This window comes from Miniopterus natalensis, chromosome 17 (assembly GCF_054644295.1).
Source record: "Miniopterus natalensis isolate mMinNat1 chromosome 17, mMinNat1.hap1, whole genome shotgun sequence".
Lineage (NCBI taxonomy): Eukaryota > Metazoa > Chordata > Mammalia > Chiroptera > Miniopteridae > Miniopterus > Miniopterus natalensis.
Genome location: NC_142097.1, coordinates 21,519,222 through 21,575,463, shown reverse-complemented (window position 1 = coordinate 21,575,463; position 56,242 = coordinate 21,519,222). Strand labels below are relative to the sequence as shown.

General features: G+C 50.7%; 5 protein-coding genes across 6 annotated transcripts in view; 2 read left to right on the top strand and 3 right to left on the bottom strand.

Annotated features, from left to right (window-relative positions):
* The first annotated feature begins 1,058 nt into the window (after positions 1 to 1,058).
* On the top strand, positions 1,059 to 3,171 carry DNAAF19 (dynein axonemal assembly factor 19). Its single transcript, XM_016202023.2, has 3 exons — positions 1,059 to 1,201; positions 1,599 to 1,731; positions 2,366 to 3,171. Exons 1-3 carry the CDS (start codon positions 1,059 to 1,061, stop codon positions 2,816 to 2,818), a joined length of 729 nt encoding a protein of 242 aa, XP_016057509.2. The 3' UTR covers positions 2,819 to 3,171.
* Positions 1,663 to 5,583, top strand: FAM187A (family with sequence similarity 187 member A). 2 transcript variants are annotated; one of them, XM_087826576.1, is made up of 3 exons: positions 1,672 to 1,731; positions 3,274 to 3,294; positions 4,095 to 5,583. In XM_087826576.1, the coding sequence occupies exons 2-3, from the start codon at positions 3,276 to 3,278 to the stop codon at positions 5,339 to 5,341; spliced, it is 1,266 nt and encodes a 421-aa protein (XP_087682702.1). In that variant the 5' UTR covers positions 1,672 to 1,731; positions 3,274 to 3,275; the 3' UTR covers positions 5,342 to 5,583. The 2 variants fall into 2 exon arrangements, with proteins under 2 accessions (XP_087682703.1, XP_087682702.1); XM_087826577.1 differs by lacking the exon at positions 3,274 to 3,294 and having other exon boundaries at positions 1,663 to 1,731.
* Positions 5,584 to 7,674: 2,091 nt separating this feature from the next.
* On the bottom strand, positions 7,675 to 15,666 carry GFAP (glial fibrillary acidic protein). Its single transcript, XM_016202019.2, has 9 exons — positions 15,206 to 15,666; positions 14,224 to 14,284; positions 13,935 to 14,030; positions 13,085 to 13,246; positions 11,433 to 11,558; positions 11,026 to 11,246; positions 10,435 to 10,478; positions 8,387 to 8,472; positions 7,675 to 7,716 (listed from the first exon to the last, which is right to left on the bottom strand). The coding sequence occupies exons 1-9, from the start codon at positions 15,664 to 15,666 to the stop codon at positions 7,675 to 7,677; spliced, it is 1,299 nt and encodes a 432-aa protein (XP_016057505.2).
* An 8,147-nt stretch (positions 15,667 to 23,813) lies between these two features.
* Positions 23,814 to 33,687, bottom strand: KIF18B (kinesin family member 18B). The gene is made up of 14 exons (XM_016202072.2): positions 33,303 to 33,687; positions 32,513 to 32,670; positions 32,070 to 32,174; positions 31,789 to 31,899; positions 31,512 to 31,709; positions 31,179 to 31,355; positions 30,428 to 30,502; positions 30,143 to 30,243; positions 29,568 to 29,745; positions 29,103 to 29,230; positions 26,284 to 26,489; positions 25,499 to 26,021; positions 24,457 to 24,546; positions 23,814 to 23,984 (listed from the first exon to the last, which is right to left on the bottom strand). Exons 1-14 carry the CDS (start codon positions 33,613 to 33,615, stop codon positions 23,894 to 23,896), a joined length of 2,454 nt encoding a protein of 817 aa, XP_016057558.2. The 5' UTR covers positions 33,616 to 33,687; the 3' UTR covers positions 23,814 to 23,893.
* A 17,076-nt stretch (positions 33,688 to 50,763) lies between these two features.
* C1QL1 (complement C1q like 1) overlaps positions 50,764 to 56,242 on the bottom strand; it is a 6,961-nt gene continuing 1,482 nt past the window's right edge. Inside the window, exon 2 of the mRNA XM_087826052.1 lies at positions 50,764 to 51,371. Within this exon, the coding sequence (XP_087682178.1) occupies positions 51,192 to 51,371 (180 nt within the window). The 3' untranslated portion in view covers positions 50,764 to 51,191. The remainder of the gene's footprint in view (positions 51,372 to 56,242) is intronic.

Genomic DNA, 56,242 nt, shown 5'->3' with positions numbered 1-56,242 from the left:
CCGATCACGTGTGCAGGCTGTTGGAGCTGTTGCTAGGCAACCACAGCGGCTGTACCTGGTCTACGCTGAGCTGCCCTGTTACGGAGTATCTAAAAATCCCCAAAGAAAGCACGGGAACCGAGGCCAGGGCTGCTGGGGTGACGGCTACGGGGGTCAGAAGGGTTAGTTGTATTTATTCAGTGACTGGGGAGGGCTCCGAACTGGACAGGAGCCAGAACATTTGAGTTAAATTCCTGGTCAGCCCTCTTGTTGGTGTTCAGCTTATCCACGTTGGGGTGGAGAGGGAGGGCTATAGGGTTGGTTGCGGACATTCTGCTGCCCTGCGCTAGGGCTATTGATGATGACTACCACAACATCTAGCTCAATGCCCCAGGAATCTGAGGTTCAAGGGGGTCTCACAACAAGGAAAAGCCAGAGCCAGGACTAGAACCCATATAGATGATCTCTCTGTAGAACAGGACCAATCAGCCTCAGATCCCAGAGGCTGCAAAAGTACAGTGGCAGAACTAAAGAGGTCTCCGAAGTACCTAGGGACCTGTCCTGGGCAGGACTGAGGGATTTGGGAACAGGGATCATTAAGCCCCTTCCTCTGCCACTTCTTGATTTCCTGCTCAGTCATTGCATCTGGTTTGGGTGAAAAGTACCCTTTCTTATTAAAGACATTTAATGATGGATGAAATCTTATCCCCGGGCTCAAGAGTAGCTAACAATAGTTCTCTATCACAATAATTTGCTATGTGGAAGAGTGAAGGGACTGAATTATAAGATCCAAATGCTTTCTCATCAAAAGCAGCAATATTAAAATATTCTTAGAGGCAGAAAACAAAATTAAGACATGACTCCAAACTGAACAGACTCTATGTTTAGTGACAACAAATCTTAAGCAAGTCCTCAGTATGTAACTCTGTAGAGAACTAGATTTTCGTAAACCCCCCAATATAAGTGACAAGATATCTGGAGTGCTTTTGTGTCATTTTGTGGGCAAGAGTCCATTTTCCTTCCCCTGATACTGACCTTTCACTGATGTCCATTCCCTTTGCCTTCCCCAGGCACAGGCCATGGAAAGGAATGACATCATTGACTTCAAAGCTTTGGAGAAAGAGCTGCAGGCTGCACTTACTGCTGATGAGAAGTACCAGCGGGAGAATGCTGCCAAGTTACGGGCAGTGGAGCAGAGGGTGGCTTCCTATGAGGAGTTCAGGTTGGCTTAATGTCATTTTTCTCAGGCCCTCCTGTTATGGTCAATAGTAGCGGATAAGAGCATGTGTTTTGGATTCAGACAATTCTGGGCTCAGTACTGGTCCTGCCCTCTGCTACCTGTGTGATCTTGGGCAAGTTATTTAACCTCTCTGAGTCTCTATTCCTCATCTGTAAAAGAGAGTAACCATTACTATGATTAAATGAGTTATTACATGTTAGATTTCTGAGCACAATGTCTGGGACATGGGAAGTGCTTAAAAGCTGTCAGCGATTATTGTTGTTGTTGTTATTGTCGTATTGACCTGCCAACAGGTTCAGCCTGTATCATGCAAAGTGCAGCCACCTCACACCCACAGACAGCTTTAGTCCATCCCTTAATCTTTGTCCTTTGCCTGCAGGGGTATTGTCCTTGCATCACATCTGAAGCCACTGGAGCGGAAAGACAAGATAGGAGAAAAGAGGACTGTGCCCTGGAACTGTCACTCTACTCCAGGAAGGACATCTCAGGATGAAACCACCGAAATCTCCCAGGTAGGTGAGGCCCAGCAGGATTCTCTGCCCTAAACCTCCAGTCTTTTCTTCTTACAACACATACCTTTTCCTTATTTCTCATGTTAAGCCAACAGAAGCAGATTTCTGTCTCCAATCCCAGAAAGAAGAGCAACCATCAGATGGTGAGGATGAGTTAACTTGGGCAGAACAAATCCGAAAGTTGGGCTAGGCAGGTCCTTTTCAGTCAGTCCTTTGACTTGCATTCACAGATCAGATTTGGGTTGCTCTGGGTTATATGCTATATAGTATAATGATCCTGTGGCCGTGTTGGGATGTAGACCCAGCCTGTCAGATCCTTAACACTCCCCTTAAGTTCTTTCTCTCTTCCTGAGGTTTTCAGTCATCATCCCCTCTTCTCTGCTCAGAGTAGATCCTGACTTACCCTCACATTCATCAGTAGGAAAATCCTGGTACAACTGAGAATCTCACATCATGACCTGGGTTCTTTGGGACCCTCTCTCATCTGAAAATGAGGCCCACATGGACCATTGTCTTCCCAGTGCTCAGAGAGCAGTAGTAGAGTTAAGATGAAAACCCACAGGCTTCCCTCACTCTCACTGTCACAGAGCAGCTTGAAGAGCTCTGGATTCCCTTTTCGTCTTTTGTCATCTAGGAAAAAACAATCCTGCAGCCTAAGACCTCAGCAGAGTTTTACCGTGATTGGCGGCGATACTTGCGGAGCGGGCCAGAGCGCTACCAGGCCCTGCTGCAGCTCGGAGGTCCCAAGCTAGGCCACCTCTTCAGGATGGATGTGGGATTTGGACTACTAGGGGAGCTGCTGGTGGCACTGGCTGATCACGTGAAGCCTGCTGACCGGCTGGTGGTGCTGGGGATCTTGCGCAGCCTGGCCAGCACTGGGCGCTTTGCCCTGAACCTAAGCCTGATGAGCCACGCAGAGAGAGCGAGCTGCAGGGGCTTGTTTCAGAAGCTGCAGGCCATGGGCACCCCCAGACCCATGAAGGAAGGGCTCAGCCAGGAGGAACAGGGTCTGCAAGAGCAGCCTGGTGGGCTCCAGGAGGAGGAGATACTCCTACAAGAACTGCTAGCACTGTACCAAGTGGATTGATGGGACCAGTTATCTTCAGAGGCCCCCACTGGTTACTGGTGGCATATTTTGGTTGCCTTGGGGGCACTTCAGGACTAATAAGCCCATGCCTAATTCCCTTCTCAACTTGGAATCTTCAGAACAAAAGCTAGAATCAAATCTTCCCCTCTTCTCTAGTCCCTTGGTGGCTTGATATTCTGAACTGTGTAGATCCATAGGATGGTCAAGCACCCAGAAAGTTAAAAGAGCTTTGCGCCCTAGCCAGTTTGGCTCAGTGGTTAGAGTGTCGACCCATAGATGAAGGGTCCTGGATTTGATTCCAGCCAAGGGCACATGCTTTGGTTGCAGGCTCGATCCCTGGGCCTGGTCGGCAACCAATCGATGTGTCTCTCTCGCATTGACATTTCTCTCTCTCTCTCCCTCTCCCTCTCCCTCTCTCTCTCTCTCTCCCCCCCCCCCCCACTCTCTCTGGAAAGCAATGGGAAAAATATCGTCAGGTGAGTATTAAAAAAGAAAGAAAAAAGCTTTGCTTCCTACCCTCAGAATCTGTCAAACCTGTGGCCCATAGCCCTGAAAGATGGGCATGTGCCCATCCAAATGGCTATGCCAGTTACAGCCCCACCCAAAAGGAAAAAACAAAATCCTTACTCTTCCACAATAAAGAAATACTGATCTCCATAGCTTTTAACAAGAATATTTATAACATAAAACTAGTGAATGGACATTTAAATGACAAATGGCCAAATGCTACCTCATTTGAAGTATAGTATTTTCCTCCAGGGGCTGAGTTCCTGTGCAGGTTGGGTCTGGGAAAGCCCCAAGCCATCAATTTAGGTCTGACGAGCCTCCCAGGCTTCTTCAGGTGGCCTGATGTGAAGCTGGTGGGTTTCCTTCAACTCCTGGATTAACCAAAGGGAAGACCTTTCCACCAGACAGGCAGGACAAGGCCTGGAGCAGGACGGCAGAGATTTCCCTGTCTAGCTCCTATGCCCTTGCTTCTCATTCCAGTTTCTTCTGAGCCATTCTTGGGCAAGTGCCAGTGTTCTAGAAAGGAGAGAGAGGGCCAGGTTCTAGAATGGTTTTTCCTTGAGATCACATCTGACACATTAGACAGGCATCGTGTACATCAGCTGGGAATAAATTGCCTTGCCTTTGGCCGCTTGCCCCGCAGATCGTTGCTCCTTGGCTGCTCCTTTCCTCATAAAGATGCCTCCTCTGGCAGTGATTTCTAGCAGCCCCATAGGCCTTTAAGTGCCTTGGTTTTTCCTTGGCCCTTCTGACCCCTTCCCTCCTTCAGGCATGAACCCGGCCCACACTATTGTGCTGCTGTGGGCATGGGGGAGTCTCCAGGCCTTTGAAATTGTGGAGAAGGAGAACATTTTTCTGAGGACCCCGTGCCCTTCTTTCCTGACGTTCGACAATGCAGCCTACCTGGCCGACATGAGCTTCGAGCTGCCCTGCCACTGTAAGCCCGAGGAGGTGTCTGCTGTAGTGTGGTACTATCAGGAGTCTATCAGTAGCAGCCACACCAAAGTGCTCACGGACTTTGATGGACGTTTGCTGACAGAGGCATCCCAGGTACGGGCGGGCAGTGACCTGCTGGTCCGCTTCAGCATTCGCATGTTCAGCCTGTTGGTTTTCCGGGCCCAGCCCGAGGACTCAGGTTTGTATTTCTGTGGCACTCGCAAGGGGGACTACTTTTATGCCTACGATGTGGACATCCAGAGTAGTAAGGGAATGGTGGCCACCTTCAAGGACCTGGGCCAAGAGCCCTTTGTCGACGAGTACCGTGGGAAACTCCATGTCTTCACCACCTTCTGGGAGTGGACCCCCTGTGACCGCTGCGGGGTGCGTGGGGAGCAGTGGCGCATTGGCCTCTGCTATCTGCAGAGTCCAGACCTCTCCCCACGCTACCACAAAACCCTTGAGGACGTGGTGTCCTGTGGTTCACAGGCTGCGCCAAAAGACCTTCAGGCCAAGGCCAGAGACCACACACCCGAGCTGCAGATTCAGAGCTGCATGGTACCCTGCAAGAATAAGAGCATGACCTTGAACAGCGTGATGTCCATTGTAAACTATGTGTCCAAAGTGGGCAAACGGCCCTGGGTGCCCCAGGTGCCCATTCAGTACCACCAACAGAAGCCGGGTCACAGACTCATCATCTCCTGTCCTGGGGCCCGGCCCGAACATGCTGTGGCTTGGGACAAGGACCGCAAGCGCTTCTATCGCACAAGGTACCTGCAGGGTGTCAATAGGTCCATGAGGGCATTCATCGACTATGGCAACCATCTCCACATCCGCTTTACGCAGCTCGACGACAGGGGCATCTATTATTGCTGGCGGCAGGGAGAGCGGGTCGCTGGGTTCCGACTGGGAGTGACATCTCAAGGGCGCTACAAGGTCTCACTCTCGGACCCTGAGGTCCGCTCCGCCTTGGAGCTCACCCTGATAGGGTACCTGCTCATCACTGCAGTCTTTGTCATCTTTCACCTTTGTCGCTGCTGCTGTTACTTATTTCGCTTTTGTCCCAACTTCTCTCCCTAGGCTCTCTTCCCTTTCTCTGAAGACCAGTTGTGCTCAAGTGTGTTTGTTCAGGATGGTGGGCCTCCCGAACTAGAACATGTGGCAAGGGGGTGTGGACAAATTTGTTAGTTACGACCTGCTCCCCATTTTCATGGACACTGATCTGGGAAGTGGGGAGGCCTGAGGCAGGTGGGAGATGGGGACTGAGGCTATGATGGAGTAGCCAAGGCGCACATGTCTTCTGACTTCATCAGATGAGAGAATTCGGAAGAAGGGAACCTAATATTTATTAAATGGCCTATTTGGTATTGAACAGTGTTTGTGGTGCTTTATTTTCTTGCCTTCGAAGATTGCCAAATGGGTGCTGGTTGAATTGGGGATAGCAGGGAGAGGAAGGAAGAAAAGAGTGGGCGGGCCTCTTGTATGTCTTCTCTGCCTTCCTCCCAGCCTGGTCCTGGGACTGGCTGGTAGAAATGGCAGGTTTGGGAATAAAGGTAAAGACTAGAAGAGAGGAAATGGGTGAGGAAAATGGAGGTTAATTCAGGGCTTTTCTGAGAGACTGCACCTGTGCTGGGGGTTGGGGGTAAGAAGAGGGGCTGGGAGCAAAGGCCCCAGGGGGTGGAGTGGAAGCACCAGGACTGCTATGGGAGAGCAGGGTTGGAGGTGGGACTTGTCATGTGGCTGCTGCTATGAGGGGTTGAGCTCCAGAGTTGATCAGGGACAAGAAGCAAGTTGTGTCTTGTCCAAGGCTGCCCTCTTCCCCCAGCCCCAGCTTCTTCTGAACAGATCAGAGTCCACTCTGGAGGAGGCCACAGCAATTGGCTTTATTTACCTCAGTAACTAAAGGCATCAGTGGGTGGCAGGAGGCGGTCAGAGAAAGGGCACCAAGTCTTGGAAAGAGGGATTCCTATTTCTCACTCCCTTTGGCCTTAGAGGGAAGAGGGGCACCCTGGAGTTGGTCCTCTCGGTCCCATTTCTGGGCACAGATAACCCCATGCCCCCCACAGTCTTCCTGTGGGAAGCAGAGCAGATGCTCTGGGTGGAAGTGTCTCTGCCCCTCCCCACTCTCCTGTCCAGGCCGTAGGAACACAAACCAGGGGCTTCACTCTGCTCATGCCTCAATTTTTGGAATTACAAAATAGAGGGCTAGCTAAAATACTGGGGTACATTTTGTATTTGAGTAAGAGGGGACCACAGGGCCCTCAGTTTAGGGAAAAGCATCAGGTGACTGTGGGGTGCAGAAAGGCAGGTGTATTGTGTTGGCTTCACCCAGCTGTATTTGCTGGGGTTGGGAGACAGCGGCTGCAGGGGCTCAGAGGCTTTGGGTGGATGGGAATTATGCAGCAGAAAGGGGCCTTTGGAACTGGGACAAAATGTGCCCTGCTCTTGTGGTCAGCAGCCCCTTTCCTATTTCAGTATCTTCAAGAGGACGAGTCACTTCCTTGATTCTCATGACCCAGATGCCAAGTGTAACTGGTCCATCCACAACCCCAACTCTGATGTCTAGCATCATCCCACTGTCTCCTCCGTCTCTACCTGCCTCCCTCCCCCAGCCTATATGGGGAAAGTCCTCCTGGACTTGACCTCTACGTACTGACATCTAGGGGCCAGGCAGTCCCCTCTACTTCCTAGCATCACTTCTCTCTCCACTTATACGAAGATCCCCTAGTGCTGAGAATCAAGCTCCCACCTGCCCACGTGGCAGCTCAGTGAGGCCAAGGCGCTTGAATCATCACTCAGGAGGCCCCTCTGGAATCGGCAGGCCAGGAATTCTGTCTGCTGATGACTCCAGGTGGCAGGATACCCTCGCCTGCTTTCAGACTGGGCAGGGTCCGTTTAGATTAAGAATGAGCCTCTGGCCAGGGCCACCTTGCGTGCAGAGACTTCCCCTTCCTGTCTCAGAGTCTCGGTTTTCCTCCAGCAGCCTGAGGAAACTCAAAGGCCCACTTCCCAGATAGCCCAGAGACCTCCAGCTCTGGCAACAGTTGCCATGACAACAGGGATTAGGCCATGGAGGGTGATTTATTAGGTCTCCAGGCCCTCCCCAACTTCTCTCTTTCCTCCCAATTCTAACCCAAGCTTCTTGCCATGCCCCTCCAGGCTGTCCCTTTGGGGTCAGTGCTCTGTTAGGAGGAGTTGCTGGGAGTGCGGTGGGTGCTGTCTAGCAGGCCTAATGCTGATCGAGCCTAGGGCAGAAGCTGGCATAGAGATGGAGTGGGGAGAGGAGCAGCTGCGGTGGGGGTGGGGGTGGGAATTCAGGTCTGGGGAAATTAGCTATCAGAGGAGGGACAACTATCCTGTTTCCTGCTGCAGACCCCTCTGGGTATGGACAGGGCCACCAGGTGGTTCCCTCCTCACATCACATCCTTGTGTTCCTGCTTGGACTCCTTAATGACCTGCAGGGGGCAGAGAAGGTGCACAGTGCCACAGTTAGGAGCTCACCCAGACCCTGGGTCCATCACTGCCAGGCTACGTGACCTTGGGCAAGTGCTCAACCTTCCTGGGTCTTTCTTTTCTATGAAAGTGACCAGAATCCCCTCATGCAGCAGTCAGGGGGGGGGGATGAGATCACACCTGTAAATCATTTAGCACTATGCCAAGCACATGGTGAGCTGATGGTGTGAAATTAGCTAGTACTGTTGCTGGTGTGATGGGGAGTGGGTTATGCCAAATCCCTTTTCCCACTCCTCTCTGGAAGATTCCTTTAAACAAGCTGGAAATGGAAAGTTGGGAGTGAAAACTGCTAACTTGAATTTTCTTTCTCTCTCCCCCACGTCTGGCGCTGGGGATACCTGAGTCAGGGTGAGAAAGGGAGAAAGCCTGAGTCAGGATCCCATCCAGTGGTCTAGTCACCCAGGCTCCCCTTAGAACTGCCAGTGGAGGGGCTGGGAAATTGAATTACATCCAGGTTCCTTCCCCTCTTTCAGAACCTCCCTGCGGAGCCCTTGCGAGTTCTCAAGAACCTTCTATGTGCCAGTTCAGGCTTTATTCCAGAGCCTGGCCTCAAGAATTCCTGGGGGCAGCCAGAGCCTGATGGGGCCAGAATCTCAGGTCTGCTCTCCTCACCTCTCCGTCCCGCATCTCCACAGTCTTTACCACGATGTTCCTCTTGAGGTGGCCTTCTGACACAGACTTGGTGTCCAGGCTAGTTTCTGTAAATGTGAGGAGAGGCCTTCTGTGGGCACTCAGGGCACTAGACATCCTCAGCCACTGCTGGCTTCCTGTCACACCCAAATCATGAGGACAATAGCCTATCCAACCAGGCAGGGAGGGCCTAGGCTCTTCCAAGGGGGCTGGCAACCCCCAAGTCCCCACTGAGTTGGGCAAGTCCTGGCTGCTCTGTCCACTGCCCGCTTGCTCTCCTGGCCCGGCTGCATTTCAGTCCCTCTGTAAGCCCTTGCCTGGCACCTGGCGTTCTTTTCTTTTTCTTTTTTTAAAAAAAATCTTTATTGATTTTAGAGAGAGGAAGGGAGAGGAAGAGAGAGATAGAAACAGCAATAATGACTCATTGATCAGCTGCCTCCTGCATGCCCCACACTGGGGATCGAGCCTGCAATCTGGGCATGTGCCCTGACCAGGAATCAAACCGAGATCCCTTGGATCATAGGTTAATGCTCAACCGCTGAGCCATGCTGGCCAGGTGCACCTGGCTTTCTGACAACCCAGCACTGTGCCAAGGAAGGAGCACGTGGGCTTTGAAATCAGGCAGGGCACAGCTCGAGCCCCAGCTCAGCCACTAACCAGCCACACAACTGTGGGCAAGTTAATTTACCTCTCCCAGCCTCAGCTTCCTCATCTGCAAAATAGGGATGATGGTGCTTACTTCTCTAGGTGGGAGTGCAGTCAGTTAACTGAAATAATGTATGTTAAGCGATTGGCTCAATACATGTGGGTCCCTTTCCTGTCACTTTTCCCCTTTTCTACTTCTCTCTGCCAAGCCTCTGGGCCATAATGACCCAGGGACTTGGCATATTACCTCTAGCTGGTCCCCCTGGTTAACCTTTCTGATGCTAAACTAAAGCCTGAGACACACATATCTAGTATTCCTGTGTTTCTAGCCCAGAAGAATTTTTCCCCATAGCTGAGAATCATCTGAGGGCCACATACAAATAAGAAGTAATTTAGCTTCCCCCCCTCAGAGAGAAAAATATAACATGTCACACTCACTAATATTTAAAATTAAGAGCAGGGAACATAAAACTTTATACACTACAAGAGCAGCAGTCCAGGGGGAAATAATCCTCTGGGCTGAATCAGCATCAAGCTGAAAAACGGAGCTGTGGGGAAAGACAAAACAAGCAAAGAGCCTGGCCACTGGGCAGTGAGACCCTAGGGGCCCTCTCAGTGACAGGGAAGAGGTGAGGCAGAGGCTGGCATTTGCTCAGAGGCCCCAGAGCATCTCATCTGAGCATATATTACCCTGAACACCAGCCAGCTCTGCTAGTTTAACCTACATTTACCCTGTCTGTGCCAAGTCCTGGGTTGGGCACTCACATTGCTGGGAAGATGACACAGGCTGGCCCTTTAGGGAAACCTGGGAGGAGGGAGCCCAAGAGGATGGGGAACATGGACTTGGTGAGGCTCCCTTCCTACCAAGCGGAGAAAAGCACTGTGTCTGAGAGGAAGGCAGCTAACCTAGAGCCGGCGGGGCTCCATTTACAATCTGGTGAGCCTGAATTGGTATAACTTGTACTGTGAGGCTTTTGAGATGTCTTGTGACCTTGTGACCTTCCCCTTCTTTGGTGCTTTTGCCCCCTGTAGTGACAAGCAGTTAAAAAAACAAAAACATAAAACACTCAGATGGGCAGAGCTTGTTCAGGGATCTGCAGACAGGACAGAGGCTGAGCCCCTCACCCAATTCTGTAGGGAATGGGGTGCAGGGATGGAAGTAGGACACAGGGAAGAGCAAGACAGGAGTGGCTGCAAGCCCCACCTGAAATGCCCTGGGATAGTTTGCTCTAGCGAGAAACTCTGTGGTGAACTTTGGAGGCCCTCAAGGAGAGCTGTGAACCCTTTTACCCAGGTTCTCAGCCCCAGGCCAGAGCAGCAGCTCACAGGCCTGGGGGAGGGGGCATTAATCGAATACCCTGGCCACTCAGCTCTGCTCTACTGACCTCGGATCTGCAGGTTGGAGAAGGTCTGCACAGGAATGGTGATGCTGAAAAACAGCAGAGGTGAGGGGTGACCAAGATGCCCAAGGACATCACAGTCCAGGTCCTGGTCCAGGTTTATCATGACAGCCTTGAGGAGCGAATTTCCTAACTTTTCTCAGCAGCCAACATGCTCCATGGGGCTCCAAGAGTCTGCAAGGGGCTTGGGTATCATCTGTGAACATCACCTTTGATGGGGGTGGGCTGGGGGGGAGGGGAGTGGCAAAGAAAGTTCTGAGGAGGCACAAAAGATAGGTCGGGGGAAAAGAAATCCATTATTTGTTGGGAGGGTGGGGTGGTGGTGAGCCTTTTAGTTTAGGGGAGGTGACCCAAGTCTTTGCCCTGGGACCTAATCAACATTGGTTGAATTGAATCAGTTCACTCATTCATCAAACATTTATTGAATACCTACTGAGTGTTATGCCAGCACTGTGCTGGGCACTGGAATAGGAAGGGGCAGAACACAAGGCTGAATAAGGCAGTCCCTGAAGGGAACAAAGTGACTCTAGGGAGGAGCAGCAGGGCGGATTCCCCAGGGCTGTGGTCGGGGCTCACCGGTTCTCCTCGCCCTCCAGCAGCTTCCTATAGGTGGCGATCTCGATGTCCAGGGCCAGCTTGATGTTGAGCAGGTCCTGGTATTCCTGCAGGTGGCGGGCCATCTCGTCCTTGAGGGTCTGCCCCTCCTCCTCCAGTCGGGCCAGGGTCTCCTGGTAACTCGCAGCCTCACGCGCGTGGCGCTCCTCCTGCTCCCGCATCTGCCTCTCCAGGGACTGGTTCTGTAGGGCGGAGCCAGCCTGTCCCTCGAGGCCCCGCCCCGCCCCGCTCTGGCCCCGCCCCCAGTCCTGGCCCCGCCCCTGGCCCCCCTCCTCCAGCATCCCCAGGGGTGCCCTGTCCCCTCCTCCCGCTCGCCAGCCTCCTCTCGATGCCCCCGCCCGCCTGCCTCGGGCCCGGCTCACGCTCACCGTGCCACGCAAGGACTCCAGGTCGCAGGTCAAAGCCTGCAGCTGGCGCCGGTAGTCGTTGGCCTCGTGCTTGGCTTGGCGCAGCAGCTCGGTGTTTCGGGCAGCGGCGTCTGTCAGGTCGGCAAACTACATGGGAAGAGGGCCCTATGCTGAGGGGGGGAGGGTGTTGCAGCCACATATGGGGAGCTGTGTGGGCCCGTGAGAAGGCACAGTCTCTGGAAAATCAGGGAGGTGGGCAGGACCCCAGGGTTGCGGTCCAGGTCACCCCAGACATTGGCCCTGGGTGAGATTATTCCCAGCGACTGTGACCCATGGATAGGGGACACAGAAGCCACTGCTGAGTCTTCAGCACTTAACACAATGCCTGGTCAGGGAATAAATGAGTGAACAGTATTGCCACAGAACCCAGAATCTCCTGCACTGGCAGCTCCATCTATGGGACTGAACCCTGTTTCCCCCCACCATAGACAGTAATGGGCTCTGCTGAGCAGACACTTGGGTTCTAATAGCCCTCCCTCCCCCAGCTTGCAGTGAAGCCCTCAGGGGTCCAGCAGGCTTCAATCTACTCACAACCATCACTGGCTTCTGCCACTCACACTCCTTAGCTCAGTGCCCTGGGCCAGCATCTCTGGGCCCCACTTCTCTGTGCCTTTCTGCCTCCAGGCCTCTACACACGCTCTGTCCTACACTCGGAATACCCCTTCCCTCTTCTCTTCATAGCCTGCCAGTCCTGCTTAGTCCAAGTGCCCTCCCTTCTATGATCTCCTTCCTGGTCCCCACATTGCACATAGACTCTGCCCTGCAGTGTTTTCTGTAGACACCATACTTGGGTGCGCACCACATCTTCCTGGTCAGACATGTCTCTGTAGCCCAGGCAGTGCCTGGCATGCAGTAGATGCTCAATAACCCAGGACACAGATGGCAGAGGCATCAAGAATGCAGGCTCCCACCTGGCCGGGCGTGGCTCAGTGGTTGAGCATCAACCTAGGATCCAGGAGATCGTGGTTCAATTCCCAGTCAGGGCACATGCCCGGGTTGCAGGCTCCATCCCCGGTTGGGGGCTTGCAGGAGGCAGCCGATCAATGATGACTCTCTCATCATTGATGTTTCAACTCTCTCTCTCCCTCTCCCTCCCTCTCTCTGAAATCAATAAAGATATTTTTTTTTTAAAAAAAGGAAGAAAGAATGCAAGCTCCCAAGTGAAATGGCTAGGGTTGGAAATCTAGCTCTACCTCATAGAAGCTGTGTGACTGGGCAAATTAGTTAACCTTTCTGGACTTCAGTTTGCTCATCTATCAAAGAACAGTACCTACCCTGTCTATCTCTCTCCCTCTCCTTTCCTCTCTCTGAAATCAATAAAGACATATTAAAAAAAAAGAACAGTACCTACTTCATAGTAAGATAATCTGTGCAAAGCACAAAGCCTGGCACAGAACAGTGTTGTCAAATAATGATAGTAATAGTAGCATTAAGTTGTTATTGGAAGTAATGCTGCCTGTGTGTCCCAGGGCAAGTCACCTCACTTCTCCGGTGAATGTCAGTCACCCAGAGAGGATCCTCTCCCATCTCCCTCCACCCTCCTTTCCTAATTCTCTTGTATGGAGCCAGGAGGGCTGCCTGGAGGAGGCAGGCTGGCCCACAGTCAGGGCTACCTTGGACCTGTACCACTCCTCTGTCTCGTGCATGTTGCTGGATGCCACTGCTTCATACTGGGTGCGGATCTCTCTCAGGGCTGCTGTTAGGTCTGGCTTGGCCACATCCAGCTCCACATGGACCTGCTGCCGGGCAAGCTGTTCCTGGAGCTCCCGAACCTCCTGACCGGGGTGAGAAAAGGATAGCAGGGCTCAGAGCCCAGGCTGCAATTGGAGTTTTCCTGTAGCATCTTGCCCTCTTCTGCCTGCCTGTCAGATACGGATGCTGGCTGAGGCAAATGGGACAGTCCCAGTTGGAGGAAGTGTGTGGCCCAGGCTAGGGAAGGCTGGGGGTATTTCCGGGTCTCATGGTGTCCTCCTCGCAGGCCTGGATAGGCAGGAGCATTGAAAATGTGCCTGTGTCCTTATGAAAGAGTGCCTGAGTCACTGTGTGTGAGTGTGCCCGCAGGCCTCCAGGTTCCATGGGGTCATGAATGCTGAATCCACGATCCGAGGTCAGAGCTCGGCGGGATCTTTTTTGTTATGAATGGTTCTTGGTTAAATGGAGACAGATGGCAGAATGAATGGAGTCAGAGACTAACTGTGTGAGTTTAGCAAGTTCTTTAACCTCTCTGAGCTTCAGTGTCCTCTGTGAAAAGTAGATAATACTGAAAGGGTTCCTATCTCACAGGGCTGTAGTGAGGAAAAAATAAGGCCACAAGGCTTTTGTAAGTGGTGTGTGTATGTGCATTTTACCAGGGGCTGTTGATGTTCTCTTGTCTGTCTCTACCTCTGTCTTCCTCAGTTCCCCACCACCACCCTCTCATTTCCAATCTCTGTGTTGGCCTTTCCTCCCTCTGTCCGGCTTTACCTCCTCGTGGATCTTCCTCAAGAACTGGATTTCCTCCTCCAGAGATTCAATTTTTCTCTCCAGATCCAGACGGGCCAGGGTAGCTTCATCTGCCTCCTAGAGTAGGGAGGAGGCAAAGGCCACTCTGACCCCAGACTCTTTTCCCCCATTCCCTAGCCTTGTCTGTTCCCCCGCTTCTGGGGCTGGGGGAGCAGCACAATGCTCAGGAAGGCTGGTTGGGGGCTGTGTTTGGGTGGACTGTCATCAACCCTTTCCCCACTCCTGCGCCCCACCCCTCCAGCCCTCTGACCTGTCGATAGGCAGCCAGGTTGTTCTCGGCCTCTAACCTCAGGTTGGTTTCATCCTGGAGCCTGAGGTAGAGGGACACATTTCTGGGTCCATGCTCTTCTGAGGACTCTTGGACCCCTGCCCCAATCTCCCTGGGGGTGACTGCCAGAGAGACACCCCACCCGCCCACCCCAGGACTAGTGGAGTGGCAGAAGGAGAGACTTGGCCAGGAAGGTGAACAGATGAGGGCCTTTGCTTTAACTCATTACCAAGGTGCCTTATCAGGGTTGCTACACCTGCTCCTGCTCACACAGGAGCTTCCACCAATGTACACTCACTGTAACATGCATGCGTACACACACGTCTTCCTGCACTTGGGGGCACACACCCATGCACAGTTGGCTCAGCAAAGCACCATGCCCCTGGGGTTCCCTCTGGCCTTTGGAAATGGGTTTTATTAAGATCTCTGCTTCACAGCTGTGCAAGTTGAGATGGCTTGACTAGGATCATAAGCTGGTGACAGAGTCACCTGTGTTCTGAAGCCAGATTTTCCTGCTCTTTCTCCCACTCCCTTTACCCCAGAGCCCAGTCCTCCTAGTGCACACCAGCCGTTCCTTCCAATTCCTCCTTTATTCAGATCTGGGCTCAGAATAGGTGAGCTCCCCATCCACAGTCACAGGGCCCCACCCTGAATGAAACACACAGACCCTGCCTGCTGGGGTCCCTGACTGCTCTAGCACAGACTTCCCCAGTGGGCAGGTGCTGAGAGTACCCTTTTTCTTGGCAGAAGGTCTTTGGGAATCAAATCCCTGAGGCTCTGGGCCTTCTCCCAGTCCCTCCCATCCTCTAGGGAGCAAGGACAGCCCTCCCTTCCCACAGGTGTGGAAACCAGTGAGCAGGGAGGCAGGGTCCCAGGCCTGAGTCTCTGCAGGCCTTCAGAGACTTCCTCTTAGGGGCTCAGTCCTCCCTGCTCATGAGGCTCCTCTCCTAGGTCCCCTCCTCACTTCTGCCTCAGGGTGCCCAGGTCTTGTGCCAGATTGTCCCTCTCGACCTCCAGCCTGGCGTTGTTGGCGGTGAGGTGATCAAGCCGCAGGCGCAGCTCTCGAAGCTCAGCCTGGTAGACGTCAGCCAGCTTGGTGGGCTCCTTGGCCCGCAGCTGGTTCAGCTCCGCAGCCAGTGCCTTGTTCTGCTGTTCCAGAAAGCGCACCTTCTCAATGTAGCTGGCAAAGCGGTCATTGAGCTCCATCATCTCTGCCCGCTCGCTGGCCCGTGTCTCCTTGAAGCCAGTGTTGAGTGCCCCGGCTAAGGAGAAGTCCACCCGGGCTGGGAGTGGGGGTGGCATTCGAGCCAGGGAGAAGCGGGTGCCAGGACCCAGGCGGCGGCTGGGAGTCAGGCCCCCTACCGCCATCTCTGAGGAGGAGACATAGGAGCGGCGGGCAGCTGAGGTGGCCCATCTCCTCTCCATCCTGGCCTGGCTCTGCGGGCTCCTGGGATGTGAGGGCTTTATGGAGGAGGGCGCCGGCTTGGCACAGCCCAGATTGTCCTTGGAAACACCCCCTGGCATAGCCTGAGGGGGTGGGGCTGGGTTGCAGCCCAGCCCCAGGGAGAGCTACTCTCACCCCACTGAAGTCATTGTGACCAGAGGCAGGGCCTCCTGGGCATGCCAGATCCAGCCTGGCCACAGACAGAGGTACTAGTGGGCAGTGTCTGGGGCCAGATGCTGGGTCTGAGGCCTGATCACTAGGCAAGGAGATCCTCTCTCTAGGAAGGTGGGTCAAGAAAGGGCTGTACCAGGTGACCTCTAATCTGCCTTCTAACTCTTAGTCCCATAACCCAGGCCTTCCCTCACTCAGCACTCTTCCTTCAAGTAAATGGGAATTTGACAAGAACAAACCTGGCCCTAGCCAGTTTTGCTCAGTGGTTAGAGTGTCAGTGCAAGGACTGAAGGATCTTGGGTTTGATTCTAGTCAAGGGCATGTACTTCGGTTGCAGGCTCAATCCCCGGCCCAGTCTGGGCTCAGGCAGGAGGCAACCAATTGATGTGTCTCTCTCACATGGATGTTTCTCTCTCTCTCTCTCTCTCTCTCTCTCTCTCTCTCTCTCTCTCTGCCTTCCACTCTCTCTGAAAAGCAATGAGAAAAATATCCTCAGGTAAGGATTAAAAAACAAACAGCCCGGCCGGGCGTGGCTCAGCCATTGAGCATTGACCTAGGATCCAGGAGATCTTGGTTCAATTCCTGGTCAGGGCACATGCCCAGATTGTGGGCCCGATCCCCAGTCAGGGGTGTGCAGGTGGCAGCTGATCAATGACACTCTCATCATTGATGTTTCAACTCTCTCTCTCCCTCTCCCTTCCTCTCTCTGAAATCAATAAAGATATATTTAAAAAAACAAACAAAAAACAAAACAAAACAAAACAAAAAACAAACACACAAAAAAGGAACAAACCTGTTCCATCCTGTCAAGCCCAATTCCCAAAAGATTGCTGGAGTCCCTCCCTCTGTATACAGGCACCCCGTATTCCTGCTTTCTTCCCATTCCCTGGAGTTCTGGGGCTGTGGGCTGGAAGTGGACACCAGCCTTTCTTTTGGAGGGTCAGTTGAGGCCTCTATCTGGCAGTGGGGGGGATGATGAAAGGAACTTGGGGGATGTGATAGGGCAAGAGGGGGCAGGCACTGCACTCTTTGGCCCTTTCCCTGGGCCTCTCTTAAGCCCCTGCCTGTCTCACTGGGCTCACCCTCTTATGCCCAGCCTCCATGCACCCCCTCCTAGAACCCAGGCCTTGACAACTCCACAAAGCAGTTATGAATGAGCTGGCTGTCCTTAGTCTCACCTTTGTTCCTGCAGTACCCTGTTTCTCTGGCCACCCCTTACTTCACTCTCACTCTGCAGATTTATCTTCTTTGAGTTCCCACACATCAGGTTGAGAAGATGGAAAGGCCTCTGGGATGGGTGGGTTTGGGAACCCACGAGCCATTGCTTCCAAACTGGGATCCTGGAGCCTGGGCCCTGTTGGTCTTTGAGACTTGAAATTCATTTACCCCTTTTACTCTGGTCCTGAGAAGTCAGCACCCCACCAAGGACCCCCACCTATCTGTGTCCTTGGACTTCTGGGAAGTGGGCAGCCTTCCTCTCTCTACCCCCACTCTGCCCACTGTCCATGCCTGAGCCTCTGATCCCTTCTCCTGGGCACTTGCTGAATGGAGCTTTGTTCTCCACCCCCGGTGAGGGTGCCATACACAGTGAGGGCGGCCCCCAGGGATTGTGCTGTTTTTATCCCAGGATGTCAGGCTGTTAGGCAGGGTGAAGCCCAAGCCCACTGCTCAAAGAGCTTCTCGGAAAGCATCTGATGGGGGCTGGAGTGCAGCGGGGAGCAGGCTCTGTGCCCACCCCCAACCATTGTATCTGTGCCAAGGTGAGTCATCCAGTGGGCATGAGGGGAAGTACCCTGGGGGTGGCCAGCCTAGCACTGCCAGGTCTCCAGCTCTGCGGACAAGGCCTGGCTGCTCACCCCTTGCCCAGTTCTCAGAGGCAGCTCAGGCTCCTAAGCTGGGGCTCACAGGGGGAACCCCAGCAGGCAGCCCATAACATGCCCAAATGAAAAGCATCTTCCCCAGCATCTTCTGTGTGAGTCTCAGCACAAAGAGAGGAGGTAAGAGTCCCTCAGTCTTAGCCACATCTGACCCCAGGCCCTGAGCAGTTTCATGGGGAGGGAATCCTGAGGAGGGGGTGCTCAGTGACTTTTGATCCTGTTGTGGGTGGGGGAGCTGTGGAAGGACAGGGCTTGTTAAAGGAAGAGCAAGACTGGGGACAAATCCTTGTCCCAACTCTCCTCTCTATGGCTAGGAGTGGCTGCTTTTCCAGCTTGCCGGGCAAGTCACAGTCTGCAGCCTCCTCTGCTTGTTTAAATGAAATCTGGTTGAAGTGAGCACCGAGCAGTCCTGGAGGGAAAAGACCTAAGGAGAGCAGGGAGTGCTTGTCAGTGTCGTGCAGTGAATTGTACCTGCGTGTGTGAGACACAGGAGTGTTTCAGCAACAGCAGGTGGAGGCCCACCTTCACCCGCTTCAGCCACCTCCCTGGGCCCCTGTCATAGGCCCAGGCTTCTCGCTCCATCTTCAACCCCCACTGATCCTCAGACCCATCCCTGCACTCAGCCCTTACCTGTCTAAAGATGTCCACACAGAGAACCAATGAGGGAGACAGACTTGGTCATGGTTGTGTGCCCAACTTTCATTATTTCTATTATACATTCATTGTAGAAAATATCAGAGAACATAGTTAAAACTAAAAAATTGAATTAGGCATAATTTTGCCACCTGGAGATAAACACTACCAGATTTCCCCCCACACACATAAATTCATGTTTTTACCAGTGGGCTCATGCTGTATAAATTATTATGTAATTTTTTCGCTCAACAATATGTTGTAAACATTTTTCCATATGGATAAATATTTATCTACATCATCATTTTAACAGCTGCATGGTTTTCTTCTATACACATTCATTTAACCAAGCCCTATTGTTAGACAGTTATGTTCTCTCTCTCTCTTTCATTCTCTCTCTCAGTTCTAGATCACGCTATAATGCACACCTGCCCCTGGCAGACACAGCTCCCAGCCTCCACCGCTATTGGCATCCTCCTGGACTGGCTTAGGCCCCATCTGCATGGTGCTGCCTCTCCTGCTTCCCAACCTGAGGGCTTCAACACCTGGATCCTCAGGCAAATCCTAGACCAACTTCACAAAGCAGAAAGCTGTGGGCCATGGGGAGAGGACGCCTGGATGCCCCTCCACAGGGCCTTCAGCCAAGCTGTGCCCCACTTCATGTTGAGGTAGAGATAAGATGACCTCCTACGCCCTGTCCTCCCCTCCTGTGTCAGAATCAGCCAGGATGCCCCTCTGCCTACAGGGCTCAAATGCCTCTCAGGACAGACCAACACCATACTTGGTCTCAACTCATACATGAGGTGCCCAACGTTTTCCAGATTTGCTAGCCTCTAATTCAAGTGGCTGTTTTGCCACTAGACTGCTGCCAACTGGCTCTGCTTGAGCCCTTACCCTTCTCCCAGTACCTGGCACAGCATGCTGGGCAGCAAGCGTGGGTGGGATGAAGAGAACATGGGTCTCTCTGGCTGGCTCCTTGAGCACCACTCTGTCCATCCCTGACCCAGCTCTGAGGAAGAGAACTGGGCCTTGGTGGCCACTAGATGGCAGTGCTCAACTGCCTAGGTTCCGGCGCGGCCTCAGCGCCACAGTCCGCCCTTTAGAGGCAGGGAGAAAGCTGGACTCAGCTGTAGGCAGTCTTTCCAAAACCCAAATTTGTGTCACCCAGAGGCATCACCACTCTTTATTTTCTAGAGCTGCCTCTGATTGCTGCTGCAATGCCCTCTGGGGGAAAGAGCAAGGCTGTGGCTACTCAATAACTGTATGATCTTGGCTGACTTGAGTAAGGAACCTTCTCTGAGTCTCCATTTCCACATCTGTAAAATGGGGACTGGCCATACTTATTTCCAAGATAGTTGTGAGGATAACATCAGCGAAAGCCAGAGGCAGCAGGCACTTGACAAATTATAGCTAGGACCTACATCTCATCAGATTGGGATCACCCTAAGGATAAGGCCTGCTTCCCCCCTCTGGCTAAGGCACCCACAGGGCAGGAGCCACCCTTTCCCCTTGGATGGGAGCTCCCTGATGTGAGAACCCATGGTTCACTGTCAACTTGATGTCCTTTGAGGGCAGAGGTTATTTCCTTCCAGTTGGAGGATGGCTGCCCCAGGCCAGGATAGGTTCTTTCTGCCATCCACAGCCTGTGCCCAGCCAGCCTCTGCTGGTTAAAAGCACCCAACTCCCATGGCTGCCAAGAGATTCCTGACTGCACCCCCAGTCTCCTTCCTCTTCCTCCTGCCCCATGTCAGCACGTTGTCATCTGAAACATCATCAGCTTACCTTCACAGACCCAGGCGCCAGACTATTTCATTGGGATTAATAAACTTGGGCTCTTTCTTTCCCCTTTTCTCCCCTGGAGCCAGGGCCCCATTCCAGCCCCTCCCACCTCTCAACCTCTAACCCTGAGACCCGCTTTTTAATTGTCCCCGCATCTGCTCTGCTCCTCGCTCCCCTCCGCCTGCCTGCCTGACTGCCTCCTTCTGGGAGGGTGAGGGGCAGGGACGAGATGTGCCCCTGGTGGGAGGAGAGGGCTGGCGGGCGGCCTGTTGTTTCCAATCCAGTGGTCCTCCAAATGGACAGGATGAACCATGGATCGGTGGTGGAGGGCTGTGGGTGAGCTGAGGGGAGCCCTTGTGGTGAGCTGGAAAACACAGCTAGTTTCCAGGTCCTTCGGAGTGACTCTGGTCCCTTCTACCCCCAAAACCTCTATCCCAAACTCTCCTGGGTCCCTCTCCACTAAAGGACCATGGAGGAGGAGAAGACAGCCATGAATTGATTCTATCTGAGAACCAGGATCCCCCCAAACTTAACCAAGAGCCAAAGGGACATTCTTGGGGGAACCTGGGGACACACATGCAGAATCTGGGAGGCAGAACTCCTGAGTTAGCAGCTGCTCAGGAGGCTCTATGGGGGCCAAGCCGATGGCTGGGGGTGGTGAGGCCCAGAGAAGAAAGCCCAGTCCCCTCCCTTTGACAGGTCCCAACACTGATGGAGGGTTGGCTTACACTCAGGTGACAGGGATAGGTGCTATTCTGATATCCTGCATGAAGGGACCATGTCCTGTTCTCTGTCTGAAGCTCCTGACACTGAGCCTAGTTCTGTGAACTGAACAGGAGTTTGTGCTCTAGTGTAGGGTCCAGATCTCAGCTGCTGGGGCCGAGGTGGGTATAAGAGGCCTGGGAAAGAGTACTTTTAAATTCCCAGAAGTAGGGGCTCTGCACAGATCACCCAGGTGAAGCTGGGAGGGGGACCTTAGAGAAGGCTGGGTCCGCGGTGGATGGGGGAGCCATCGATTGCCGTGTCTCGTGGGTGACTGCTTATGTAAGAGCAATCCAATCTCCAACTCTAGTTCCTGCCCACGGAGGTGGACTGGGAGCTGGCTGTCAGCTCCCTGTGAACTGGGGCCAGCCAGGCTGCCTTCTGGCAAGTGGGCACTCTCAGCCCGACCTCCTGTGATTGAGGGCAGGAGCCACATGTGCTTAACTCCATCGGCAGAGTCTTTGTCCATTTAATGGGTCACCTGAGAGCACATTTTGCACCATGGAGCCACAAATGTTTGCTGAGCGAATGGCCATCTGCAGAACATCCTTGTCAAGAGTGATCTCTTTTACTTGCGTGAGCTGCCCCCAGCCCAAGCTAATTCTGCCTGGTACAGGGGACTCTCGTGTGAAGCTTGCCCTCCTGGCCCTAGTTGCCAGCCGCCTTGCCCCATGCCTGCTGCCTCTGCACTTGCAGGGGTGATGGCGATGACCAAGTGAGATAATATATGTGAGGGCCCCAGGAAAGGGGGAAGTTATTCAATTTGAATCCAACCAGCACTCAGCAAGGCCTCCCAAGGTCGCAGCGCCATGCCAGGCTGCTGGGGGCTATAGATGTGAAGCTGACTGCTTCTGTGGGAATCATGGTGCACAAGGGAAAAAACTCATTAAGACTAATTGGAGAGGAGGAAACCCCAGGCATGCGGGGGGGAAAAAAAATGATGTCTACTCACTTCTAAAGGGAAGCAGCTTGGTGCCATGCAAAGGAGCAGACCTCAGTTTGAATCCTGACGCTGTCACTTGCTAATTCTGGGCATGTTTTGTTAGACTTTTTGAGTTTGTTTCATTCGTTCTCATAGATTGCAAAGTTTTGTGAAGATGCCTGCAGTTGGTAGAAACTCAGGGCTCTGCTTTGTGTCCTCTCCAATTCTCCAAAACGGAGTCCAAAACTGGGCAGGGAGAGGCTCACCAGAAGTGGAGGCTGCTCCCTGAGAACAGCGAGGACTCATTTGAAATTAGCAGCATTATTTACACACCACTCACAGTGTTGTTAAATGCCTTTAACTTGTTTGTTTTCAGAAGCAAGTTAAACACAGAATCCTGTAATTTTGTTTACACTATTAATTCATTCTTGTGTTGAACTGTCACAATCCAAAGGAATAAAGAGGAAAGCCACCAAGGGTAGGGAGTGGGGCTTCTGGGGGCAAGTGGGAGGAAGGTTGCCCTGGGTTCAAGCTTGTTGGGGCTTAGCCTGGAGCCTCACCACTAAGATGCTCTCGGTGACTGACCACAGGGCTCCTAGCAACCCACACCCACTCTGTAGGAGGATAGGTCAGGCCTCCAGGTGTAACTGTTACTTCAATAGCTCAGGAGCAGACCTGAGGCTGCAGGAAGAGGCAGAGGGAAATGTTTTCTATACTCAAAAGCTTCTTGAGGTCTTAAAGAGTGTGAAGGTGAGAAAGGGAAGGTGTATTGCCATCCTACCTGGGTATACAGAGAGAAACACACACCAAGGATAGAGATGGTTTATTAATATTGTAACAAAAATATATATTCTATATCTACATTATACATGTATTTATGCAGAAATAAAGAACCAGAGGATATTTACCCAAGTGTTCACAGCTTTTATAGGTGGTAGTATTAAGGCTGAATTTCCCTCTCTTCTTTTTTTTTATTTTTTAAAACAATGTTTTTGTTGTTTTTAATCTTCACCCAAGGATATGTTTGTTTGTTTTTAATTGATTTTTAGAGAGAGAGAAAGGGAGAGAGAGAACCATTGATGTGAGAAACATGATCCGTTGCCTCCCAACCGGGGATTGAGCCTGAAACCTAGGTATGTGCCCTGACTGGGTGTACAGGACAACGCTCCAACCAACTGAGCCACCCGGCCAGGGCTCCCTTTCTTCTTCACACTTCTTTTTACAATGAGTGTGTAGCCTGTTCACAATAGGGTAAACAATGAAGCTATCTTCATTTGGAAATCAAGGCACCACCATCTTCTGCATCGTCACCAGGACTGTAGCTTCTGCCCCAGGGGGCTGAAGATGTCCCTCTCTCAAAAACCAGCAAGAGCCAGGCTGGGGCTCCCCACCAGGCCCCTCCTCGTCCTCATGCCTCCTCACTGCCATCATTAGGCAGAGCCCTATGTTAGACTGGGGCGGGGAACAAAGCCCCCAGCTGCCTGCCTGCAGGGAGGGTGTTATAAACTACGGGGGAACGATGGCAGCACCCTTTAAAATAGCAACACATTAACACTCACGAATGTATATATACATGCTGAAAAGCTGAGTATAAGAGATTAATAAAGAGGGCGAGTGGCAGAATGAATGTCTGGGAGAGGAGCGTTAATAAAGGAATAGGGTGTTGGCATTAATTGCTCCAAGCTGAGGAGGGCAGGTCAGGGCCCCTGGCGCAGGCTGATACAGGATTCGGGAGGGGACAGTGGCCAGGACACCTTGGCGAGGCAGCTCCCAGCTGACAGTACGCCCCTAACCCTTATCAGTTCCCTCTGGCCCCTCAGGTAGCCAGGGTGGTGGGGGCTGGGGGGGAGCTCCGCAGGCCAGCTGGAAGGAGGGGAGGCAGGGGGGAGGGAGTGAAGTGAGGCTCTGTCCCACTCTTCTCCTCCACCCCACCTCCCATCTCTCTCATCAGGGTTCCTGAGATGCTTGGAAGTACTCCCAGGCCTTCGGGTCTCTGTCCACCTTGTCCTTTCCTCCTTCCTGTTTTCATCTGTCACGGTGGCGGAGATCATCCTGTTCCCAGTGCTAGTCACCTGGGGTTGCAAGGGACTCAGCTATCTTCTTCAAGGTGCTGCTGGGGAGGCGGGCGATACGGCTGCGGCGGGAGACTGAGGAACTGAGGGCAGGAAGGAAGGAGGGAAGGTAGGAAGGTCACAGCTGTGCCCCTGGAGTACAGGTGGGGGTGGGTGGGTGGACCTAGACACCAAGCCTTGAGCACCAACAAGTACTCCCAAGGCCAGATCTGAGGGTGGGAGAGGTTGGGGTTGGGGGGTGGGAGGAAGCTTTGTGGGGTTTGGGAGGGAAGTAGAGCTGAGGGGGTGGGTAGTCCATTCCCAGGATTAGCCAATGAACTCTGAACACCTCTCTCATGAAGGGGGGCCCTGTGGCCTTTAACCAAAAAAGGGAGATACCCTTCATCTCTAAAATGGCAAGGGCCAAGGGAATCTCAGTCAGACAACCATACGGCCCTGCTCACAGGACTCCCACTACCTGCTCCAAGGGGTCCAGAGACACACGGAGGCCTGTGGTTGGCCCAGGCATCACCACCCTGGTGAAAGCTTCTTTCCCCAACACCTCCCCAAACTCACCTCACAATGCGCCTCTTCTTGCGGGCTGAGGTCTCAGGGAAGGAAGACGCTGGCTTGGGGCCCTTCATGGTGAACAGGGGCACAGGTCCACTGGGGGAAGGAGAAAGATGAAGGGAGGCAGATCAGGAGGGAACCAGGAAAGGGTGCCAGCACCTCCCCGCTCTAGCCCCAGCTTGGGGGGTGGGAGGCTGGACAAGATGACCTCTGAGGCTTCTTCCTACTAAGAGGAGGATTCTTCTCCCTGCCTCTCGGCCTGGGCTGACAGCTGAGTGACAGGCCTGTTCTGGGAGAACATCCAGGTGTCAGTTTCTGGTGCGCCCAGGGAGCTGGAGTTCAAACAGTTTCACCCTTCCACCTGCCCGCTTGGAGCTTGTTACTGAGGCGGCTCGGGCTGCGGGAGAGGCGGGGCTGCGGTGGGCGGCCTGCCGTCCTTGGCCTCACAAGTCCAGGTCAGTCTGCCACTTGTTCTTGGCCTTGGACTGTCCTAAGCTGGTCGCTATTCTCCTACCCAGACATGTGCGTGGAAGGTGGGGGTAAGAGCTTCATCTTCTCACTGAAAAACGCTGAATGAAGTTTTCTGAGCACCCCCTTCCTGGTTCCGGATGCCAGGCTAGAGGGTAAAATCTGGGGATGGCAGTGGCAGAGGTATTTCTTAGTGGGATGCAGAACTCAAATCGTGGTAAAGGACCCCATTATGCAGAGGAACAGAGAGGGATGGACTACCCTCATGAATTCCTGCTCCCTGCTGACCCTTCCCAAGTGGGGGTCCCATTTGTAGCTACTCATGGGCGTGCCACAAGCCACACAGAGCTGGGGGGTTTCAAGTAGACAGACAAGGCAGGCCCCTGCGAGTAGCAATGCCTCCACAAAACTGTATGTTCTGCCCTCCTGGGCCTGGGGAGCAACCTGATCAGACTAAAGATCAGCAAATGTCTAGGTTCCAAGAGCTGGGCTGCCTTCCATTCCTTTAGGCATCACCACTGTCCCTCACTGACCCCTGATTCCCTACTGGGAGGGCTGCAAGGCAGGAAGGGAGAGTCACCTGGGGATGAAGGGCTGATCTAGCCTGTTCTGGGGGACATTTTCCCAGCTAGCGCATTCATGAAAACCCAGCTTTGAAGGGGGCTCCTCGGAGAGATCAAAGGTGATGTTGAGGTCCCGAGCAGGCAGGGCCAGAGGAGTGGAGCAGTTCTGCAGAGCAGAAGGGCCCAGAGGCACCCGGCTTTTGATGACTGTGGCTGCGCAGAAGAGAGGGGAGTGGCAGGGGGAGGAGACCCTTTCCTTTTTGGGGGTGGTGGGTCCAAGTGAAGGCTGAGTCTCAGGCAGGGATCCCCTTCTCAGGCAGGGCAAGAAGGACTGGCGTTGGCGCTTGGTCCCTGGCTTTGAGGCTGGAGCACTATCTTGCTCTGAGGGGCTCAGTTTCCTTCTTCTCTTCTTCTCCATGGACTGCAGAGATGCCTGGGCTGAGGTGTAGTCAGGCCCAGGTGGGACGCCCAGACTGTGCATGAAGCCACTCAGTTGCCTTGCCATGGTCCGGGTCATAGGGCCAGAGTATCCTGGAGACTCTGGGTATAGAGAAGGAGGGTGTTGAGAGGAGATCAGGGACTGAGCAGAAGAAAGGCAGTTTCTAGAATTTGGGGAGAGAGACATGGGAGATATGCAGGAGCTGCTAACTCCTCAGTTTTGTTGTGACTTCTGGGGCCTCTCTGCGTGTCCCATGATCCCAGGGGTCCTATTCCATCACCTGAGGCCCCAGCTAACCCTTGGCACCAGCTGGGTTTTGGAGATGGCACCAACAGGCAGAGGCAGAGCAGGGGCAAGACTCACTTGACTCTGAACACAGCTCCTGAGCAGGAGGTGTCCCCTCAGCCGGGCCAGGAGTCCCTGAGGCCTCTGTTCCAGGCCCAGTTTTTTCCTCTTGCACCAGCTGCTGCAGGGTCTCAAACTCTGTGATCATGTCGGGGGTCAGGAGGTTGGCTGCTTGGAGCAGGGAGTACTGCCGCTGGGCCAGGCACAGCACCTTCAGCGCCAACCTGGAACAAAGGGAAGGGGATCCCCATCCTCCTCAGAGGCTGGCCAGGGTCCTCTCTGCCATGCACCTGGCCCCATTGCTCCAGCTGTGGTGAGGAGCACAGGTGGGCTGGCCTCCCCACCATCCCAGCCATGGCTCCTGCTCTGCCACACCCTTGCTGAAGACCAAGGTTGGCAGGATGGTCACGGGTAATGGTGGCCTCCTGACAAAGACAGTGACCTGGGAATTACGGAAAGGGCACTAAGTGGCCTTGGACTCAAAAGGTCTGAGTTTCTTCTTAGCTCTGCCACCTGTTAATGCAGTGATTTTGACTAAGTTTCATTACCAGAGGGGCAATGAAAGGTAGCGGTGAAGAGCCAGGCTCATATCAGACTGCCAGCCTGCCAGCTCAAATCCCTGTTCCAGAACTTCCTACCTGTTGAGCTGGGATCACTGCTTACCCTCAGTCTCCACATCCTTTAAATGGGGATAGCAAGTGCACCCACTTCATCAGGTTATTGGGAAGATGAAATGAACTATTTTATACAGAGAGTGTTTAAAGAGTACCTGGCACATGTACTAAAAAGTGAGCACTATAAGGTTCGCTAACTATTGTTTCCTATAAAATAAAAATAATGTCATCTTGTTAGGCTAAGAGTAGATTAAATAAGATAGGATGTGTGATCTGGGTTCTGAGAGGATCCTCAAACATGCCTTCAGTCTGTGCTTTCTATGTAATGGTTGGGATGCTGAAAGAGAAAGCGTGAATCAGTGCACACTTCACATGCACTGAGGGGCTATTTAAGGGAAATTATGAGCGTAATGTGATTATTGATGTTATAAATTTAGATTCTAATAAAGCAAACTTCCTTTCTGTCAGGGACACCTACAATAAAAGAAAAAACACAATTATCTTGGTGGGGATTATTCATGGCCAATAATTTATCCTCAGGTAGCATAATCTACCTGCCTGGACACCTCTGAGCCTCCTCCTCTGCCCTCAGTGTGTGCTCAGGGAACCCGAGCTCATTTTCTAAAGCAGCCGCCAGGCCTTTTTGAAAGAAGGCAGGATATAAATTAAAAAGGACACAGCAGAAACTCATTCTGTATCCGCGTGAACCACACGTATAAAGATTAGACCACGAAGGAAAGTGGGTGTTTAGGAGAAAGGTACCGGCTGGGATGTCAGATGACCAGGTCTGGCCCCATCCCTCTCACTGTAGTTGCGTGGCCCTGGGCAAGTGCCTCAGTATCCCATCTGACAAATGGAGACTTGGTGTACATTGGGGGTATTTAATTAGGTTTGAAGAAACCCATCCGAGGACATTTTAAACGGAGCAGCTCTGCCTTATCTGTTTTCCATATTAATTTCAGCATAAGGTTTCATTTGAAAAAAGGACTTTGCAACAAAACAAAACAAAAATTCTGAAAACCACTGAACTGGAAAATCAAAGATTGACTCAGTACCCTGGTGGTCTCAGATTCTAAAGTTTAAAGCCAAAGAGAAATTATTTTCGATTACCTGATTGTTAGGGTGTTTCCAAGTATGAAGATGATCTAGACTATTCTGCAACCCCTAATACTTGGGGTCTTCCCTCACACTTTATTAGTACTTCAGCTCAAAGAAGTACGGAGAATAATTAGGGTTTTGATCCCTAAATCACAGCCACAACTGAAGCAACTTGTAAGAGGCCACAAGACCAGAAGCACAGCAGAAGTGAGAACTCTGGTGTCTTCTCTCCTCGCAATGGGGGACACCAGGCAGAGAGACCCTGAGTCATAAGTGGGAGCCCACAGTTTTTCCCTGGGCTCCGAAGAGATATCCCACCACTGCATCCCTGCCACTGCTGGGCCCCCAGGAGTCAGCAGCAGGAGACAGATAATAAGCTGCTGATTATTCAGGCTGCAGCATTTTTGCTGAGTTGGGAACAGACACTCCCCAACAAGAAATAAAATTAAACAGGCCCTTCTGTCTGGAGGCTTTAAATACACTGCCTAGCATGAAGCATACTGGGGAGGGTGGAGTGGGGTTGGCAGCAGCAGAGCTAAGTGGCAGGGGATTTACGTGCTGGGGGCCAGGGGGAAAAATATTAGCAGCACCTCTCTATTAAGCACAGAAAGAATGGTCCAAAATCTATTTATCTGGCTTTGGGTGGTGGTTTGTATTTACTTCTGAGAAGAAACCTCTACAGTTCACCTGTTGAAGAGGACACATGGTAAACACCTGACTCAGGAAGGCTGTCCCTTCCTGAGCCTGCCACCTGACTTCTCTTGGCTGCTCCCTCCTTGCTGAGGACTGGCAGCTTGGCCCTCAGACTGGAAAGCAAAGCACTAGCCCAGGTGACCCTGCCCTAACTCGGAGCTTACCAGCTATCGCGATGGAATTTGCTGTTTTGCTTCCCTTCTGTTTGTTGGGCTGCCAGCTATGTGGAGCAGTAAATAAATGATAAATAAATAGAGTAGGTGACAATAAGACAAACTGCTAAAAAGCAGATAACGGACAGTAGTGGGAAAGACTTGACTTATAAAGAGAGCAGAACCAGAGCTTTTGTGACTTAGCACCAACTCCCACCCCACAAGGCTGGAACCCATACCTCCCTCCTTGGACCCCAGAGAAGGGTAAGAGGACACCTACTGCTTAAAATGATCCCTTTCCAGGTGCTGTGGTGAGAGGCGGCCCATGACTTGCTTCGGCTCCAGGGTCAGGTCAGAGGACTCCGGCAGTGACTGTAGGAGGCTCTGTTCTGGTGCCTGGATCGGAACCTGAAGAGGAAGGAAGTCACAGGTAAAGGGCCCAGGATGACCTCCCTCCCTATGTAAGCAGCTTCCAAAATCTTTCCCTCCTCCAAGAGTGGGAAAGACAGCTCCTGGAATGGCCAGATCCTCAGAGGGGCTTTCTTCCTCTCAGTCTCCACCCTGCTGGCAGCACACACTCACTTCAGACACACAGGATCTGACAGAAGAGCTCTCCTTCCTGCACAGGATCGGAAAGCCTCCTAATGACTAAGATGTGACATCCAGGTAGAGAACCTGGGACTGAAGGGACTCTATGAGTTGGAAAGGGCATTTCTTTGAATATTCCACCAGCTCTAAGTCCTACCTCCTTGGCCACGCCTTTGTCTTTGTCCTCTGAGGGCTGCTCCTGGTCTGAAGAGCTCCCTTCCATGACCCTCTCCACCTGGGCCTCTGTCCCCAGGCTCTTCTCTTGAAGGAATGCAGACCCTGGGTGGAGCTCTGGGGTGCAGGGCTGGCTGGAAAGGCAGGGCGGTAGGGAGGAGCTGGAAAGGCAAAGGGGGAAATGAGGCTTTAGGGGCGGGGAAAGCAGGAAGGGGGCAGGTGAGACAGAGCCCATAAGGATGGATGCTTGGGTAACAAGGGGGCAGTAGCTGAGGTACGGAGGAGTCAGAAATGTTCTGGTTTAGGAAACAATGACACCAGCCTCTTCACTGTACCTTCTTTTGAATAGTAGATGCTGCTTATATATGGACTGGGGTGTCATTTACTTGTTTGACACAGAGCATTGTGGATGCCAGTCGGTGTGCTAGGCACTGGGTGGGGACCCCTAACTCTAGGTGTCAGAACAGAAGAAAGGAGTCCTAGTCCTCCAGAAGCTGAAGGAGGGGGGCTTTCCCTGCTGAGCTGAAGGATGGAGCATGTTTGGGCCACAGGACTCACGGTTGTTGTGGATGGCCCGATTGGGGGGGCTGTGGGAGGTCCTGTTGTGGGGCCTGGGCTCCCGCCTCATATACTCGGAGCTTCTCCCTTAGGGTGGCCACCTGGAACCAAAACAGCCAGTTCCTGAGAGCCCCCAGGGAGCACAGGAGGCAGGGGCTCCACTGGGCATAGAGCCCCAGCCATACCCCAATGTTCCTGTCTTTTGTTCTCCTGCCCCCCCCCATCCCCTCATCCCAAGCCAGGGTGCCCTGCCTCCCAGCCATGCTCCCCAGGTGGGCTCCTCACCTCAGCCTGGAGCTGCTGGCAGATGGTGGCATACTGGCTGATATGACAGTCCAGACTGACCACATTGCTCTTCAGCTGAGATGGGGACACGGGAGAGATCTGTTTGTTCATTCAAAGTAGTTTTAAGCAACCACTTCAAAAGGCCAGGCATTGCGCCAGGCACCTCACTCATATTCCCATGACTCACACTCAGGACTGAGAAACTGACCTGGGAAGGTCAGTGGCTTGCCTGAGACCATAGCAGAAGCAGAGGTTGCCCTTGAACCCAAGACCCCTGACTGCCTGACTAATACACTCTCATCAGGCCAGGGGCTTTTCAGTAGCAGCTCCGGGAAAGCCAGGGTTCCCTAGAGGAGGCAGGGGAAACCAGAGCAGCTCTGCCCTTATCTGTGTTATATGTTGGCCTTTATGTTGTTTTGCTGCTAAAAACAAGTCTAGAAAAGATCACTGGCCAATACTTGGCCATCCCTTCCCATTGCCACCCTCTTGAGACGATTCTGCCTCAGTCATCCAATGCTGTATTTTACTCTTTTTCCAAGTCTTGGAGACCATCCTGCCTCTCCCCCCAGTGGAGACTTCCCAAGGACAGGGACTGTGTCACTTCTACCACAGTTTCCCTGAAGATAGAGGCTTGGGAATGTCTTCCCTCTGCCTGTGGGAATCCTTGCTCCAGGCACCGGAGGACGCCTGTGGGTCCTGTCCCTTCCTTCACCCAGCCTGGGGGCTCCCCCCACACCAGGCTGGCACGCACCGAAAGTTTGATCTCCTTGGCCCGGTCAGCATACTTGAGGGTGTTGTAAGTGTCCTCATATGTCAGGCTGGAGGAGCTGATGGCAGCAATCATCACCGTGCGGCAGTTGCCCCCAATGGAGTCCTTGAGCAGACGGGTCAGTTTGCTGTCCCGGTAGGGCACGTGAGACTTGTGGCCCTAAGGGGCAGAGAGCGGGCTTGGGGTGAGGTGGCTGAACTAGGCAGACACAGGCTGGGACCTGGCAGCCTCTGGCCCAGGGCTGTAGGGAGGGACCCTTGGATCTGGGCCCTCAGTAGCTGTCCTGTGGGGGACCCTTGGTCTGTGCAGCTTTACCTTGGCGTCAGCGAGGGCATTGAGGACATTGATGAGGGCCAGCAGAGAGCGGTTGATGTTGGCACCTTCCCGCAGCCGCTCCCCCTTTGCATGGGTGTTAGATGCCCGCTCCGAGCCAGCCAGGTCAATCAGGCTCATCTTGGCCACTTGAAGGGCCTGGGTCAGACCTGGAACGCGGTCCTGCTGCTTCACAAAGATCTGGGGGCAGAGTGCAGGGGTGAGGGGCACTGGGCATCAGAAGCTGTGTCTTCAGGCTCTGACCCCCAATCCCTCTCACCTGGAAGATGGCATGGGAGCGGGAGGAAGTAGCATTGGCATCAGTGGGGTGCTGTGTGCGGTTACGGTTCCCCCTGGTCAGCATCTCCAGCAGCTGCTCAGCTGTGGTTGGCTACAGGGATGACCAGGAAGGGAGCTGTGGTTTCCCCCACCAGGAGGGCTGCTCTTCAGAACCCATGTCACCAGCGCAGCCATGGGATACGGGGCACCCCCAAACTGCCCAATGAGGAAACCCTAGAGGACCAATGGGACTGCTTGTGCCACCTGAGCCCAATCTCACACCTGGTGGAAGGAAAGTCCTTGTACCACCACCCCCTTGTCGGGGTCCTCACGGATGGCAAGGGGTCCCTTGGGCTCCAGGAGGTCGTGGATCTGCTCATTGTACACCTGAGGAGAGAGGAAGCAAGGGAGAGACCTGAGGAACAGGGCCCATCAGGAAACCTCTCCCCTAGGCACTGCGAGGGCTGAGCTGCTGGGCAAGGGAAACGTGACCAGACACCACAACATGAGCATCACTTTGCCAGATGATGTTAAGTGACAAGAGCAGGTTTAGTTCACATGCAGTCTTTCTCTGAGCTGTTACTGCCCTCTGGGCTCTCACTGGCCCCCATCTGCCCACTTCCTACCACCCTTTCCCCCACTACTCACTCCATTCCACTCCCTCTTGAGGTGGTTGTGAGAATGAGGGATGGGGCGACCCAGTCCCGGGGAGAGGACAGTCCTACCTCCTGGTAGCTGATGAGCACCTCAAATCGCTTCTCCTCCTGGCGGGCCTCCAGTCGCCTGTACAGTTCCATAGTGGTCAGGTACATGATGCCGGGGTCCCCTTCTGTTCCCAGCATGGTGTGTGTCTTCCCGGCCCCAGTGGCCCCATAGGCAAACACTGAAGAGGACAGAGTGGGGAGTAGGGCGGTGGCAGGGCCAGACCCACCTTCTCTAGTGGCTCCCCCTATGCATTTCCACCCGGCTCGCCCTTCCCTCCGCAAGCCCCTTCCTTTGCTCCCATCTGCACAGTCCCACTGCTCCTACCACTCACGCCCCCACGCTTGCACTGCAGCTTGAGTTCCTCACTTCTACCTCCTGGTTTTCCCATAGGTCTGGGAATTTGAGGGCAAAGGGGTCTCCAAGGTGGGTGGGGAATCTCCCTTTCTGAGGGATGCCTTCTCCCTCTGCTGAAGGCCCATGGCTCTTTCCCTCCTATCACCTCGGTTTAGAACCACACACTTGTGGGTGTGATTTTGATTAGTGTCTTCTCCCCACCTCTAGGCTGTAAGTATCAAGGGGACAGGAACCATGTCTGTCTGATGTGCTACTATATCCCAGGGCCCAGGAGAGTGCCTCACACAGGAGAAGAATGAATGGGGACCCACAGAGAACGCAAGGGCCAGAGCCCTCCTCAACAAGTGCCCAGCTGAGGGGAGGGCACCTGTCAGAAGACACACAAAACCCTGAGAAGGAAGCAGGGAAAGGTGGCTACCAACCAGGGCTCTCCCTCCTCCCTGACCAGATACTCACCTGAGCAGTTGTAGCCCTGGAGGAAGCTGTCCAGGATTCTGTGCGTGGTGTGCTGGAACACGTCCTGTTGGGTGGCCGCCTCACCAAAGACCCGGTCAAAGACAAACGTCAGGTCTTTGCCCTTCTTCTTGGGGCCATCGTGGATGTTGCCCCACTTCAGGCCAAGGAAGCCCCCATCGGGCTCCTCGGGGTCAAACACCAGCACCTGCTCATCCACCACCTGAATCACAGGCCTCCGCTGGCTCTCCAGCTCCCGTGGGGTGGCGGGCCGCACCCGAACCACAACCTGCACCATGCTGTCCTCCACCGCCATCACCACGCAGCACCTGAGCAGAGGCACAATGGAGATGAGGACCAGCCAAACCCAGGCTTGTCCAGGTGCCCTCTCAGCGTGGCATTCAAGGCCTCCTCCCACCCCCACCCCCACCCCCACCGCCGGTCTGTTTTATACTTCAAGAATGAGAATATTGGTGCCAGCACCAATTATTAATAAATCTCTCTTTCCCACTTGAAATACCACGTTTGTCATGTCCAAATGATTGTTTTTTCAGAGGCCTATTACCGGGCTTTTTGTTATGTTCCACTAATTTGTCTACTCCTGTGCTAACACCACACTGTTTCCATTCCATTCCTTTACAGTATGCTTTTTATCGAGTAAGGCAAGGACCCCCTTCCACTAGTGTTTCTTTTTCATTATTTTCTTGGCTATATTCAGACACTTATTGTTCTATTTGACTTTGAGAAAATGTTATCAATTCCATCCCCAACCCAGAACACCTCCTACTCCCCACAAAAACCTTATTGGAATTATAATTGGAATTGTATTACATTTACATATTTATTTTATATTAAATTTTTTCATGCAAAAACATGGCTATTGCCTTTCTATTTGTTCAGATATTTTTCATGTCCCTCAGTAAGGTTTTATAGTTTTCTTTTCTCTTCAGATAGTTCTGTAATTGCCCTTTTAATGTAATTCCCAAGTATTTTATGGACTTAATCACTCTTATGAATAGAACACCTCCTCCCATCTCTAATTTCAGGTGGTAATTGCTAGTATGGAGAAACACAATTGATTTGTATATATTTGCCTTATAACTACCACCCTCAGACTCTCTTATTAATTCCAACTGTATTTTTTTAAAATAGTGCTTATTGGGTTTTTCAGAATATATACTATATATTAGAAAGGAAAATAATTTTTTTACCTCTTTTCTCTATATTTATACCAAATATTTTATTTCTTTAAAAAAACTTTTTAATCCTCACCTGAGGATATTTTTTCCATTGCTTTTCAGAGAGAGTGGAAGGGGGAGAGAGACAGAGAGAAATATCGATGTGAGAGAGATACACTGATTGGCTGCTTCCTGCATGCGCCCCGACTGGGGCCAGGGAATCAAGCCTGCAACCAACGTATGTGCCCTTGGCCGGAATTGAACCTGGGACCCTTCAGTCCGCAGGCCAATGCTCTAACCACTGAACCAAACTGGCTAGGGCAATATTTTATTTCTTAATTATTGCAATCCCTAGAACTTCCACAACGATGTTGAATAATAATGATGACAATGGGCATCCCTGTCTTGTTTTTGATTTTAAAAGAAATGGCTTTAGTGCTCCACTATTTAGAAATTAGTTTTGGATATATAGTCATTATCATACTAGTAATTTCTTCTATTCTTATTTTACTTAGAGTTGTTATTAGAAAGGTCTAAAATTTTACCTAATGTTCTTTCAGCATTTCCTGATATGTGTTTCTTCTCCTTTATTTTGTTGAAATGATAAATTATTTGATATTATTTCTGGTATCAAACCAACCATGCATTCTTAGAAAAATCCTACCCTGACCTTGCTGAAGCTTTAAGTTTTTAAATGGTCAAGTGTGTCCAATTTTCTTTTATGATATTATGTCATATTTAAGAAGAGATTCCTTCTCCAAGGTAATAAACACTTTTATTATATTCCTGTCTAATATTCTTTCTGTTTAAAATTTAGGTATTTATACAGATGAAATTTACTTTTTTTGTGAATGGTATGAGGTTTCTAGATTTCTTTCTAAATGGTAAGCAATCTTCTCAAGGTCATTTATTAAATAGTGTTGTTGTGTTTTTGTTTTTTTTTTATTTTAGAGAGGAGAGAGAAAGAGAAAAAGAAAGAGAGATAGACAGACATTGACCTGCTGTTCCACTAATTTATACATTCACTGGTTGATTCTTGTATGTGCCCTGACTGGGGATTGAACCCACAACCTTGGTGTATCGGGATGATGCTCTAACCATCTGAGCTACTCCACCAGGGCTAAACAGTGCTTTCTTTCTCAATTTCAAATGCCACATTTAACATAGCTAAATTCTCCTATAAACATGAATTTGTTTGTGGACTCTCCATCCTGTTCTGCTGTGTCCATTCCTTTTCCAGTAATTATTGTGGTTCTGTAATATCTCATCTCATTGTTCTTTTTCTTGGCTATTCTTCAGCATCTTGCCTGGCATATAATTTTAGAATCAGCTTACAGAGTTATTCTATGAAAAATCCTGCTAAAACTTTAATTGGGAGTACTTTGAATTTATAGGTTAATATGAGGAGAATTGGCATCTTTATAATATTAAATCTTCCCATCTAGGAACATAGTATTTCTTTTTATTATTCACAACTTTATAATCCTCAGTAAAATGTTACAGCTTTCTTCACTTGAGTTTTGTGTATTTCTTGATAGGCTTACTACCAGTTATTGTATAGTCTTTATTATATTGTGAATAGGCTCTTTTGCAAATTACATTTTCTAATTCATTTTTGCCAGAATATAGGAAAGCAACTGACTTCTGTATGCAGATCTTGTATCTGGCTGCATTACTGAACTCCCTTATTAGTTCTAATAGACTGTCATCGATTCTCTTAGGTTTTTCAATTAAATGATGGTATAGTTTGCAAATAATGACAGTGACTCTCTATCTTTAGCTCTTCTATATTTAGTTCCCCACCCTTCACTGTCCATTAGGAATGGGTGTTAAATTTTATCAGATGCTTTCTTGGCACTAGCTGAGATGATCACACAGTGTTTCTCCTTTAATCTGTTAATGTAGAGGGTGACATGGATATATTTCCTAATGTCGACCTGGCAATAATTCCAAACACTTATTTACTTATTCCCTCTTGTATTCCCCTCAGACCTCTCTCCTTGTTTTTCTCGTTTCTGCTTCAAACCATCTTACCAAGGGTAGAGATGGAATTTTTGGAATGCAGGAGTCACAGATATCCTGGAAAAGTCCAACCCAACTCTAGGGATATATTAACAGGGGTAAGAAACAAGGGCTGTTCCTGGGGGATATGAACAGATGAGTGCTTTCCCAGTAAAGACTAGGTCCCGCTGATAGGACCAAGGTCTTTCAGCAAAAAAAACTAAAATTTCTACCTAATACTCCAGCAAACAACTCATACTTTCCTTTGGGAATGAGGCAGAATTGAGCTGATTTGAAACTCCTATCCCCCACCTCAAAACTTCTTAATTTCTCCCTACACAAAACAAGATATCAACCAATAATAATCTTTTTACATGTGTGTAATTTTTTCGTGTTCCAGCAATTGGACTGCAACTGCTTACCTACTAAATGAGGGACTGTTTCAAGCGCCTTATGAGTATGATCTCCTTTCATTTCCATCACAATCCCACAAAACAGATAGTATTTTATACTCATTTTTTCAATGAGAAAATTGAGACCGAGAGGGTTTAGCAACTTGCCCAAGATCCCAATGCTAGTGATGAAGCCTGGTTCCAAGCCAGGCAGTCTGACTGCAGAGCCCGCACACCGCCTTATAATGAATGATGTATAATATCATGCTTTCATGATCACACTGTTATAATTGTCCCTTACGCTTTTTAATAGTTATAATTTCTTTTATGTAACTAGCCTAATGTATTCTGCAAACACTTTCAGATATATGGATTGTACCTAATTTTCAACACTCAGAGAGAGTTCCTGTCTCATTTCCATCCCCACAATCACCCTCTGCCTTCACCCAGGGAAGTGAAGACAGAGGGTACTTGGCCCCACAGTCTGGGTCTACACTGGCTGCCTTAATGGCAGACCCAGCTCCTGACAGGGAGGGTTTCAGCTGAGGAGGAGCGACAGAGCAGCCTAACATTCTAAGCAGGAAATTAAAAAGGGCACTGGCAGCGGAGTGCGCATAACCTTTACAGTTCTCTCCTCTCCGCTTCCTAAGGGCCAGTGAGGCAGCCTGTTTGCCTAATGAGATGTTTTCCTCCTTCCTGAAACAGCGCTGGGGGCATGGGGTGGGGGTGACACTTGGCATGGCTGCAACTAGGACACCTGGGTCCTGGTCTCTGCTCTGCCCCTGACCGGTGGGAGGTCTTTCCACCAGCCACACCACATCCATACACCAGACTCCCCCCTTTGAGAGCCAGAGAGAGAACAGCTACAGATCTGCTCCCGCCCCAGGGGGATGGGGAGATTAATGAGAGAACGTTTGTCAAGTTTGCTTTGATCCTCAGTTGGAAAGAGCATTTCAGCCCAAAGTATGAGGGAGATGATTCTTTAATAAGATCTTCAGGGTTCTGAGCCTGCCACAGTCACGTCCTGTTTCTAACCCAGGGCAGCTCATTAAAAGCCTGAGGCTAGTTCACTGCTGAGCTGGGGCTGGGAAGCCCAAACTCAGTTGTTTTCAGGGTAGTTTCCTCTGCCCACCCTCAGAGGAACAGGCGGAAGAAGACAGAGGTCCTCAGAAGCCCCTGGAGAAGAATTTCTGAGGACTTGAGGGGATCCGCCTACAGACATTGAAGGCTGGGAAGGCAGGCGGTGCCTAGCCCTCGGATGTTCTATTTTTATAGGGATTGCTGTAGTCCCCTTCATCGCTCCTTCACAACCCTCACACTTGTTTCTTGTCCTTAAGATCCAAGAAAGCAGGACCTTCTGATACAGTCTGTATACTGCAGATGCCTAGGCACCATATCCAGCACGCAGTAAAGGCTGTATAATATTTGTTCTATGGATGAATGAAGGCCAGAGAAGAGCAGAGTCTGAATCTAAAAGTCTAAAAGTAATTACTGTTATAGCTAACATGTATTGAGCGCTTACTATGTATTAGGCCCTATGCTAAATGCTTTACAAACAATGTCACTTAACTTTCACAGCAATCTCATTCTGTAGTTATATCCCAACTCTACAAAGAAAACTGAGGCTTAGGAAGGAATTTGTCACATGGACAGTACGTAGCAAGGCCAGAATTTGACCTTGTTCAGACTATCAGCAGAGGCATTACTCTTCCTACCAGGTCATTCTGCCCTGTAGCTGGGCTTTTGTGGCTCCTGCCTCTCCTCACCTTAGTACTTACAGGGCAATGTCCAAAGACCACTGGTTCTTTCTGTGATTGGTTGTGCAGAGAAAAGAGCTGTGTTCTTTCGTTTTTTGAATAGACAATCATAAGGCTGTAACTGATGACAGTTTTGCTTATTCTTAATTTTATTTTTATTTATTTCTCTTGTCTTATACTTATGGCTAGGACCTCTGGTACACTACTGAATAGAGGCATCAATAGTGCGCAATCTTGTTTCTTTGCTGATCTTATAAGGAATGCTCCTATTATTTCACTTTTTGTTGGTTTAAGAAAATTTACCTCTATTTCTAGTTTACTAAATTAAAAAAAAGTCATGAATGGGTATTGAATTTTATTGAATTCTATTTCTGTGCATAATGGAATATGTTTTCTCCTTTAATCTGTAATTATGTAAATTATCTTAGTAGATTTTTCTAATGTTAAACCATTTTCATATTCTTGGGATAAACCCAAATTGGTCATAATGTATTTTTTAATATACATTGCTGGCTTCTGATTGTTAATATTTTATTTAAGGCTTTTACAACTACAAAAGAGACTGGCTCATAATTTTCTTTGCCTGATTTTTGGTATCACAAAATAGATTGGAAATGTTTTCTTGGTTTTTATTTGGGAGGGGGAGAGTTTGTATAAGATTAGAATAATTTCTTCCAATTGTTTGTAAATTTCTAGTTGAGTATGGTAATTATGGTGTTTTGGGGTTTTTTTAATGGATGTGTCAGTACATTTTAAACTAATTTAATTTCCTCAATGGCCCTAACTAGGTCTGTTCAAAATTTCCAGAGCTTCTTAAATCAGTTTTGGTTAGTTGTTTTTTCCTAGAAAACTGTCCAAAACCATTGTTAACAACGGTGTTCCACTAAAGTCTTTCTCTTTCTTTTAATTTCTCAGTGACTGAAGTTATGTCTCTATTTTCTGCTTAAGAACATTTTTCTATGTTTCTTTTCTTTATTGCTAGAAGTCTGGCTTTTTTATTAGTCTTTTTAAAGATACAGATTTTGGCTAAGTTAAACCTCTCTCTATTATGTAGTAAAATTCTACTCTGTTAATTTCTGCTCTTAACTCCTTTTTATTTCCTACACATTTATTCTGTTGTTCTAGCTTATTAAAGTTGTATATTTGCCTCACTGACTTTCAGCTTTAAAAAAAAATCAAATTTAAACACTTAAGACTATAAATTACCTTTGAAATATTGCTTCAACTCTATCCCACAAGTTTTCTAAATAATATTATCACTGTTCCATGCTAATTATCTTTTAATTACAATTATGATATTCCATTTAATTGAGTTAAGTGGGTTTTTAAAAGAGATCTAAAATATGGGTTTAATTTCTCCCTCTTTCTTTTTTTTTGTATTTTTAACTTAATTGCTTGTGGAAAGAGAATATGGTTTGAACAATGATAATTGTTTAGATTTGTTTTGTGGCCAGATAGAGACAATTTTTATGAATACCTTTAAAAACAGGCTACTTGTAAACTCTTAAAAAAAGATCTCAGTGGAGCTGGGATGGACAATATAAAGACCAACAAATTGAGACACCTTAAAATATCTGAGGGTAGGGTAATTCAATAATGAAATGAACACAGAAGTATATTGGCGGTTGAAGCATGGGATGGGGTGAGGGAGAGGAAATAGAATTGGGACAAGATTGGAGAAAACTGTAACACTGAGGAGAAGCTCATTCAGAAAAATGTTGTTGTAGACTTTCTCCTCTGAGCTAGATTCAACCTCTCTGTTTTCCAATCTGTAAAATGTAAATGATATTAGTATCTACCCCGTAGGGTTGTTGTGAGAATTAAATAAGTTCATTCAAACATGGTAAGTGCTCAAAAAATGTTACAATTATTATTAGGATCAATATGACACACATTTTCCCATGATGCCAGAATTGTCTTCAGTAAAATCCCGTTTCCCGTGGCAGAGACCAGGCTTTATGTTTTTCAAGTTACTTCACTACCTTAAAGGGTCAAAGCTAAGAGAAGACATCCTAGGAGCAGTAGCAGAAAGCATGGTCTTCTACCATGCAGATATTCTTTCGTTCCCTCCTTTATTCAAACTTTGACTCTGTAACTAAGTAACTCAGTAACTAAGTTACGGCCACTGGCACAGCTCTGCAATCAGTTCTCCCGCACAGATGTGTGGAGAGGGTGTTAGCTACTCCACACAGATGAGCAGGAGGTCCCAGGTCGCCAGATCTAGTGTCCAGAAAGACCTAATTCTTCCTCACACGTGAGCAGGACCTTTCACAGAGCGGATGCACCGAGGTGCGGACACACTCTAAGTCCGGTACAAATGAGCGGAGGGGTCGTGGTGTCCTGCGCAGACGTGTCAGGAAGCGGCCTGCTCCCCACTCCGCCTCTGCCCTGCTCCCGGGGACCACGCAGAACCTGCTCGGTCCCCACGTCCCACGTTAGTATCTCGCACTACAGAGGTCGGGCTGGGGCTGCGCCCTGGGCAGCTGGGGCTGAGCGTCCCAGACCTGAGCGCAGGAGCCCGCGGGAGAGCTTACCCTTCGTCGGTCCCCTGCCGCCGGTGTCGTCGCTCGTTGCAGGGCCCCTCGGCCGTAGACCGGAGCCCGGGGCCACAGGACAGTGTCCCCCACACCCTCCACTCACGCAGGACAACCTCCGCCCGCGCCGCGCTTTCAAATGAGCCGGGGCGGTTCATGCGCGCTTCCCATTGGTCACCGCCCGGATCGCTGATTGGCTGTTTCCTAAGTAACAAAGTACCCGCGGCGGCGCGCCCGTCCACAGTGCGCTTGCGCACTTCCGGTAACTGCTGCCCGGAGGTTTCCAGGCTGGACCCCGCCAGGCTGACGCGCGGGAACCAGCTCGGGATGGAGGTCCGGGGTGGAGGTGCGTGGCCCGTCTCTGTCGTCCCTGGGACAAGATTCATCACCAATGGCAGCAGCCGGACGTCAAGCCCGTTTTCAAACCTGCTTTTTCTGCGGGCATCCGCTTATCCAAGCCACTGTCCAGGGTCTCTTCTCGCCCCTCAACCATCCCAAGAATGAATTTCGAGAGCAGCCTTGATGTGGAAAAGCGGGCGGAGGCAGAGAATGGCGATTCCACCCGCTTGGCTTTGGCAGTGTCAGGAGTGTCACGGACTGATTGTTGAATACGGGGGTCGGCCCCTAAGGGGAACTCTGTCCATCCTCCACAGCCGCTGCGTGGATGCTGGTGGGCCAACCTCACGCTGATACCCAACACCAGAGGTTGTGGGGGTCGAAGAGAGTCTTGCCCTATTCCAGTCACTAGTGGCCGAGTGTCAGTTTACTCATCTGTAAAATGGGCAAATATCCTACTCACCTAGAAGAGCATGGATGGGAAAGATCTCCAAACCCCCTGCGCGTGTGAAAGGATAGCTTTCTATTAGTCTGATTAGGGTCATGGCTGCTGGTAAACTGATCTGTTCCCACCTGCGAGCAGGTCTGAACCACGCAAGAAAGCAGGAGGCAAAACTCCCTCAGTGGACCTGCCATCAAGATAGTAGAGTCGCAGCCCTGGCCACATAGCTCAGATCGTCCAGATAAGCCAAGATTGTGAGTTTCATCCCTGGTCAAGACACATACAAGAATCAACCAGTGAATGCATAAATAAGTGGAACAACAAATCAATGTTGTTTTTTCTCTCTCTCCTTCCTCTTTCTCTCTAAAAATCAATACAATTTAAAAAATTAATTTAAAAAAAAGATAGTGCCCTAGCTGGTTTGACTCAGTGGTTAGAGCTTCGGCCTGTGGACTGAAGGGTCCTGGGATCAATTCCGGCCAAGGGCAGGTATGTGGGTTGCAGGCTCCATCCCCCAGCCCTGGTCAGGGCTTGTGTGGGAGGCAACCAATCAATGTGTCTCTCTCACTTCCATGCTTCTCTCTCTCTCGCACTCTCTGAAAAGCAATGGAAAAAATATCCTCAGGTGAGGATTAAAAAATAAATAAAATAAAATAAATAACTAAATGTGCCATTTAAAAGGCAGTGTTGAATTGGATTAAAAAATATATAGTGGAGTCACTATTTAATACCTGGTTGACTTGGCCCAAACTTGTCATTAACCTACCTGGACCTCAGTTACCCTCTCCGTATGGTGGGATAACACGGCAGGTTTCATGAGAATAAAATGAGAAAACTATGCAAAGGTCTTTTATTGTAAGTTACAAGAAAACCAAGGTGTTCTTGTCATCTCCGCTACCCCAGAGAAATGAAACTGTTAAAGAAAGGCTTCCAGAGGTTTGGAGCTGTGGTGGAGGGCTTGGGATCTTCAGGAGCCTCTTGTGTCCTGTAAGCCAGGCCTTGCCCTGGTCCAGTTCTGGTTTGGACAATTAGCTGAGGAAGGTGAAGTGAGTCAGGGTGAGGCAAGGAGCAGAGACTGATTCTGCTCTCAGAGGGGAGTGACATGCAAGTTGAGGTCTGAAAGAGGAGTGGAGCTAGTTTGGCAAAGGGAGTTGTTCCTTGGCTCTCAGAAGCCAAGGGAAAAGAATTTTTCAGGTGAGTCAACTTAGCCCATGATGCTGAGAGGTCTTAGTAGGGCCTGGCCAGGCCCACTTTTAGTAGACACAAATGGGAAACCCTTGGGCTCTACACCACAGATACTGACAAGAGGAGATTATCTAGCATTGGCTCAAAAAGAATTTCAAGGCCTAAAACCCAGATATGAGGGCCAGGTGCAGAATTTTTGCCTTGTATGGTGATAGATGTTTGTGGGCTGATATGAGTGGGGGTGTGAAAAGCAACAGGCTCTATGTTCTTGTGAGCTGTGTGGATATCTTACTATTTGTAACAGGCAAGACCACCAACCCTAGTGCTCAAAGGAGACAGAGGGAAGGCACATCCTTTCACCTGCACCCTTATCACTGCACACACTGTGCACCTAGGTATGGTATTAGCTGTTTCAGATATAGACTAATTTTAAAAGGTCCTTGAACCAAATCCAAGGCATTATTCTTGCCATCCTTAAATGTGAGCCAGATTTTAAGATCTGGCCTAGCACAGAAGCCAAGCACGATAAAGATGGAAAAGTGCTCACTCAGTTTGTCAACAAGGAGGTCATAGGTTGCCTTGGCAGGAGCAGTTTCAGAGAAGTGGCAGCAGCCAGATCACAGTAGGGGGTGAGAAAATAGTAACAACTCTTTTAAGTCGTCTGGCTGTCAAAGGGAGCAGAGAAAGGTAGTGCCCAGAAGGTGATGTGTGGTCAATAGAGGATTTTTAAGGATAGGAGACTTTTATTTTTTAAAATATGTTTTTATTGATTTAAGAGAGAGAGGAACGGAGATGGAGAGACAGAAACATCAATGATGAGAGAGTCATCATTGATCAGCTGCCTCCTGCATGCCCCTGACTGGGGATCTAGCCCACAACCCAGGCGTGTGACCTGACTGGGGATCGAACCACGATCTCCTGGATCCTAAGTTGATGCTCAACCACTGAGCCACGCCGGGCCGGGCCAAGGATAGGAGACATTTAAATGATGATGGGAAAGTGCTGATACAGAGTGAGCAGTTGAAAATTAATTGAGAGGTGTGATTATCAATTAAATGAAGTCCCCCGAGAAGGAGAGAGGTAGATTAGTCAACAATCTCATTTTGCCCAGCTGGAACTAAGGGGTTTACCAGAATGCAGGACTTTCAGTTTAAAAACCTGAACAGTCCTGGGCACACAAGGATGGATTGGTCATGCTGGAGAGAGGGAGTGGATGCAGAGCACCAATGGCAGGCTGGTCCCTGGAAGGTGACACAACTCCTCCATGGAGGCAAAAAAGGAGGAGAGAAAGGGTGCAGATGCAGGGAAGTTTGTGGATTTTATGGTGAAAGTTAATGGAATTTGTGGATTTTATGGTGAAAGTTAATGGAATCTCCTTTTTTCTTTTTTAATCCTCACCTGAGGATATTTTTTCCATTGCTTCCCAGAGAGACAGAGAGAGAGAGAGAAACATCAATGTGAGAGAGACACAACAATTGGTTGCCTCCCATATCTCGGAGAAGTACATGCCCTTGGCCAGAATCAAACCCAGGACCCTTCAGTCCATGGGCCGATGCTTTAACCACTGAGCAAAACTAGCTAGGGCAATGGGGTCTCCTTCTTGTAGCTTCTGACTTCTCTGGGACGTAGGAGATATGATCATCAATTGGACAGTTAGTTTCACACTCCATCTGCTGCCTTTGTTGCTGGTCCGAAACATACTAGGTACTCAATAAAATTGGCTGAAGGAATCAATAAATGAATGAGACTGGGGGTAGATGTTGCAGGCTGGGTAGTCTCAGGAGCAGACTCTGAGACAGAGGTCAGTGTGCAGGAAGTTTATTGAAGAATGCTCTTAGAATTAACACCTGTGGAAGAGAGGGAAAGGAAGCAGGATCGGGCATAACTGGGAGCTGGGAGCTCTGAAGCTGGGAAGATTTTTCAGAGTTGTCCTGAGTTGAAACCCCCATGTTGATCAGTCACTGGAAACAAGCTGCCTGAGAAAGGGGCAGGACGTTGGGCAAGACAGCTCACGTCAGCAGAGGCAATCCCTCTGGAGGGGGCCGGTAGCCAAGAGCCATCTGCTGGCAGCACTCCCAGCAGCTGGGAGAATAGATCCTCAGTCCTGGAAGAGACCTGGGCAGAGTATCACAGCATCCATCACAGGAGGTGGAAGTTTATGAAGAGTGAGAGAAGTTTGAAATAGCTGCTATTATGGTAGTAGAATGGTTATTGTGAGGCAGGCACATGTTAAGTACTGAGTAAGCCATTGTCCGACTTGGAGGAAGCTCTCAGTATGTACGTGGAGACAGGTAGAGAGATGACTGCTGGCGAAGTCCATGAAGGCTTCATGGAAGGGCAGGCAAGGGGCTTGGGCTTTGAATAATAGTCGGGTTTTCTGCAGGCCCAGGGCCTAGCAGAACCATCCCTGGCTCTGGGCAGGCAGGGAGAGGGCTGTAACTGTCCTGGCCTACGCAGTTGTCCTGGTCCAGACTGGGGTTCCTCACTCAAGGAACAGAGGGACCTGTGCCCTGGGGGCCTGGGAAGGAACCCTTGAATTTGCTCTTCACCATCTGGGGAAAGGCAGGAGCCCCAACCTTGTACTAGCTAGTTGCTCAAGCAGCAGGCATTGTAGGAAGGGGTGTGTCTGGTGACTTAGGGGATGAAAGGCTGTTCTGGCTGGGAAGTAGTGAGATTTAACCCTTCCCTCCCCTACTCTAGGGAATGGTCAGTCAAGAGGGCTGTTCTCAGAAAGAGTAAGCCATGAGATCTTGGGTAAGTTAATTCACCTCTCTGTATCTCAGTTTTCTCATCCAAAAAATGGGTGTGACAATAGTAACTACCTTATGGGATCATTGTGAGGTTTAAATGGAATAGTACCTGGTACATAAGTGACTGTTATCACTTAGCTGTTGATACAGACATGAGTACATATTGTTCCTCCAGCTCAAGTATCCCTCAGCCCTTGGGCAAGAGAAGAGAAAACTCTCAGCTGTCAGGGTTCTACCACCCACAGCATCCCCAAAGGGACAGTTTCAGCAACAACCTGAAGGGTTGGGGGTGATCAGGGTTTGGAGGGAGATATACTTGTAAAACCTTTCCAAATATATAAGTAAAAAAAAAAGCAAGCCTCCACTTAGTCCAGCTCCTTGAGAAGTAACCCCTTTTAACAGTTTGGGAAGCCTTCCCTGCCCATCAAACAGCACCATGTCCTGGATGTATCTGTGTGATCTCTGTGGGTATCTTGAAGCTCTGGGTGGTTTCTTATCCATCGCTGGATCCTCCACACCAAGCTAGAGCCTGGTGTGCTGGAAGTGTTCAATAACAATGAAGCAAAATAGAGCAAATAGCAACAGGAACCGATGGGTGGGCCAGGGCCCCGGGGGCATCCCCAGGCTCTAGCTCCACATTGGACGCCACAGAGCAGAAGGGTGAGGGAATCCACATTGGAGACCTGACTCAGGGCACTCCATTCTCAATATTTAGCTCCACATCCTGGGTTCCCCAAACCAACCCCTCTCCTAGTGCCCCACATTCACTTTGGGGTTACCAGGGTGAGAGAACAACCAGATGTCTTCATCTCCCTTGATGACCATTATCACCATCCCAGGCATTGAAGTGCAGCCAAAAGAACTTTAAATTATGGAGCTCAAGAGACTTGCGTTGTGATAATAAAAATGCATTTGCATTTTGCTTCATAACTTACAAACAGGTTCTCACCCAATGCATCACAACAGCCTTCAAGTAAATATTTTTATTATCTAGCTCCGTTTTATAGGTGGAGAAACTGAGGCTCAAAGAGGTGAAGTGTTTTTCTCTGAAACACTGAGCAGGGCTAGGACCTGAGTCCAGTGCTTCTGTCTCTATTTGTTGCATGTCTCATGGGTCCCACTGTCTCTGGTTCTAGCTACCCTGAACCGACATGAGCAAATTTGAGTTCCTCACTCAGTCTCAGTTTTTCCAGCTGTGTAATGGGAGTTGCCCATTCTGTTGCTTTAGTTCTCAATGTTGGTGGATGGGGCAAATGAGTAGCATGTACAGAGTATGGGGGGCAGGTAGCTCTCTGGCCTTTTTTCCTCCAGCCCCCAGCTTCCACCAGCTCTCTGTAACCCTGCCACCCCTTCCAGTTCCAAACACGTGTAGACTTTTCCCTTCCCCTTTATTATCACCTCATTTGTAGGATTTTAAGGTTTGTTACCTGGAAGGGAGTGTGGAACTCACACTTCCAGTTCCGCTTTTCAAATACACCTTCATATCTTGTGAAATGAATTGTGATTAATTAATGAATAATGTCCCTGCCAGGCGGGTTGTGAGGATGGAGGTTAATAACCTTATCAACAACATCTAACCCGCTACAGCTTATGGGGGCGCCCAGATAAATAAATGCAGAAGGAACCAGGGCAAGGGAAACAGTGCTCCTAGCTGGGGTGGTGCAGCCTTTGGACCCCTGTGATTTTCTCCCAGCTCTTGGTGATCCTCAAACTGTTGTCAGGGTCAGTAGAACATGGATGAGGCCCAGAGTAGTCTTGAGCAATTGGCTGCCTTCTCCGGGTCCTCGCCTCCTGCCTCCTCTGGTGCTCAGAGATCCTCCTAGAAATAGCCCCCGTGCCTCCGAAGCTCCCCTGGCTCCAGAACGCTTGTGCAGGATTGATTCTCTGAGCAGCTCCCCCTCTGAGCAGTAAATGAAATATTGGTTACCAGGAGTGAGGCAGGAGGCAATTAACCCCTAGACCTCACCATGGTAGATGTGTTTGTAGCAAGCTGAAGAGGGGAGAGCTGAGTGTACCTGCCTGGCTTTCCTGCAAAGTCATCCAATTAGGGCAGTCCCCAGTGGTGGGCTCCCACACCCCTCTGGCCCCTATGACCCTAGAAACCAGGGCAGCATCAGCCCCTAGGGCTGGCAACTGCCTGGGCACAGGATGGACTGACATTCCTTGTGTGGGTGAGCTCCAGGGGCACCTCCATCCTCACCACCCCCTGGCAGGGACATTATTCATTAATTAATCACGTCTTCCTAAAATGGAGGCAGCCTGGGGAGGCTTTTTCCTTCCTTCTTCCAGAGTGTGACCATCATTCTGCCTGTCTAGCCTCCTTTCTACCACCCAGCCAGGCCTGTGCTCTGGAATGTTCCTGTGCCAGAAAAGCCCCTGACTGAGGAGGAGGGGAGACACATGCCCTGCTTTCAGGGCACTTCCAATCTGAGAGGAAGACATAGCTCCTGAGCTCAGAGAGCCCCCAGTTGGATTAGGAGACAAGGTCTGTCCTTTGGGGGAACCTCCAGTCCCAGGATCTGGTCTCAGAAAGCCCCAGTTTAATAGAATAAGTACAATATCTACCCTTAGAGCCACTGAGGGAAGAGCCACAGTCTCTGCATCCAGGAAACCCTCAACCCCCAGCCTCAGTGGAGATACTCACCTTGCCCTCAACTCACTCAAAACACTGTCTTTGAGGATCCCCAGTCTGATCAAGGAGACACAGATCTTGCCTTTAGGAAGCTTCCCATTCTGATAGTGGAAACAGTCCCTGACCTTGGGTATTCCAAGTCTGAGCGGGAAAAACAGACCATGCCCTCTGGGAACCCCTGTCTGATGGGGAAGACATCTCCCTAACAGGTTCCCTTGCAGCTTGAATGCTGCCCAAGTGACAGGTAGCTGACAGCTGGCCCTGCTGGACGCTCCTGGTGCCCCACAAAGAAAGAGACAGTTCTTGGCTTCAGTCCAGTCCCAGTTCTGCCACAAACTTGCTGCATGACCATGGGCAAGTCATGAATTTTCTTCTGACTATGATTTCCTCATCTGTAAAATGGAGACTTCAGGCCCATCTTTCAAAATGACATGAGGATCGTCCAGTCACCAGAAAGAAGAGAAAGCCAGTCAGCCAGCCAGCCAGCCAGCCAGGCACTCCCTACAGAGATGATTAACATGCTTTTTATTGTAACAGAGGTCCTAGACCAGTCCCTGTGGTCCTCTGGGGAGGAGTGGGGTGCCCCCAGGTGTGGTGGCTGGGTAATTATGAGCCATTGGCCATTAAAAAAATCACAGGGGGCTGTGGGCAGAATTGGGGGACCGGAGAGGGGGAGTGCTGTCTAATCTAATCACTCTTCCCAAGGCAACTCTCATTCCAGCCAGATCTGCCAGGGGTTTTATTGGGTTTGTGGGGACCTGCAGATTTCAATCTCCAGACCCCACAGGGAAGGAACAAGTATTAAGCTAATTTTATTAAATGGCCACAGCTGGCAGTAGGGGGAAGCAGGGGAGAGAAGGGAGCATAAAGAAAGTCATTCACGGCTGCCAGCCATGACAAGGGTCCACACATGGAGCCTGACTGGAAGAGAGGCCACCCCCTCCTTCCTGTCTCTCCAGCTGAGCCAGCGGGATGGGGGGTGGGGGAGGCCAGATGGGACCTTTCCCTCAATGTAGAGCCTTGGAATTCTCCAAAAGGCTTACTCCATGGCTGCTGCTGAGGGCAAATGCCTGTAAATACACCAAGTTTCTGCAGGGCAGGGACAGCCGGAGTGGAAGTGCTGAACATGATGGGAAGAGAGACTGAGCTGCCTCAGTGTCATCCTTCCTCAGTTTTGCTTTGGAGATCCCAGATCCTTATGAAAGATGGTATACTAGGAAAGATGGTGTACCAGGTCTTTGGCTCAAATACTGACATTTGCCTCTTCCTAGCTCTGAGACCCTGGCAAATTATTTAGCCTCTCGGAGCCTTAGTTTCCTCCTCATCTCAGAAAAACAATAACAATATCCACCAAAGGGCATGAGAGCATTTCCTGACAACCCCACACACATCCATGAGATATTTATACAATTCCCGTATGGAGTCTGATACAGAGTGGGTGCTCTCTAAATGTTAGCTCTTGTTATTCAGAAAAGTCCTGTGGGACTGTCATGGCCCCAGGTACAGGAAGTGGGGAGGCAGTGGCAGGGCGAAGAGACTTGGTGTGTTGTCTCCAAGGAGCAGTGCTTCTTAGACTCAAGTGCAATCACAGAACTTAGTGACTGTGTCACAATAAGCAAGCTATTTAACCTTGCTGGAAGGATTAAATCTACTCATCCAAACTTGGGAGACTTGAGATGACATACCCGAAAGCATTTTTGAAAACTTTAAAGTGATGTATAAACAATAAAAGCTATGTTTATTGAGCTCGTACATTATATCGCTTTAATCCTTAGTCAAGTGAGGTAGGACACCTACATTTTATAGATGAGAAAACTTGAGGCCCAGAGGTGAAGTGCTTGGGCCAAGGTCAGCCAGCTTTTGGTGCAAAGGCTGTCACTAACCCAGAGAGGAGTCAGAGAGGAGTGACTTGCCCGGGATCACATATGGTGGCACCGGGTAACCTGGGTCTCCCAGTTTAAACCTTGCTGTGCCTTTGGAACACCGATGCCACTTTCAAGGATGAAAAACTGGAGCTTACCCGCCTTGGAGGATGGTAGTGTAACCGGGCAGCTTCCCTTGCAGCTGCTCAGGCCCATTTGGGCTGTTGTGGGCACTGGGCCCCTGGGTCCACCTCCTCCTGGAGCATCTCTGACTCTGACCCCCAGCTTCCCCCAGCTCGTGGGCAGCTCCCAGCAGACCCCTTCCCAGTCTGGAAAGAGGGCAGGGTCAGGATCCCCTCCTGCAACTCCTCCCCAGGGCACAGACGGAAATCCAGCGGGGTGGAAGTGTTTTTATTATAGCTTTGGTCAGACGGGGCGCGACTGGGGGCCGGGCTTTAGAGGGTGCTGGGAAGCTCTGCAGCCCCCACCCCACCCCTTCCCCAGGCGGCGCCGCCCGGGAGCCAGAGCCGGAGGGCGGCGCAGCTGAGCTCGGGAAGCGACTCCGCCTGACCGATCCGCGGGCTTGGGCGGGCTGGCGGGAGCGGTGGGCAGTAAACGGTCCTATGGTACAAACACTCAGCGCGGGCAGGGCCGGGGCCAGGACCGGGACCGGGACCGGGACCGGGATCGGGACCGGGACCGGGCTCTGCGGCCCGGGCGGTAGTGAGGGTGGGCCGCCCGGCAGCGGAGAGGCGGGCGGGGGGCGGGTCATCCTCTGCCCGGCGGGACAGGGAGCCCCGGGGGCGATCGGGGCGCGGGGAGCTCAGTCGGAGTAGATGATGAAGCCGGAGAACGTGCTGTATTTGTTGCTGTTGCCGCCATGCGCTTTGCCTCCGTCGAGCTTGATGAAGACCTCGTCGCCCGCGTCCAGGTGCAGGATCACGCTGTTGCTGGCGTAGTCGTAGTTCTGGTCCGCGTCCTGGGCAATGGCACTGGCCCGCACCTGAGGGGGTGGGGGAGAAGGGGGGTGCCAGAGGGGAGGGGGGAGAGAAGTGGGGTGACGGAGGGAGGGGAAGTGTCAGAGGCACGGCAGCCACCGTGGAGGATCTGGAGGCCCTAAAAGCCCAGTTTTAGCCCTGCGAGGGCTCTGAGCCTGCTTCTCTCCCATCATCCCTGCCCCCTTTTCCAATCAGAAGGTGTGTTTTAGGTGATTACAGAGGAGCCCTGGATTTCTAGGGCTGGTATAATCTGGGTCTGAATTGGGAGTCAAGATACAGTCTGTTTTCTTAACTTTCTAGGTCTTAACCACCTGGCCTTCTGAGAACCTCAACAATGCCTCCAGGATGGCCCAACCTGGAACTCCCTCCTTGCACAGTGAGATAGTCTGGACCCCCAAGGATGAAGGCCCCCTCCCCCTCATTATTCCTTCCTCTCTGCTTTAATTGTAATAACAATGCCTTACTTTTCAGCCACACCCACCTGTTCTCACATCAGAGGATGGACACAGGGCACACCTTGGCTCTGTACATCAGGGGACTAGACCAACACCAGGCTGCTGGTAAGCAACCACCCTAGTACCAGAACCTGATTTTTGGACTCTTTGTCTGAAGTTCATTCTGGAGTCTGTCACACTGGAGCAGTGATTGGAAGGCCTGTAATTATTTTCCCTCCCAAGGCTCAGATTGGGCCTGTACACCTGCCTCCAAGGAGCTGTAGCTGTACCTGTGACTCAAAGAGGATTTCTTTTTATTATTATTTTTTGATTGTCACCCAAGAATATGTACCTGAGGATATGTTTTTATTGATTTTAGAGAGAGGAAGGGAGAGGGAGAGAGAGAAACATCGATGTGAGAGAGAAAAATCAATCAGTTGCCTCTCATACATGCCCCAACTGGGGACTGAACCCGTAGCCTGGGTATGTGCCTTGACCGGGAATCAAACCTGTGACCCTTTGGTGCACAGGACGATGCTCCAACCAACTGAGCCATACCACCCAGGGCTCAAACAGGATTTCTGACTCCTGTTTCAGCTTACGGTGGCAGAAAAGAAGTGGGAGGGAAGAAGGGAATCCTTATATGCCTCTGTGATTTTCAGTCTGATCTGATATCCTTGCTGGTCCCTGTTCTGATGGAGAAAGGGAGGAATAGGTAGGACAACAGGGCAAAGGAGCGCCAGCATTTGGGTGTGAAGCCTGCCACCATCACTTTTGTGGGCTCTGACTGCAATGATAAGATATTGAAGGTGGGTGGTGTGAACAAATTCCCTCCAGGCATTTGTTTTCCACAGCTGAGGCAATGGCAAGGTCTGAACCACAGCACCTGGGGCCTCTCCAGGACATCTTGGGTGGTGAACAGAAAGAGAGGAGCTATCTCTAAGATTCTGACTTGTATTGGGGGGAGGCTGCATTGAGAGGGTTCACTCAGCCAGGCTCCTCAACAGCCCCACTCCGTCCTGCCCCTTTCCTGAAAGCAGCTCCCCTAAGGGCTGACAGTTTGGGCTGGACCAACCCAAATTAGGGGAGGAGCCCATCCTTCTGGGTGGGAGGCAGGACTGCAAGTCAGCTGTGCTAAAGCTGCTGACTCGGCAGCACTGCTGCAACAGGGGGACCCAACATATTTGCATGCAGACTGCCATTTAAAGTCCAGATCCTTCCAGCCATCTTCTCCCCCTCAACCCCTTCTTCTCCAGCCTGGGAAGGAATGGTTTGGGGCACTTAGCTGGGAAAACTCATGGTCCATCTAAAGGTGGGGGTAAATCAAATGAGGCGGAGACCTTGTTTGTCAAGAAGCTCAGTTTCTCTGTTTAGAAAATGGATGAGAAGATCCTGCCTCACCACTGCCACCTTTATAAAAGCTTTTTGATGGTAAAGAAAAAATGTTTTAATCTTGTTGGGGCTTTGAGCTACTACGGAAGAGCTCAAAGCAAGCAGCCAATTTCCGTATTGTTCCCTGGGCCCTAATCCTGGTAGTATTTATTATTACACATGCATTTCATTATCTTTGCTAATAAATTACTACTAATAGCAATTATTTTTATTACCCAGATTAATTTAGCCTTAACTCATTAAAACAGTGTGCTTGTTAATAGCAAAATCCATTAGAATACAGTCATCTGTCATCAGGAATCTCCTGGTGATGTGACAGGCATCAGAACTGTTATGCTTATGTTTATTATTTATTCATCACCATGATTGTTGCTGTGATTATCCTAATTATCCATGGAGGCAGGGAGAATTTATGCCCTTCCGTGTTTAGATGGTGAGGGATCCAGGAATGGAACACAGGGGTCCTGGTTCTCTGCCCAAGACTGGAAACAGTGGAGGCATCCAGCTCCTTCTGGGGGGCCAAGGGAGTTTGGGGAATTGAGGTTGCCATGGAAGCAGGAAAGCAAGTCTGGGACTTGTCCAGAGGGGGCGCTGTATAATCACCTCTTTGAGAGCTGCCAGGAAGGGAAACTGAGGCAGTGGTCTGACCAGGGACCTGGAAGAGGTGGGGGGAGAACCCAGGAAATGTGCCCTAGCCCCCAGGTCAATGCTGGGGACTTGGATGTGCAGGTGTGCCTCCCATAGGCAGTTAGCCTTGCCTGCAGGGGACACACATTTACTGGCTCCCTACTGTGCCAGCCACTGTACTCTGTGTTGTCTGAAAGGCATTAGAGGCCAGAGAGGAAATCTGGAGGCCCCTTTCCCACCATCAGGTGAGAGGCTGATCTCTAGTTAGGTCTTTATACCACAGCCTTCAACTTATATACCCTACCACCTCTCACCTCACTCAGACTCTAATCCAAGCCCCTGCCTATTTGTAATGCTCACCTTCCCATAGGCCACAGCCTGTCCCCACACAGCCCCTCTCCCCCAGTCTAATTTATCAATTTCATGTTCTCCTTGATCCATATGAACTGTGGATCTTAGAGGCAGCTGCAGGGAGCTCACCTCACCCAGGATACCAGCCCCTTTCTCAGGCTCCTCAGGTCCCCATGTCCTAATGACCAGGGCTTGGTGCCATCAGGCTGTGCAGTGGTGACTCAAAGCTACCCCTGGGGAGATGGGCCAGTGGGGCTTAGACAAGGATAGATGGGGGCCTCAGCACCAGGCAGGAAAGTGGTGACTTCCCTCCTCCCCATCTTGCCCAGGGAAGGGCCAGGCCCAGATGCAGCTCTGCCTTCCTGAAGAAATTCTGGAAGTCTCTCTGTAGGCAGGAAATCAGAAAGAAAAGCACAGAGCCCACGGTTGCCCCTGGTCTTAAAGGCACAAGAGGTGCAAGCTCCCCTCTTCTGTTCCCATCCATTGCCCAACTCTGTCGCCTTTTCCTTGGCTCACTTGAATGCCCTCTTCCACTTCTGAGCCAGTCTTTCCCGACACTTGACCTTTTTATTTTCTCTCTAGTCATATCCCTTCACCTTGGGGACCCAGGGTCACCAACCTCTTTCCCAATCAGGTTGGTCTGAACCGGGGCAGGTTCCACTGAATCACTCCCTCCAGCCGACACATTTGGGGACAGGAGCTCCCAGCCCTCCTCTAACACAGTAATCCCTGGGGTATGCTAATGTGCGGTTACTACTGTCTCCCCTGCACAGACCATGAGGTCCTGGAGGGCAAGCGGATTGAACCCCTGGAACAAAGTCCAGAACCGGGCTCCTAGTAGGGGCTCAAAACTAATACTACATGGAATACTTGGTGAGATTAAGTGAGTCTCTTGGATAATCTGGAAGGAGAGGTCACCAAGGATATGGGAGAGGCCATTCGCCCCACTATTTGTCTTGTTTTTGGAGGTGGGGGAGAAATGGTCTGAGTAACTAAAAATGCTGAGTCTTTGAAACCTCTAGTTAAAGCCACCTCCTTTCTTCTACTAGTCTGTGGTCCCACCTCCTTGTCAGGCTCTGCCAATCCCCTGCCCCTGCTTGAGGGGAAAGAAAAGACTTTTGAGTCTGTTTCACCTCCCAGTGATTAAAGCAAGTGCCCCTGCCCCAAGCACACAGGGTCTTTGGGGCCTCCTCTTGCCCCATTCTGGGGGCCCTATTGCAACCTCCTGAGGTGGTGCAGGGTATAGGGCCCACTTGTGGTCTGGTGATCACTAACCTCCCCACACAAGCTGGGCCCCCACCCCTCTGAAACCTCAGCTTGGTGCCAGCCCAAACTTTCTTTGGGAAAGAAAGAAATTCCATTATGAAGGTGACATTGCTGCATCCCTTATTGGTGATTAATAAGGGGAATCATGGAGCTGTCTGCAGAATGAGCCCTCACAAGATACTGGGGCCTCCCTTTTGGTTAGGAACCAAGGACAAAGAGGAGAGACACGGGAAGCCTAACAGACACAAGTGGGAGAGAGACACCCGAAGAATAGAGAAGGGGGGGGGTTAAACCCAGGAGAGGGAGGCCAGAAACCCAGGGAGAGACAGATAGGACTGGTAGACACCAGAGAGAGACAGACACAAGAGACAGGGAGACAGAAGAGGCAGGGGAGAGGTGGAAACCAGAAAGAGAAGCAGGCAGTGGGGAGAGAAAAGTGTGTGTGTCAGGGGAGGGGGGACTACTTACAAGTACCTGGTCAGTCAGCTTTTTGCTGACTCTTACCCCCAAGCCAGGGTCTTCCTCAGAGCAGTGCTGTAGTGGGAGGGGTTCCAGCAGAGTCTTGGGTCTCAGTCGCAGGAGATTCCTTTCCAATTCCCACTAGCCTAGCTTTAGTTCTGACCTGAGCAGGTCCCCTTCTTCCACAAAAATGCTTGGCCTGACCACCCGCAGAGACCCCAGGCCACTGGAGTCCGGAAGCACTGGGAAGGGAGGGTGTATCAAAAGGGAAGGGAGTTGGGCAAAACTGTTGCCCTGGGGCAGGGTTAGGTTGAGATTGGTCCAGGGGCAGCAGTCCCAAGAAGAGC

Coding starts and splice junctions, on each gene's coding strand:
- DNAAF19 (XM_016202023.2), top strand. CDS start 1,059: ATGGAAAGGAATGACATCATTGACTTCAAAGCTTTGGAGAAAGAGCTG. Junction 1,202..1,598: donor GCTTCCTATGAGGAGTTCAG/GTTGGCTTAATG, acceptor CTTTGCCTGCAG/GGGTATTGTCCTTGCATCAC. Junction 1,732..2,365: donor AAACCACCGAAATCTCCCAG/GTAGGTGAGGCC, acceptor TTTGTCATCTAG/GAAAAAACAATCCTGCAGCC.
- GFAP (XM_016202019.2), bottom strand. CDS start 15,666: ATGGAGAGGAGATGGGCCACCTCAGCTGCCCGCCGCTCCTATGTCTCC. Junction 10,479..11,025: donor CTGGAGGGCGAGGAGAACCG/GTGAGCCCCGAC, acceptor GCTGTTTTTCAG/CATCACCATTCCTGTGCAGA. Junction 8,473..10,434: donor CTCCAACCTGCAGATCCGAG/GTCAGTAGAGCA, acceptor TCACATTTACAG/AAACTAGCCTGGACACCAAG.
- KIF18B (XM_016202072.2), bottom strand. CDS start 33,615: ATGGCGGTGGAGGACAGCATGGTGCAGGTTGTGGTTCGGGTGCGGCCC. Junction 30,503..31,178: donor CCAAGGAGATCAAACTTTCG/GTGCGTGCCAGC, acceptor TCCCCATCTCAG/CTGAAGAGCAATGTGGTCAG. Junction 23,985..24,456: donor AAGAAGAGGCGCATTGTGAG/GTGAGTTTGGGG, acceptor TCCTGCCCTCAG/TTCCTCAGTCTCCCGCCGCA.